This window comes from Canis lupus, chromosome 4 (genome assembly GCF_003254725.2).
Source record: "Canis lupus dingo isolate Sandy chromosome 4, ASM325472v2, whole genome shotgun sequence".
Lineage (NCBI taxonomy): Eukaryota > Metazoa > Chordata > Mammalia > Carnivora > Canidae > Canis > Canis lupus.
The window spans coordinates 48,268,782-48,340,870 of record NC_064246.1 but is presented as its reverse complement, the minus strand read 5'-3'; the positions used below and the strand labels follow the sequence as shown (position 1 = coordinate 48,340,870).

General features: G+C 37.1%; 2 long non-coding RNA genes across 2 annotated transcripts; one reads left to right on the top strand and one right to left on the bottom strand.

The window, feature by feature from the left end:
- Positions 1–16,955: 16,955 nt before the first annotated feature.
- Positions 16,956–63,778, bottom strand: LOC118354517 (uncharacterized). The gene is made up of 4 exons (XR_004815167.2): positions 63,719–63,778; positions 57,891–57,921; positions 56,127–56,235; positions 16,956–17,279 (listed from the first exon to the last, which is right to left on the bottom strand). It is a non-coding gene; the product is annotated as an uncharacterized LOC118354517 (long non-coding RNA).
- Positions 63,758–66,502, top strand: LOC112651240 (uncharacterized). The gene is made up of 2 exons (XR_003130687.3): positions 63,758–63,899; positions 66,381–66,502. It is a non-coding gene; the product is annotated as an uncharacterized LOC112651240 (long non-coding RNA).
- Positions 66,503–72,089: the final 5,587 nt, after the last annotated feature.

The window sequence follows — 72,089 nt, the reverse complement described above, 5'->3', positions numbered from 1 at the left end:
CAAATACTTGTTGAGCAATTTCTATTCGATAAACATTATGCCTGATGGAAATGAAGCACAGAAATGATAAAGGACTTGCCTCAGCTCCCAGAGCCACTTCACAAGTGCTGAAAATAGAACTCATGCACTGAAACTAGAGCTCGTGTTCTGGAATCAGACATGTGCACATTCAAATCCTGACATGACTGCATACTAGCTGTGTAACCTAGCTCAAATTATCCATCATTTCTATCCCTCATTTTTCTCTATCAATGAATCGGGAATAATAATAACTTACCAAACTGTTATGATTACTAGAACTACTATATAAAAAGAATCTAGTACAATGTATACATACAAGTAGTATTAGTTTTCATTCTAGGGAAACTAGGATCTCTTAGGCTTTTTTTTCCCACAGTAAAAAGTTGTCCCAGATGATCTCGACATTTAGCAACTTTGGTTTCTCCCCTTGCCTCAAACATGAGAAATTTACCATTCGAGAAGAATAAGCCTGGAGCATGGTTTTTCCCAAGTATTTAATGGAAACATTGTTGTGGGTAGAAAGACAACAATAAATCCCTTGCTTTAGCCACTCTCCTCCCCATCCTTCTCCTCCTGTTTTCTCTGTCTCCCTCTCTCAGTCACACACATATACACACACATATAGAGTGTTCCAACTGCAAATAGAACCATTAATAAGATTAAAGTGTTTCACTCAATGAAAATAAAACAGTAAATACAAACTCTATAGAGAGATGCTTAAAGTGTTTCTATATTTCTGATGATAGAATCATATCTCACAATGACAATTATCCTTCAGTTAATTATTTCAATTGAAAAAAATGAAAGTTATAATGCGTTTTTAATTTTTTTTAGATTTTTATTTCTTTATTTGAGAGTGCACGTACATGCAAGAGAGAAAAAGAGAGAAAGAGAGAGAACTAGCAGCAGGGAGGGCAGAGGAAGAGGGAGAAGCAGACTCTCCGCTGAGCAGGAAGCCCCTCAATCCCAGGACCCTGGAATCATGATCTGAGTCAAAGGCAGATGCTTAACTGATCGAGCTACCCAGGTGCCCTATAATGCCTTTTTTTAAGTCCTTTCCTTTCTGGCTTTATGTCAGGTTTGGAAGACAGCCATATTTACATAGGCCTTTTTATAAAATAAGAAAAAAGTCCATAAGTTATCAGTAAGATTGTCATTACTGAGACAATATTAAAGGCTATTCACTTCCTGAAATCCCTAACCAAGACCATTCTTTAGCAGAAAAGTTCTGGATTACATTAAAAATGCAATGGCTCATCCATCTTTAGAGCCATAGAGACTGTCTAGCTACCATAGAACCTAGACACTACAGAACCTGCCCAGCTTTTGTTCCCTTTTCTCTGAGAATTAACTCCCACCAAACACTGGAGTGGATATTTCAGCCATGTTTGTATTTAATGACTCTTCTCTAATAAAGTATGTATTCCTGAACCAAGGTGGGAAGTCAGACTGGACTCAGGCCTCAAACATGCTAATTAGCCTCTGGTGTTAAAACTGGAAGCTGGAGAATCCATCTTTGGTCATGTGTATACCAACAAAGAAAAAGTAGTCTATGGTACTGGAGAAAAAGAAAATAGAAAATTTAAGAAGAGAACACATGTAGAATGAAAGAAGGATGAGAAAAGAGGGGGAAAAATACCTTCTTCAGATCCTATTTTCTGGTTCCAGGTTATTAGAAATTCATGAAACCATTAATTCCACATTCCGCCCTTAGTTTCCAGGCCTCCTCATGATTCTTTCTGATCATTTCTTTCACCTTTAAGTTACAGTTTGTTTCTAGCAACGAATAATGCTTCACTAAAATATTATATCCATGCTCTCTTCCAATGCCATTCTACAGAACAGAGAGGGACCAAAAAGGCAAAGTTCCAGGCTTTACAGAACAGAGAGGGACCAAAAAGGCAAAGTTCCAGGCAAAGTCACATGCATAATTAGCAGAACTAAATTCAGGTCTTTTATTTGTAAATCTTTCTAAAACACTAATTTCTGTTAATCTCTAATATACTAGTATGGAAGTATGAGAAACCTAAATACCATATTTCACAAAATCTAAGATCCATCATTTGTATGACATATCAAACATTACAAATTAACTGTAACACATTGCTAAGATGCCAATGATAGTGAGAGACATTCATATTTCAGATATATTAAAATACAAAATAAAATCCTCACTTGAGAAACAATGGAAAATAGTAATATAAGGGATGGACTGAATTTGTAACAGAGTAAGTTGAAATATATTAATTTTGATCCCTGTATGAGAAGAACTGGCTGTAAGGTTTCAAGTAGGAAGACGAATATCATGATATTCCTGTTTTAAAACCCACTATAGACCTGTTGCTAACAGTAAAGAATCTTGGCCAAGCCCAGATGTTTAAAGGTGGCTGGAAAGAGCACCTTTAAATACTCTCTTGATTTTCACATCCTCCATGTGATTGATGTCAAAGAGTCAGCACTGTGCTAAGAACTGAAATAGAGGAAAGTGAGGTGAGAAGAAAGAGAAAAAGTAGAATCCTCATGTCTCATCTTCATGCATTATTCTTTAATCAATAATATTTAGTAAGTCCCCACCCTGGGTCAGGCACCATTTCAATACTAAGTCTATAGCACAGAACAAGAGAAACAAAGGCTGTCATACAGCAAATATTGTAAAGGAAGATACAGATGATAAACAGCAATATAAAATTAAAGGGTCATAGAAAAATATCAAGTTGTAGAAGTACTCAAGAAAAATAAAGCAGAGTAAGAAGTCACTCTTAAAAAAATATACAGTTTAGATATGAGTCTCACATGCATGAAATAATTTTGCAAATCCTTTAAGATAGTAGGTGACAAAGTGCCAATGTGAGTTTGAATACTTCGTATACTAGAATTCAGAGATACTCTACGCTCCCTTTAGCTTTGAACTTTGATCTATGAACCCCATCATTTCGTGACTCTGCAGAAGTCTTGATTCAAGGAAGTGGTACTTGATAAGAAACAGCTACATATCAACCCAGCAAGTGGGAATCAATTGCACACAAACCTTGCTCCTAATTTCCATAGGGTAGCCAGGACCAGTCACCCTAGACTTTCTTGCTCTGTAACTGAATCTTCAAATATGCCATAAGGCAAGCTTTTGCGTATGAATCTACATGTTCACTGTCTCCGAGTCAGTGTCCCTCTAATCTCCCTCATATCACATGGTGTTTTCCTTACTGAGAAATGCTATCTCTTTCTAACCGGTTGTCCAGAGGTATTCTTCATGATTGCTCAGAGCAGCACTATGTAATTCCCAGGACAGCAACCTGAAGCTAAGTTATATCCATGACATCATACTATGTGCCTAGGGTTACCAAATTATTTAATTCTCAGTTGTGGACAAAACAAAAATCTAAACTTTTCAAAAGGCCTGAAATCCCTTTTCAGGAATACTTATAATTTTTTTTATTTTAAAAAGATTATACTAATATTTTTTAATTACCAAAAACCTAAGCAGTAGAGACAATGAATAGCATACTTGTTCCTCTACTAGCCCAATCTCCAGAGAAAATTACTCTTACAAGTTTCAATGTGTATTATTATATAGTGATTTTGTTTTTTGTTTCTTAAAACATATATAAACATAAATTGAATTTTCCATATGTGTAATCTTTTGCAATCCACTGTTCACTCAAACATTAAGTATAGATATATTTTTCTATAAATAAATATAAATCTCATGTTCTTTTTAGGAGCTACATAGGAATTTCCTGTATAGAGGTACTATAATATATCAATCTCCATATTGATAAGAGTTTAAGTTATTTACAGTCTTGAGTTATACACTGATGCCACAAAGAATATACATGTACTTGCCTGATGTATTTGTGTGCTTCCACAGAATAAACTCCTAAAATTTGAACTTCTAGGTCAAAGGAAATGTACATTTTACATTTATCAAGACAGTCATGTTGACTAGGAAAAAGAACATATTAATGTGCACACTACTGTTATATTAGGAGACTGCCTAATGTCCCATACCTGCACCCAAACTGGTTATTATCATTTTCACATTTAATTATTTGATCATTGAAAAACAATTATATTATTACAACATCTACCAAACACTCAAAGTGTTTTCCACAATAATTATTCCTTTAATTTTTTTAAGATAACATATTCGAATATATTTTGAAAATTGCAAATAGTATATATTTTGGTAGAAGACTTAAAAATAAATAAACAAGGGAAAATAAAATATCAGGAAACTTCTGGTGCCAGCTAACGTGGAGAAGCAAATATAGGTTCTGTAACCCAGTGATTACAACTAAAAATTTTAAAAAGAATGCAAAATGCATGACTTGAAGAATCTGAAAAGTAAAAAATAAAAAACATATTTTTAAAAACTATATCTGTATCTATGTATCTATAGATAGATACAGATATAGACAGAGACATAGACAGCAGGTGGATTGAGGACTAAAATCAGGATTTAAATAATGGCCTACAAAGTGGGAAGCTCCAGTCATGAAAAACTTCATAACAGCGAGAAAGCTAAAAGTCTGAGGGGAAATAAATCTTTGTGACCAGAGGTACTGGGAAAAAAAAACTCCAGGGAGTCAGAGAATATGGGGAAAAAAATCCCAGAGAGGAAAAAGCTGGAGAAGGAGATTCCTCCAATTCTGTGTATGGAGTGGTAAGTCCTGAGCCTGCCTCCCTCCAAGTTTTGCATACACAGAAGAGACCCAAAGAAAATAATAAAGCCTTCAAGAAATGAACTACCATATAAATCACAGCCCAGGTTCAATATGAACCCCCAAGAGGCACATGTGCCAGACTGAACCAAAAAGCATAGAAAAGTTTTGAAAACTGAACTGACACTGCAAAACACCTCCCTTAGAGAATCAGAACTTATGGTCTAATCATAACAAGATTGATTGCCTGCTTAAACAGACAAACAAAAAATAACATTCTGCAGAGGATTTGATAGGACCCAGAGTCTAACAACATGATATTCAAAACATCTAGGATACAATCCAAAATTATTCAACATACAAAGAACCAAAATTATCCAACCAACACCCAAGAGAATAAACATCAGATAATAAGCCTGAGATATCCAGATGTTGGAATTATCAAAGACTTTAAAGTAGCTATTATAACAATCCTTCATAAGGTAAAGGTGAACATTATTGAAATTAATGGAAAAATAAAAATTCTCAGAAGCAAAATTAAAACTAAAAAAAGAACTCAATGGAAATTTTAGAACTGAGAAATACAATAACTTAAATTAGAAAAAGTCACTGGGGGGCGCCTGAGTAGATCAGCTGGTTAAGTGTCCAACTCCTGATTATAGCTCAGGGCATGACCTCAGGGTCTTGAGATTGAGCCATGAGTCAGGGTCCATGTTTAGTGTGGAGTCAGCTTGGGATTCTGCCCCTCTCTCTCTGTCCCTCCCTCTGCTCACACTCCGTACTCTCTCTCTAAAATAAATTTTAAAATAAATTTTAAAACATTTTTTAAAAAAGTAATTGGATGAGCTCAATAACAGAATGGAGATGAAAGAGGAAAGAGCCAGAGAAATTAAAGATAGAGCAATAAAAAGTATGCAACCTACACAGAAAGAAAAAAGATTAAAAAAAAATAAATAGAGCCTCCAACCTGTAGGACAATATCAAAAGATCCAACATGTTATTAGAGTCCCAGAAAGACAGGAAAAAGAAATTGGTGCAGAAAAATATCACCAAGAATCCTGTTATCCAGAGATAATCAATTTTAATATTTGATGCAGACTCTTCTAGGCTTTTTTCCATACATATAAGTACACACACACGTACACATACACACAAATATACACACAAGGGGTACTAGAGTACTTGGTGCTAGTCAACTGTTTTTTCCTTAAATAATGGTTTATGAATGTTTGTATATTTCAATAAATGCACATCTGCATAATAACTTTAATGGCTTATTAATAGTTAATTGAGTAATGTAGCCACAATTTTGTTATTCAGTAATCTACCACTTCTTAGTTTCTTCCCTCTTTTTTTTTTTAATTTTTATTTATTTATGATAGTCACACACACAGAGAGAGAGAGAGAGAGAGAGAGGCAGAGACATAGGCAGAGGGAGAAGCAGGCTCCATGCACCGGGAGCCCGACGTGGGATTTGATCCCGGGTCCCCAGGATCGCGCCCTGGGCCAAAGGCAGGCGCCAAACCACTGCGCCACCCAGGGATCCCTCTTCCCTCTTTTTTTTAACTATTATAAGGATTCTCTACTTATGTTTATTGCCAAATTATTGTCAGATCATTGTTATTTTCTTCACTTATATTCCTAAAAATAAAATTGCTATGGAAGGGGCTATTCATTCAAGCAATAACCAGTCAACAAATATTTATTAAGCATTTAATATAAACTAGGTACTAACAATATGTGGAGGTACTTTCTCTGAGACTTTGCCAATTCTAATATAATCAACAGTAGTAAGTCAATCTGGAATGACAAAGTTTGAAAATATACATAGTTTGGCTTCTATGGAACAAGAAAAGTTGCTCTCAAGGGGGCAGTAATGAATGGTGCAATGTAAAGTCTCCAAAAAATTCTTTAAGACTCAAGAGTCAAATAATAAAATATCAAGAATGCAGAAAACATGTTGATTCCCTTTCTTGCACATTATTTTTCTTAAATAATATGAAACATCTTTTAGCAGCTTCAAGACTGGTTTGTGTCAGAGCTACCCATTTTGTCTCAATGGCAATCCATACACATTAAGCAGCCTCAGTGTTGGATCAGTGCTATAATTATCTCATTGGCCATAATTACTTAGTCATTTAAGCCAACCAAATAAATTTTATAAATTTTAAGATTGTTCTATAAAAGATCATTGAAAATAGATTGTTACTGTTATTATTACCTAAAAGTTTATTCCCAATAAGTTAATCCATTCTCCTATTCTTTTTTTAATTAAAGATGTTTATTTATTTATTAATGAGAGACACAGAGAGAGAGGCAGAGACATAGGCAGAGGGAGAAGCAGGGTCCCTGCAAGGAGCCCGATGCAGGACTCCATCCCAGAACCCCGGGATCACGCCCTGCACCAAGGGCAGATGCCCAACTACCTCGAGCCACCCAGCATCCCCCTCCTATACTCTTTTAAGAACTAATCTTTGGGAAGATAAACTAGTGGTGGGATAATAAAAAACTACCATTAATATGAGATGTTCTTATTCCTTAGCTGGGGCAGTAATACTCAACTGTTTTGGTCACTCCTTTCTTTGTTACCTCACTTTATCTTAAATATACTACCAGCATAGCACATAAACAATTATAGTATTATATTCTTTGAAATTTGTCTCTTGTAGTATATACTGAACCTTTTAAGGGCAGGAGATGAATATAATTTATTTTTATATTCCCAACCATTTAACCCAAAAGATGCTAGGTACAGGTATGCTGGTTTTTTCTTAACATATTTTGGTCTCCTTCCTCGCTGTGAAAGCAGAAGATATTCCACTTAAAAATAAAGTGAATTAAAACAATGTATGGTTGCCAGGTAAAATACAGAACACCCAGCTAAATTTGAATTTCAGAAAAAAACATTTCTTAGGAATAAGTTTGTCCCAAATACTGCATGTTTATCTAAAATTCAAATTCAATTGAACATCTCCTCCTTTTATTTGCTAAATCTGGCAATCCCAAAATGAATGCAATTGAAATAACTCAAGATTTCCTAGAATATCACTCAAACCAGAGCAAGTTTCTCTCTGGTCAAGGAAGTAAGAGTCTCCAAAATCTCCACAGATGAAATGTGGAACATCTCAGCTAAGAGCTCACTAGAGAAGTTTAAACTGAGGCTAGATAAGACACCCTATCAAGAATGGAATAGAACAGATTCCTTGATTGCTTAACATATTGGACAAGGTCACTTCTAAATCTTCACCTTTTTGCACATCATAGCTGTGTCCCTGTGCTTTGATTTCTGGAGTCCTATAATTCCTACTGGAATTATACAATCTTGAAGTTAAGTATTTTACTGATTCGGCTTTGAATCATACATCTGTCTCTCCATGGGCAGTTTCCCCACCGTTCTGGAATGCCACCCTAGTGTGTCCTCCCAGGAGGTCCTTTGGGAGAAAGGCCCATGTAGAGATCACAGCAGCTGCATCATTGCACAGCCAGATTCCATTTCAGAAGCTATTTTATAAGCACAGATTTATTCCCCCTCAAATAATTCTTGCTCAGTTACCTTCCCCAAATCCCCAACTGCTGCCAAGGTTAATGCAAGCCCTGACTCTGCCTGTTGATTCTTATTAATTAAGCCAATCAATGATCTTGTATCATACAGTGTCTGTTTTTAATATAACCTATTTGACAAGGCTGTATTAATTTAGGAGAAATATGCACTGGCATTCTGGCACATACTTTTCCTAATTATTTTACAACCCTCGTTCAGCAGTGAAATTAGTCTGTGGTTATCACAGTTAATGGAAGCCCATAGCTCTTAGCTAAGTGATCTCCACCAGTCACCTGATCTTTTCTTGCTCTCAGCTGCATAAACATGATTGCACTATCTATGCAATCCCCAGTGAATGCATAATTTGAGTGTGGGTGTGAATGTTTTAGCAAAGTCTCCTGCTTCTGTATGTTTCTTTAAGTGGATGGATAAAAAGATTGGGAAGACAAGGCTGTGAAGGGGAAAGCTACACTAATAACAGGAACTAGGTAAGAAGATGCAGCTTCTGAGGATACAGAGGAAACTTAAAACTGACCTTTGCAATTATGTGTTAAAGTTCAGAAGATGGAGTCTCCATAAAAAGCAGATAGGGATGTAAAAATTCTCCATGTCTTTGCTTATGATGCTCTTGAGCCCTGCAGTGTCTCTCCTACATTTTTCATCTTTCTCTTAAAATCTTTGTGGAGGGGTTGCCTGGGTGGCTCAGTGGTTGAGTGTCTGCCTTTGGCTCAGGTCATGATCCTGGGGTCCTAGGATCAAGTCCTGCATCGGGGTCCCTGCAGGGAGCCTGCTTCTCCCTCTGCCTATGTCTCTGCCTCTCTCTGTGTGTCTCTCATGAACAAATAAATAAAATCTCAAAAAAAAAAAAAAACCTTTGTGGAGTTCCTAACCAAAACTATTAATCTCTCCTCTATATTCCCATTCACTATATTCATTCAATAAGTGCCTACTAGACACCAAACACTATGAAAGGCACTGGGGATAAACCTCAGCAAAACAGAAATAGTCCCTTACTTCATGAAACTTCAAACTAGTTAATGAGACAGTAAATTAAACACATTAATTAAAATCAATAACCAGGGATCCCTGGGTGGCTCGGCAGTTTAGCACCTGCCTTCGGCCCAGGGTGTGATACTGGAGTCCCGAGATCAAGTCCCACATCGGGCTCCCTGCATGGAGCCTGCTTCTCTCTCTGCCTGTGTCTCTGCCTCTCTCTCTCTGTCTGTCTGTCATGAATGAATAAATAAAATCTTTAAAAAATAAAATAAAATAAAATAAAATAAATAACCATAATTGTTAAAATACTAGGAATGAGGAGAAAGCAGGGTGCTGTCATAGAAAATGACTAAGAGGAATCAACTTTTTAAAAGATTTTCAGGAAAGACCTCTCTGTGGAGGCAACATGAGCTGAGATCTGAATGACCAGAAGGAATCAGCCCTTTTAAGAACTAAGAATGATCCAGCAAAAGAATGCTGTTCCTGGGGCAGGAATAAGCTTGGTATATTCCAAAAACCAAAAGTAGGCTAGATTATCTGGAAATGAGGAGAGAGATTGAGAATATAACCCTCTATTAAGTCCTCTGCCATTGGAATCTAGGTTATAAATTGTTGAATGTGTGTCTCCTTCTTCTTTGCTCAGTGGATAATAAACAACTTACAGGCAGAGATGCTATAGTATTCGTTTTTCATTACTCACAGTGTCAAGTATGATGCTTTGTGTAAAGTAGGTGGCCAAAAAATGTTAATTGAATTTACTTGTATTTATCTATACGTACTATGAATTCCAATTGTATCTATGAAAAGAGAAAGCAGCGTGGTCTCTGGAAAACTAGCTAATTATAATAGTTAATATTTATTGAACTATTATTTATCAGGCACTGTTCTAAGCTGCTTATACATATTCATTTATTTAAGGCTTACAAAAACCCTGTAGGTAGATATTATGTTTATTTCCATTTTAAAGTTAAGAAACAGTGGAACAAGTCAATAAACTAGAATTGAGAGCATAATAAGTGTCCAAGTCAGGATATGAATCTAGGCAGAAAGACTCCACATACATGTCCTTAATCATGATGTTAATGATCCTAGCAGTCTAAATATGTCTTGGGAAAATAATTAAGCCATTGAGATACATTAGTGCTTAATATTCTACAATTTAAGTTGGATGTATAATGTGACACGAAAGGAATATACTTACCCTGAATATGTATTATTCAGAGTATATGAAATATACCTTTAATAAATTTTCATCTCTGCTTCCTTGGCTATAAGAAAGGATTATCTAGTCATCCTTCCATTGGTTTGAGTGTTGCCATAGAAACTGCTTTTCCTTAAGTTTGTGAAGTGGCTCTCCCAGCTTATAAAATACTCAGCTATAGAAATAGTAGAATACGGGATCCCTGGGTGGCTTAGAGGTTTAGCACCTGCCTTCGGCCCAGGGCGTGATCCTGGAGTTCCGGGATCAAGTCCCACATCGAGGTCCCTGCATGGAGCCTGCTTCTCCCTCTGCCTGTGTCTCTGCCCCTCTCTCTCTCTCTCTCTCTCATAAAGAAGTACAATCTTAAAAAAAAAAAAATGAAAGAAATAGTAGAATACCATGGTCCTAACAACAATGCCAACACCAAGGAGTGGCCTGGAGGTATCTTCAGTTTTTCCCAGTATTCTCTATCTTCTCTCTCTTCCCCCAAACCAGTTCAAGTACAGAATTTATGTAAAATTAGTATGCTGGCCAGGCAAATCTAGTTTCAGGACACATCCTTAACTCCACCCTCTCCTGCAACCTGCTTGCTTTCTCGAAGATGCTTTTAAATAAAGCTCTGGTACATTCACTGCCTAGCAATGATATGAAAGAGCTATTTCTTAGAAAACTCCTGTTCCTTGGCTATTGCCTTCTCTTAGGACTTTTTCCTAGGGCATAGGCTAAAGCTAATATGAAATACATTAATGATGTTCAGAAAGGCAGGAATGTAAAATTTTCTGTAAAGAAATAAAAAGAAAGTGCTAAAGTTTTGGTAAAGCAATTTATTTGTCCTAGAAATCCATATCTTACTCATCCTTTTATTCATGCCATCTATTATAGCTCTTGGTACCCATTAAGTGCTCAATAAACATTTAATAAACATATGGTATTTCTGGTCCTCTGGGATATAAATGCATGAAAGAAAGATGACAGGAAAAATATGGAAAAGTTGTAAGTCTTCCCTAATTACTTCAGCCACAGCAATCCCTAACTCCTTTTGCATATATTACCAGACCAACCAATCAACATCCAAGATGGTCTTTTACAATTGCTTTAAAATTGTTTTATTTTCTGCAGGAGCATGTTAACCATCCATTATGTATTCATTTACTTTTATTTACAGATATACTGTCTCTCCAAGTAAAGGTTAAGACCCTTGTGGAGCTGCTTCCCTTCTCATTACTCTTTTAACATATTCTTCTTGCTAACACAGTTCTGGGAATATTACAGAGGCTCAATAATATTTGTTTAGTAGCTGATGAATGCACAGAGGTGGAGAGCTTCTTCAATGGTCTTGTTATCAAAGTAAATACCATTTTGTCACTCAAGCTGTCACTCTCACTCAAGAAAACTAGGGAGGGAGGGAGGAGTGAGACAAGGTAGGAGGGAAGGAGGGAGAAGGATTTTTTTACAAGGTAACCAAAAAATAGTGTGAGAGCTTGGATCATATTCCTTGTCTCTGAATTATTAGTCTTCTGTATGTTTTGCTACATTACATGGCCAATTTTTCAGAGCCAATCTCTGTGAAGGTATAAATTTATCTTGGGAGCTTCCTGCATATTCATTAAGTTAAAGACTGGAACTTTACTTTTTATGCAAATAAAAATTAAATATAAAATTTAGGGATGATAATCTTTGACAAACTAAGGCTGCCTTTGGTTAAAAGTACAAAATGAGTAATAATGATGATAATGATAATGAAGATCATGACAATATTAAGGCCATAATGCCTAACTATAAGCATCCTCTACAGAGAAAAAAGCTGTTGAAGAAGAGCTGACCTGAAAGATTCACACAGACCTTCCAAACTATTTCTCAAATTTATGAAAAAATAATATTCTGATTTTTTTCATCCCCCTCAGAAGTGCTGATGGCCTATAGGAAAATTAAAACATTATTTAATTTCCATTTTTAATTGAAAAAAATTTTAACCAAGACATAAAACTGTCCTTGAACAGAAAGAACATTGCAAACACAAAATTTTCTAAATTGTTTTATGATTCCTAATTTGGTATGGTGTTTGTTGTAATTGCTGTTTTGTCTTACTTTGTGGTTGTTTCTCACTATAAAGCATCATCCTCAAGTCTCTGCCTTGGGAGCAAATAAAATAAGACTCCATTTTAGACTATCAGTTTGACATCTCAGAAAAAAAGGAGAAGTATAACTAGTGATTTAGGCAGTCTTCACCACACCCAGATCAGTGTGAGCCTTGGGAACAGGGTAGGAAAGCCTTCGAAAGCCAGCAGCAATGTTCTAAATACTTCATGGCAGAAAACAAACCTAAAGGCTATACCCCAAGAGCAAATAGGCCTATGAGAAAAAAACAAACAAGTCAGATAGCAATGATTTTTATTTTCAGATAAATGTATATCTCATTGGAAAGTTATTTTTAAAAACACATAAAACTACAGAAAAGTATATTGAAATAAATCAAACTTATGTATCTGGAAGAACTCCATCATGATCAATTTAACATCTGGGAAGCCTAGGTGGCTCAGTTGGTTAAGAGTCCAACTCTTGGTTTTGGCTCAGGTCCTAATCTTATGGGTCATGGGATCAAGTCCCATGTCAGGCTTTGTGCTCAGTGGGTAATCTGCTTGAAGATTCTCCCTTTGCCTCTCCCCCAACTCCTATTCACTCTCTAAATAAATAAATAAATAAATAAATAAATAAATAAATAAATATTTTTTTAAAAAGATAACTAGGGGTGCCTGGATGGCTCAGTCAGGTAAGCATCTGCCTTTGGCTCAGGTAGTGATCCCAGGACTGGGCCTGAGTTGGGCTCTCTGCTTATCAGGGTACCTGCTTCTCCCTCTCCCATCCTTCTTGCTTGTAAGTTCATTCTCTCTCTCTCAAATAAATAAAATCTTTTAAAAAAGGTAACATCTAATGTAAAAAATAATTTATATGTACATAATATGTATTTATATTTAATATATAAATTGTTTATATAATATAAATTTATACAATAAAATTGTTTATTTAATAATATATAACTTATAATATAAATATATGTAATATACATGAATTGTTTTTATATAAGATGTTGGCCTGTTATGTGTGTGTGTGTGTGTGTATGTAAGTATTCTAAGAAGATCTTCTGTAAAATAAAAGTGAGATTAAGTACAGTACTCATGTTAAAACAATGTGAGACATTTAAAACTGGGCTTGCCATTTCTCTGGCAGGAAAAGAAATTTAGCCAATTTAAGATTGAAAAGAAAAATGGGCACTACACAAATATATCAAATGGAAAGTAAAAAATAAAGTAACTGAGTCCAGGAATTCCAAAAGCAGCTCAGTGAAAAAAGAGAGACATGAGAGGCCAGATGAAAAACAGATCCTAGCTTTCCTCAGAGGTTAGGTCTCTGAGTTGGGCAAGAGGAGAGTGGTTTGCAGGGCACAATATATGTCAGACAGTCCTGAGGTACACATTCGTTTTTTTTAAGATTTTATTTTTTTGAGAGAGAGAGAGAGCGCACAAGCACACAAATAGGGGGAGGGGCAAAGGGAAAGGAATAAGCAAACTCCAGCTGAGCAGGGAGCCCGACACACAGGGATTGATCCCAGGACCCTGAAATCATGACCTGAGCCAAAGGCAGATAGATGCTTAACCAACTGAGCCAACCAGGCTCCTCTTGAGGCCCACATTCTATGGATGACTCTGCTTTGGGCCCCTTGACTAGATCATGACCCAGAGATTCCCATACCTTCTGGATCTCTTTGAACAGAACTTCTATTCAGATCTTTAATCCATTGGTTCTCATTCACCCCATCCTACACTCCCCATTTCATGTCTGTAGATTTGGAACAAAATATGTTTCTGTTTGCCTCTGCAGACTTTTCCCGTCTTTGGACATTATCCTTAGTTATTCAGTCACTGTGCCAGCCTGATCTCCCCAGCTAGAAGTTATCTCTCTACAACTCACTTCCAGTCTCCCTGGCTCATAATACCTATTGATGAAATGTGACATGATACAGTGAAAGGAAGTTATAGAATCACACAGATCTGGGTCCACTTCTACTTCTTTCATCCTTGTAAACTCACTGTCTAGATTTACAATAATTTTTAAAACCTGACTTACTGTCACATCACACTTGCTCAAAGTTGTAGTTATTATTATTATCTGAATCGCATCCAGGCTTGACATTTCATTCCAAACTATTATTTTGTCATTTTTGATCTTCTGTGAAACTAAGTTAAAAAAATCTGTCTTATTTTTTATTAATTGATTCAAAAAGTATTTTACTGTATGACTACTAGGATGTCAGCCTCTGTGAGAGGCACTGGAGATGCAGCAAGGAGCAACACAAATATTCAGACATGGGTGCCTACCCTCATCAAATCATAGCTGTTAATGCTATGGTAGTTAGCACATGAAGTAAGGGGGCCTAACTTATTCTAGGCGAGGAGTAGGTCAGAGAAAATTCTAAGAAAAGTTTCTTCAAGCTGAGACCTAAAGTAGGAGTAGAATGAGTTATTCAAGCGTAGAGAGCAGAAAGCAACTCAAGAGGAAAGAACTATGTGTGAGAAGGCCAGAGAGAGAAAGATTTGGCACATCTGAGGAGCAGAAGACAGTGTGGCAGGCCAAAGTATGATGTTCATAGGGGAAAACAGTCACTGTTAAACAGATAAAGGGCAAAGCAGTCAAATTTGAACCATAGAAGGAGTGTAACAAGAAACCATTCCCAAGTGTCTGGATTTCTCAATGAGCCAATGAAAAAGGTAGCATAATATCTTCAAGACAGAGTAAGAATAACAGGTTTCTTGCACAAAATTGAGCTGTACATGGTGAATGTCACAGCAATATTGGGAAAACAATTATGTTCTAGAGAGTTCCTATTTTGTAAATATATCTCAACCCATTTTAGGGACACTCTAAGGCAGCACCGGACAACTAAGTAATTCTCAGCCACCATGTGTCAGTCGACCTCATAATTTTCTAGCCACAAAATCCTTCCCTCTCTTGTGCTCCCATAAAAACACGCTCCTAAACCTCTTTTAACTTTTTACAAGCTTGACTGTAAATACCCACTTATTTGTGCATGTTCTGATATAAACTGGGACTGTGTTATTTTCAGTGTCTAGAACAGTGGGACACAAATTAAACGTTCAGTAAAAAACTATATTCATAAATTTTCTCCCATGCCTGGGATTTCATTCACCTCCTACTTCCTTTTCTGTGAATAACTTACCTCTAAGATAAATAGATGGCCTTTCTGTGTATTTCCTCAAAACCTTACTCATCACCATCTCTTTTTTTTTTCTCATCACCATCTCTATCCACCTATATTGTAGTTGTCTCTTTTCTTCTCTCTACCCATCAGATAGACACAAAGAATCACATCTATTGTATTTACTCTGCCCCTAGGACCAATAGAGGATGCTTAATAAATATGGGTTAATTAACCAATGTGTAGAATTTATTTTTTTATTTTTTTTAAGATTTATTTATTTATTCATAGAGACACACAGAGAGAGAGAGAGAGGCAGAGGCGCAGAGGGAGAAGCGGGCTCCATGCAGGGAGACCGACATGGGACTTGATCCCGGGTCTCCAGGATCCCTCCCCGGGCTGACAGCGGTGCTAAACCGCTGCGCCACTGGAGCTGCCCCAATGTGTAGAATTTATGAAAAACGAACTTGCTCATAGGCCTATTAGCCTCATGATCATTTTATAGACAATGAGCTCTGTCCAGTCAGCAAATTCAGACCAGTACTACATTTAGAACTCACAAAGCCTGAGTTATAACTATGGAACTTATCCCAAATTTGTCCTATTCTCTATGGCAGACATTAAGGAAAGACTATTGGCATTTAGATTTTTGTTTCTTTGTTTTATTTTGGTTGATTCTGTAATGGAAAATGCTTTGGCATTAGTATCAGCCATTAAAAAAAAAAAAGAAGAAGACACAAAGGTAGAGTAAGTACCTAGAAAAGGTAATAAAGCAAGAAGCTGAACAAAACCTCTTCATCACAAAAGAGCAGGAAACAGCATATTAATCCTAAGGCTCTCTGGGGGATGAAAACAAGTGAATAAATGCTAACAATGCTACAAAATATTCAACAACCATGAGCCTGAATTTGTTCTTTTAACAGAAAGAATCAGTCCATTGTATCCTAGCAGGGTTTGCCTGTATGTACAACATGGAACGTTCTCTGGGAGGATCACATGATCACATAGATTTGGTCTGAATGCTTCATCTTCTGCTGTTAACATGTGTGGTAATGAAGACGCTGATTCCACCTTCTTAATCCCATACTTTTCAAATTTGTTCAGCCTCAGAAACTTTTTTTTCTCTTCCCCTTAATACCAGTTAATACTTAGAGAAAGTAATATTCCCCCAAACGCCCTTTGGAAAACACTCATGTATGCAGTGGGAGACAGGGAGTGGATAAAAGAGAAAATTTATCCCAAAAGGATATGTACCAGTAGGTCTCTAACCACATGCAAATGTAAAGCCTGTCTGATAGAGCACTCTACTGTCTTCAATTCTGCTATTTGAGATATTTCTGTGTCTCCTAAAATCAAGACAAGTTAGTCATAAGGAGGACTGTAGGAGCTACCATCCTCCCTAAAAATGAAATGAAGCTAGTTTGATATGAAGTTAGAAATTCCAACAGCTTTAATAATACAGTTTCCATTGTCAATCACATCTTTAATAGATGCATAGCCCCCAGCAACCTCCTAGTCCGTTTTTTGGATGCTTTGTACAAAATGTGCTGAGAATTTCTTCTTCTCCCTTGCTGCTTTAACTTGGTGTGACATTGTCTATTTCAAACATGTGGCTAATGACATTTCTGGCAGGAGATACAGAAAGGCCTATAGAAAAAAATGACAGTAATCAGGTCCTCTAGATAGGAGCTGTGCAGGTTGCAGACATGGTTTTCCATGACTGAGCTGCAACTTTTAAATCTTAGTGTGGCAGACTGAATGTTAGCAAACCTTCAAAACTCCCATGTTGAATCCTTACTATGATATTAGAAAGTAGGACCTTTGTAAGGTGATTAGGATCAGATGAGATCATGAAAGCAGTCCCAATAAATGGCAGTAGTGTCCTTATTAAGATTCACAAAAGACCCGGCCTCCTCTCTCTGCTCTCTGTTATGTGAGGATACAATGGGAAGATGACAGTCTTCCATAAGTGGGTCCTCACCACAATTCAACATGCCAGTACCCTCTTCTTGGACTTCCAGCCTCCAGAACTGGGAGGGATAAGTTTCTGTTGTTTACAAGCCATCTAGTCTATGGTATTTCTGTTATAGCATCCCAAACAGACTAAGACTTTTAGTAACATAATCCAAAAATGTATTAGTAATGAAGAAAAAATATTTATAAGACGTACCATTTGTAGGTTGATTTTAGCATTTTCCAAGAAGTTTCAGATGTACAGAGCATCAGTAGCAGAGTTTCTTTAAGTGACAAATTGGGAAATTTTCCAAGGTATGCTCAATATTTAAGCATTTTCAATGTCACAAAGGATAACTGATACGCCAAAATACAAGGGGTTGCCCTATGGAAGGTCACAAACGATGGACGCACATATGTAGCCAAATAGTGTTTAATACATGTTCTAATAAGATAAGATCTCATAGATTAGCATCACAAGACAAAGTAATTAACCAAGCTTGGAAAGTCAGAGAAGGCTGTATCGCAGAAAAGACACTAGAGTCAGGTCTTAGAGAATCAATAGATGTTTGTTGGGTGGGTGTATTTGAGAAGAGAATCTCAAGCAAGGGAAATCCCATGGGACACTTGAAACAGTCTGGTTAGTACAAGAAACTGTGAGACAATGAGTAGTGTTGGTTGTTAAGAGGCAAGCAAGGGAGAGAAGGGAGGAAGGGGGTGATACAAGCTTACCTGCTCAATAACATAATAATTTTTACCATTTTAAAACTAAGTCATGTCTATTTTGTCATCATTTAAAATATAAACTAAATGTGCTAAGAATTTAATATAACAGAGGGTTTTTTTAAGTGTGAGTCAATACCAGAACTAAATTGTCTTTTGCCTAAAATCCTTTCTACTAGACAAGAACTTCTGAGTGAAACTAGAATTCATTTCTACCAAAAATTTATTTCTACCAAAACAATTTTAATTTCTTTGACACAAAATGGCAAGTGTTGGGCAGCCTGTGTAGCTCAGTGGTTTAGCACCACCTTCAGCCCAGGGCCTGATCCTGGAGACCCGGGATCAAGTCCCACATCAGGCTCCCTTCATGAAGCCTGCTTCTCCCTCTGTCTGTGTCTCTGTGTCTCTGTCTCTCTCTGTGTCTCTGTCTCTCTCTGTGTCTCTGTCTCTCTGTCTCTCTCTCTCTTTCTCTGTGTCTCTCTCATGAAAAAATAAATAAAAATCTAAAAAAAAAAAAAATGGCAAGTGGCCATTTGCAAGGAAGAACAAAGTTCCCATTCATTCAGGCAGAAAGAAAGCAAAAAATCTAAAGCTCCCTTATATCTTATCTTTAAGCCACACACCCTAGTCATGGTGTTCCAATGTGAACTGATGGGGGCTCCCAAAAGGCCACTATGTCAGCGTGATGAGAAAGGAATAGTTGTCAGTGAATCCATCAGGGTTCTTTCATTGCAAATAAAATAAATAGAATCTGGTTGTCTTTAAGGCAGGAAGAAATGTATGGGAAAGAGATGGGAAAGCTCAAAGAATTGAAGGAAAAACTAATGCTCCAGATTTCTGAGAACAGCTTCAGGAATCATGATTCTCTGCAAGAACTCAGATCAGTCTCCTCCCGAAGCCCTCATAGGGAAGGAAGAACTGTAACTATTTTAGGCCTTTCTCTTTCCTTTTAAGATTCAAAATCCAGAGCCAGAAGATCTGATCCAGCCAGCTTTTACTCCTTATCTGCCCCTTAGTCAATGGAAGGCAGGGCACCAAAACAAATATGAGGGAAAAATAGTTTCTGTAAGCAAAATAAGGACGCTGATGCCTACACGAGGGAGAGGAGACACTAAGCAGAAAAAAATCAATAAAAGCCACCCCCTACCCACAGTCCATTACTATTTGTCAGCAAATGGTATCACACACCTAGAAGTTTATAAATAATCATTCCACTTATTCACTGAAATTCACATCCTGTACACATCTAAATGGGTTGAGATGGAGGAGGTATTTATTACAAGGTAGGGAGGCAGGAGAGTAGAAAAGTTAGGAGCAGAATCTAGGGAGGCAAACTGCAGGACCAAACTTGCTAGGGGAGAGAATTCAGCCAAGTTTCTTAATTCTCTGTGCCTCAGTTTTCATATGTAAAATTAGGATGATGATATTACATGAGGGTCATACTAGGATGGCAATATTAGAGCAGTCAGGAGGAAATAGGAGCCTGAAGCATGTGATGCATTTAGGGCTGTGCTGGCATGCTGTAAGCCTCAATAAACAGGAGTTAGTGTCATCTAGTTGTCTGGCCCTGTGACTCTTACATATAATGCTCTCCCCCTTTAAAAATTTCCTATTCTGATTATTTTCTCTAGATCCTCTTATATGCCATCACAATATCATAACAGAAATTCAGAGTGAGAAGCGTCTTTGTTCTTCTTCACTGTCTTGTTTCTCTCCTACCTAAAAACATAGCCCAGACTCCACTTAGATTTCAAACTAATGTTCTGTAACAATTGTTCAGCATGGGTAGCATTCAAAATACAGCTCCGGTGATTTTTTTTTTTTTTCTGAGAGGTATACAGCTAAGGCTAATAGAGGTGCCATTTTCAAAATACATCTGCCCTGGGCAACATAAAAGAATTATTTAAGAGGACACAGGGGATAGGACACACCCTAATATTAAAAGGCCTAGCAACTAAAATTAATTTTTTAATTAATTAATTAATTTATTTTTTATTTATCTGTGATAGTCACACAGAGAGAAAGAGAGAGGCAGAGACACAGGCAGAGGGAGAAGCAGGCTCCATGCACCGGGAGCCCGATGTGGGATTCGATCCCAGGTCCCCAGGATCGTGCCCTGGGCCAAAGGCAGGCGCCAAACTGCTGCGCCACCCAGGGATCCCAACTAAAATTAATTTTACAAGCTCCCACACACACCTATTTTCACTGACTCTGAATTTTCTATCCAAATTACTTTTTTCCCCTTGTACAGGAAGGTCTTAAAAAAATGAGTAGGAATAAGAAAAATCCTTTCATTTGCAAACCAGTGCACAGATGCCACCTGTACCTTTTAAGCATTTAAAGTTACATGACTTTGTCCTTTTGCTGTTTCTTTCTTCTCTGTTTTCTCTGCAGAGCTGGTTGACAATAGTTACGGTGTAAAAATAAAATACCTATTTCCCTTCATCAAATCTCACTGCCTTTTAAATTGTCTTGGATAGTATTCATTTGTAAATGCCATATCTATGAGAACAGATGCCTTGAAATTTGCTAAAGATAACATAGGCTTTCTCTCTTTTTAATAAAAAAAAAACATATCTTCAACATAAGTAAAATAGAGAATGATTTCTAATCTTTGAAAATTTTGTTTAAGTCTCTAAAACACTTATTTTTGTTAACTTATTCAAAGCTTAAAATAGAGGATAAAGTTCTACATTAGACTATACAGTTTTTCTTCAATTACATTCTTGGAATAGACATTTAAAATAAACTTCAAGCTAAAAAATTGTTGGTCAAAATGCTCTAAAAAGTCCAAAATAGTCCATGATTATGTCTTTATTCTCTTACACTTGGTTTCAGAGTTAATCTCCATGAAATCCTCTGAATTATTATAAAAGCAACTGCACTCTTGGCTCATAACTGGTTCTGTTGGCTTATTATTTTAATGCATAATTTTAATTTTAAAGTTCTTTAAATTAGCTTAGCATTATTTACATATTGCATAATTCAAAGACTAAGAAACCAAGATATTCTAGAAGGGGAAATTTTCAGTTCTGTAATTTGTTAATTAGGACCACAGTATCCATATAAGATATCTCTAGGTAATCCAGAAGTCTCTAGAAATAGGCAAATTGTCCCATGTTATCAGAGAAAAAAAAGCTGACAAAATTTTAGATATAACATGACATGATGTCTTGCTTCATACCAGTTTTGCCCTATTCCCTAAATTTTTGACTTAAGCTTATAATTTAAAAGATTTTTAAAAAGTAATAAAAGGATTTTAAAAGGTGTCTTATCGCAGATCCTTCTCGCTTGTCACAAAAAAAAAATATTCTCATGTATAGTCACACATAATCACAACACAAAAGGAACTTAGAATAAAGATGAATAGATCCATTATTGCCAAAATCTAGGAGGAACTTCTCATAAAGCTATGGCTTATAAAACTGGATAAAGAAAAAAAATCCTTTACCCAGGCTTTGGTTCATCAGACAGAGCAACCCAGAGGGAATGTAGGAAGATATTTCATTTCTCTTCCACTCTAGTGGAATCTGTCCCAGGATCTGTCCCAATAAGAAAACTGGGTAGGCATTCATCTACTAAGAGAATGCTTCTTGGAAATGAACAGAATACTGTTTCCTCACACACTCTCCTTACTGAATTTGGATTTCTACAGGTGTCCAGCACCCCTTTTATAATTTCAGAATTCCCCTATTGTGTGTTATATTAGTTTCCTAAGACTGCAATAGCAAATTAAAACAAACCAAATGGATTAGAACGACAGAAATTTATTCTCTCATGGTGCTGGAATCTAGAAGTCTGAAATCAAAGTGTTGGCAAATCCATGTTCTCTCTGAAGGCTCCAGGAGAGGATCCTTCTTTACCTCCTCCTAACTTCTGGTGGTCTCCAGCGATTCTTTTTTTTTTTAAGATTTTATTTATTTATTCATGATAGACTAAAGAGAGAGGCAGAGACACAGGCAGAAGAAGAAGTAGGCTCCACACCAGGAGCCCGACACAGGACTCGATCCCAGGACTCCAGGATCACGCCCTGGGCCAAAGGCAGGTGCTGAACCGCTGAGCCCCAGGGATCCCCTCCAGCAATTATTTTTATACTTGACTTGCTGCTACATCACTCCAGTCTCTGCATCCCTCATCACATGGCATTTCCCTGTGTATCTGTGTCCAAATTTCCCTCTTATAAAGATACTAGTCATTGGAATATAATCCACCCTAATCCAGTATGACCTCTTTTTAACTAGATTACATCAGACTCTATTTCCAAATAAGGTTACCTTCATACATACTAGGGGTTTGGACTTTAACATAGCTTTTAAGGGGACAAAGTTCAACCCACACCATATATGTTCTGGTAAGATACAATGTCTTATCACCCCGAACTGCAGAGGAAGGAGTCGAATTGTCCCCCCACTCCCCATGCATATGATCTGATCACAGCCAAATGGATACTCCCATTCTATAAAGTCTCATCAGGTGACACAAAGGTGAAAGACATTTAAATTTCATTCCCAAATACAGCAGTCTTGCTCTTCTAGCATCCCAATACTTGCACAATTTTTTCAAAATATTAAATCTCTTTTGGCTTAAAATAGTCAGAATCATGTTTATTATTTGGGAAGGACAACTCTCAAAAATACAAATAAGAGAAAAAATAAGGAAGGATGGCAGAGATAAATAACTCCCCTAGAAGGTTAGTCTCTGCAAGAAAAGAATGTGTGGTCTCAGAAAAGCTAAGAAAGCAATAGTCTGAAAGTACGTACTGATGTATATGGAATCAGTTCAAAATGTTAAGGTTCCAGGCAATATGGTTTAAGAATCCTTATATTTAAATCTGCAAAGCCCTGGGGAATGAGCTACTTTCTTACAGTTGATTTGATACAAGAATAACAAGTAGAGAAGAACCATATGAAATGCATACAACCCTCTCTACTGGTAAACACTGAATCTGGATAAATCTCTCCTACTTTGGGGAAGAATGGATAAATAGATAAGATGCCCTCAAAGAATTAGTGACAAATGCAGAACATTAAAAAGGGACTATCACACTTAAGAATCAGAATATCCTAACTCTGGAGGTGATTTAAACAGTAAAGACAAAAGAAAGAACAAATTTTATAGCACTCCTCAAGAGGATGCCAGGATACCTAACCTTTATGAAAGAAGAGTAGAAAATCAAATGGGAAATAGACTGAGAAGGAAAAAAAGAGCATAATGATGTGAAAATATAACTGATGTAAACAAATCAATGAAATTAAAATTAGATTTAAAATTAAAGATTGGGGACGCCTGGGTGGCTCAGCAGTTGCGCGTCTGCCTTTGACACCAGGCGTGATCCCAGGTCCGGGATCAAGTCCCACATCCGGCTCCTACGGAAAGCCTACTTTTCTGCCTCTTTCTCTCTGTCTCTCATGAATAAATAAATAAAATCTTGTAAAAAAAATTAAAGATTGTATTATAGAATTGACAATGTTATGAAAAAAAAATGTTTAGTTTTTTTGTTTATTTATTAGAGAGAAAAAAAGAGATTAAGTACAAGTGGGGAGGGGAAGGGCAGAGAGAGATGGAGAAACAGACTCACCACTGAGCAGGAAGCCTGATTCCAATTTTAAGCTCAATGTGGGGCTCAATCCCAGGACTCTGGGATCATGACCTGCTGAAGGCAGACACTTAACTGACTGAGCCACCCAGGCACCCCAATAGTATTGTGAAAAATCTGACATGAAGCTATGTTAGGTTTAGTTTGGCTTGGTTTAGTTTGGTTTGGTTGTCCAACAAAGCAAAGGTAAATACCTACACCAAGCTAAAATACAAATCAAGCTAAATAAGGATGAAATACTGAGTAGAGCTGGTTACTACTCCTAAATTTCACATTTACCATACACTTCTTAATAGATAGAGGTGCCTTCTATAATTAAAATAAGAATTAAGTGAGAAAAAAATTTGTTTCCTCAAACACTACAAATTGTCATATAAACTGACAGTTTGCTATATTTATCTAATACTTTAAATGAATAGCATACAGTTTTATATCTAAATCTTTAGCAAGTCAGTTTGGAAAGATGAGCCTAACTGAACATATATTTGGATGGAAATGAATGAACTAGGGGCACCTGGGTAGCCAGTGGTTGAGTGTCTGCCTTTGGCTCAGGCTGTGATCCTGGGGTCCTGGGATTGAGTCCTACATCTGGTTCCCTGCAGGGAGCCTGCTTCTCCCTCTGCCTGTGTCTCTGCCTCTCTCTGTGTGTCTCTCATGAATGAATAAATAAAATCCTTTAAAAAAATTACCAGCTCAAAATGTCAATGGTGCCAGGATTGCTACACAGGATGAAGACCTCTGCTTTTTCATGGTTCTGTCTCATGTTCTTCCTTCCTCTCGCCTGTTCTACTCCCTATTTCAATGAAATAAGAAAATCAAGCAGAATCTCCTTAAATTTTCCACCTTCACTTGAGACAGTAAATTTTATTCTCCTGAGATCCAGGAGGCCCTGTTTGTACATGTGTTACCAAAATGGCCTTGTAAGGAATAGTTTGAGTGTCACAGAGGCGCAGGCAGATTGGCCACTATATTTACTGTGATAGGATCACTCTAACAGACTATTTGATCTGTCAGAACCTTTTCCTCTAACCATCAGAAAGACTCAGGGAGAAACAGGCTTAGTGGGTAGGATCAGGATTTCTTTTAAGAATAAAATACTTGTTAGATATCTAAGTGGAAATGTCAAGAAGCCTGTTGGACATGAGTCTGGGACTCCAGGAGAGATAAAGTTGGAGCTGTAAATTTTGAAATTATCAGTGAATTATCATTTGAAACCATGTGACTGCACAAATTTTCTTCAGGAAATAAGGATAGTTTAAAAACAGGAGGGCTGAGAACTGAGCATTTGAGTATCTCAATATTTAGAGGTCAGGAAAAGGCAGAGGAATCAGCAAGCATTGAGAACCAGAGGCTGCACTGTCTTCCAAGAGAAGAATGAAATAGACATTCAGAGAAAGGTAAAAATTGAAGGAACCCTTGAGAGAGAAAGAAAAGGATCTCAGTTCTTGTCTAGAATGGACATTAATTATTTCGCTTGTCTAGCATCCACTCCTAATGTCTTAGTTTAGATACCTTAGAAGCAGAGCTTCAGAAGGAGTTATTTATTATGCTAATTACTCTCAGAAAAAAGAGTGAGAAAAAAAAAGAAAAGAAAAAAGAGTGAGAGATGCAGGGTGGAACAGGAGGGAAAGAAAATCAAGGTTATGCTCTCTTCTGGAGCTTTGGAGCATTATGTGCATTACTAACTCATTTCCTCCTGAAGAAAAGGGACAGCTCTTTGTCCTCTTGAATCAAATAGCCACTAGATGCATGTTGCTGGAGGAGGGGGTGGTTTACTTCCTGGTTGAGCTGATTCCTTTGGTGGAAAGTATATCTGGAGAAGAGGGAAGCTCTAAGCTGTTAGCCTCCAACTCTCACAGCAGCTCAGGGATGGATGCCCTGGCTTGGTAGAGGGATCCAGAAGGGTCACCAACAGCATCCACTGCACCTTCTTCTGCTGTTAATAGACCTCAGTGTTCCTTCAGGGAACCACTCAACTCCTATTCCAACTTGTTCTGGTGGGGTCACCTCTACTCTTCTACCCTTACTCCAGTGTTCAATCCACATGAAACAGACTTCCTCAAATAGGGTTGTAATTACAGGCTTAGGCATAAGTTCACGACCCAATTTGGAAGAGTGAACACCAGACCCAGAATATTTGCAATTATTCCTATTAGGAATAGGAAGGGTTGCTAAGATCTGAGGATCTACAATGAAGTTGCAACTTTTCCACCAGGAGGAAAAAGCCTACCCAAGAATAAGGCCAACACAGGAGAAAACTCAGCTTAAGGACAAACTCCTGACATTGACTATGCACCTGGATATAAGCATACTGATTCACACAAGGTTTTTAAGTGTGTTACTATAATCCCTCCAGCTTTAACCAGCCTGAATTGAGTTTCTGCTTCTTCTGCTCCCCTTAAAGTCTAGATGTCTGCCTAAAACTGACTTCTCTGTAATTTGCAGAATTCTCTAAAACAAATTTTAATAGCTCTTTTTTTCCTTGCACCAAAAATGCTCTGAGACATATATAATACATACAGATTAACAATCCAAAAATTATAATTATATGAACAACCTCAAAATATCACCAAACATATTTTGGTCTTTCCTGGATGAGCAGGAGGCCCTTCAGATAATCCAATGCCTTTGGGTTATGTTTTCTAACACCAAATATCATTGTAAGATATTTTTCCATTTGGAATAAATATTAAAGACAGAAAAACAGATTTTTTTACTGGTATTTTTCAAAAAACAAAACAAAACAAGAAAACTATCCCTTAATTCCTTGCTGCATGAGAAGCCAATTATTAGGACTATAGATTGTGTTCCACTTTGATTATCTAGCCTTTTGTCTGATTTAACGTCTATAAAATGCTATAGGAAATCACTATTTCTAATGTAACTATTATAAAATGCTACTTAGAAATCACTTATTTTGTCTACTTAACCTCTTGTTCACAAAACACATCAGAATTATGCTAACATACACTGATCCAGCACAAATCTAGGGAGTAAATACATCACAACTGATTTTGTTGAAAATCTGACAGTTTCATTTAAACCCTTATTCATATCTGAGTCTTCCTGTATTACAGTTCCACATAGTGCAGTTGTTCTTTGACTCCTAATAGGTCAGATTCATTCACCGTGATTTCAACCCAGTTCAGTTATAGGAGAGACTGAATACCCAGTCCTATGCTCAAGCCTCCTCCCTCAAACACACTCATAGGTGTATAGGGCATTAAACTATTGCTAGAACTACAAAAGTTTAACTATTTGAAGAGAGATCAATCAGAGCAAACAGATGATAAAGAGTCTTAACAGATATTTAGTGAAAACAAGTAATAATATCGGGCACCCAGACAAATGCTGATGCATGTCAACTAGAAAGATAATGTATGATGAAATAAAAAGGCTACTGGAAAAACTGTGATGATGGATAGATTTTTGTACCTGTTTTTTTTTTTTTATGAATATGACATCACCTAATAACAAGAGTCCTTTCCTTTCTACATTTTGTTGCCAGAGGAGAGCCTTCAGAGTGGATGAATTTTCTTTGATTCCACCTCCCCACAATCCTCTGAGCTCCTCGGGGAGCAATGTCACTTATACCATCGTCAATGCAAATGGCATTTTAAAGAGTTAGTACAGCAGACAGAGAATGTTAATGCTGCTCACAAGTGCCAATGTGCACTGCAGACTTTCCCCTAAAGTCTGCAGCCCATCACATGTCTTTATTCATTTAGATCTAATCCTATCAACCGAGAGGACAGGGCACTGGCTTGCTCTCTGCCTTTGTCACTCAAACTTACCTATTAAAAACAATCCATTTTCTAAAGTCGGACAGTGTGGAATTCAGGTTTGGCAGCCAAAAGATAAACTCCTATATACAGAGCATGATAATGAGGAGCCTGCCGGCTTTCTTGCTTGATGGGTTATTCTTATTAAGATAAAATATGTTGCAAAAGCAACTCAGGAATATAGAAAGAAATCAGCTAGTTCATAAAAAGTTACAGGAGCTTAGTCTTTCAAATTAAGGAAATAAATTCAATGAACATGAACTCAAACTCAGTAGAAAAGCATCACCACTAGAAAGTCCTCCTTCTGTTGCATTTTTTCCTGTTGTATTTTTTAATGTTGCAGTATTATAAAGAATAATCTCATAATTGTGTTATGATGAGAATTTAGATGGCTTGATAATTGAATCATCTCTATTAAGCTTTTATGTAATGAATGCTTAATTTGTTGTAACAAAGTCTCTAAGTCAATAATTACCTTAAATCAGTGGAGCACCTACCATGTATAGGCACTATACTAGGTATGGTAGAGGGCATAGGAAAACATAAAATGAAAGACAGAGGTCTTGCTGTAAAGAAGTAATGATATACTAGAGAAGACACAAAAACCAGAATGCAAGCATAGCTGGAGTGTCACAACAAAGCAAATGTGTAGATAGTAATCCTAAAGACACTCAAGGTAATAAAAACATGGGAACAGCCCAGATTGAGGCTGGTTGACATGAGGTGATGGGCCTTAAGTTTCAGGATATTTACTTCATTCTCTAGGCAATAAAGATTTAAATATTTGAGCAGAGCAGTGACATAGCGAAGCACTGAAGGAAGGTAATACTGTGAGTGGTATACCTATTGGACTAGAAAGAAAGATTATCCACTGATGGTGTATGAAATTATTTTAGGTGATGCATGAATATGGAATTGAATAATATTGAATTACACAGTGAAAATATGTTCCATTTTAATTTTTTAGAAGATGTGAGGGAGAAAGTTTTGGGTTTGGTGTGAATATGACTTAATACTCACTAACACTTTGTTAATTCCCTTTTAACAAAAGCAATCATATTCACTTAAATCCAATAAAACTATTTTTGGTAAATTTGCATTTATTTTTCTGTTACCATTTATTTATGGCAAGTGACATTCATTTCCTATTTATGTAATAAGTAGAATTAAATAATAAAAAGCTTCTATTTAAAATAAAAATAAAAATGATTTAAAGGGGAAATATAAGTATATAATGGTACATGTGTTATATGCATATACGGCAAAATTTAAGAAATGGAATGCAGTTAAGTTTGGAAAACAGAGACCTAGGCTCTAGGAGCCACTAAATGTTCTTTTAAAGAAATACATGTACATGTGCAAAAAAAGTTTGATCAAACATGTTCACACAGCATTATTATAATACAGAAAAACTGACAAAAATTAAATGTTCCTAAATAGAGAAGAAGTTAAATAAACTATGGCATACCATTCTGGAATACTATGCAGCTGCTCAAAGAATGGGAAAGAAGTGCATATATTTATATGGAAAGATCACAAGTGAAAAAAAAAAACAAACAAAACAACTATAAAACTATATATTTGATATGATCCAAATTCTTTTCTCAACTGTATACATGTATAAGTAAGTGTATATAAATTGCACAGAAAGATTGGAAAAATCATCATCATAGTTAATATGATTCATCTTGGAAGATGTGAATATGGAATCCAAGGGAGTAGAGGAGAGAGTCACATTTTCTTTGATATAGTGATGGATTGTTTAAATCTTAAATTCATGTGTTTTTTAATTGTTGTCATAATTCTCTTAAATACTTAAGAGAATAAAAGAGAACTTCAGGTAAATTTCCATCTTTTTTACTCCCTCCCAAAACTATATTAAGACATCAGAAAATAATTTTCAAAGGGAACAAAACCACAAGGACAAAAAGAAGAGACAACTGCAACACAATTTTGAAAGCTAGGTGAGTGGTACAGAGTCTAAAGAAAAAGAATCTCTAAGGAAAGCTCAGTCCTAAACCAGTAGTGGAAGAAGCAAAGAAGAAACCCAGTATGTTTTGCAGAATCTTCTAATTGGCAACACTGGGTCCTCTGGGAATGGATATAGAAGTGAAATTTAAAACAAGAGGATTAAATGAAAGACTATTCAAAAAGTAGAGAGTTTTGAGAATTACATCCTTATCCCTTCCCTATTCCATACAGACAATCTGTACATCATCTCTGCCCCAACAGTATAAAGGGGAAATTTCCCCTTATTCTCTAGAGAAAGTAAGAGAGCTTTACTGTCTAGATAGCAGAGCAAAAGTTATGGCTAAGAGTGGAGATAATATATGGAAAGAAAAGAATTCTCTATCAGGAATTCCTTAGATGCAGGGGCCCACTAAGATTGAGCTATAATATGGAGCTCATAGTCTAGAAGCCCCAACTATGCTCCCAGAAGCTTCCTGTCAGCTGTTTATTGCTCCACTCTTAAAGGATCAGCAACATAAGGAAAAAGTTGAAAGAAAGAAAGATAGATAGATGGATGAAAGGTGGGGTTTGAAAGAAATAAAAGCAACTTGAGGAAAAAAGTATTTTCAAGGAGAATAAAACTTCAAATAAACTGGGGCACCTGGGTGGCTCAGTCAGTTAAGCATCCAATTCTTGATTTGACTCATGCCATGATCTCAGGGTCCTAGGATCCAGCATCACCTAGAGCTCCCCGCTCAGTGGGGAATCTGCTTGTCTGCCTCTCCCTCTGCCCCTCCCTCTGTTCACTCTCTCTCTCTCTCAAATAAATAAATCTTTTTAAAAAAATCTCAAATAAGCCATCCTGCTTTGCTCAAAAGCATAAACAAGCTATAATATATGTGAAATAAGAACAGGGTATTATTAAAAGAAAGAAGAAGAAAAGAAGGGAAAAGAGAGAGGGAGAAATAAAAGAAAGAATTGGGGGAAAAAGGCCTTTGGGAAAATAAATACATAAACAGACATTCAGATGTGTATAGATATATATGTGTGTATAGGGGATGTGTATATGTGTGTGCGTGTGTGTGTGTGTAACTCAATGAAATAGATAAAGAATGAAGATAAGGAAATCTTCCAGAAACTGAACAAAAAGACTTTGGAGATGAGTTGTGCCCCTATTTATTATAGTTATGTGCTTTTTTCCAGAATGGTTCATTCATGGCTTAGCACAGTATTCCACATTGGCCCGTTTGCTTACCTTGATCTTCTAGTTTCCCAGTTTCCTGTGATACTTAACTTACCACTATCACTAATTCTTCTGTAGAAAAGTTCCAGTTCCTATTTCCCAATTTGGTTTTCAGTGCAATTTCTCAATCTAAAAAATGTTAAAATGTAAATCTCTCACTTCTATGCTTTGGGCCCTGGAAGAAGGGGGTGGTGGGGAATGTCAACTTTTAACAGAAGAAAAGGAAGAAAGAGTCTAGCATTTTCTTGTTTATATCAATCTCTCCCTACTGAATATAATATAAGCTACATGTGATGAGGGACTTTGCTTTATGTTCTATTTAGAATAGTACCCAATGCAATATAAGAGCACAGAAAATGCTTCTTGAATCAATAAATGAGTGAATGAATGAATGAATGAACAAATAAATGCATGCCAGGCATATATGGCTTTTAGAAGTGCCATTGCACCTTGGGGAAATAATGAACAAAGTAACAAAGAACCAATGAGAAAGATTTTAACAAGCCCAGATTTTATCTCTTACAACACTTGTTTGGAAAAAATCTCAAGTTAAGATATCTCTGCGGTTAACTCCATTTCCCTCCGTCTAACTTGCATCAGACCACACCCAGAGGCACCACAGTCAATCTCTGTAATGGCTTTCCTTACATGCGTATTTGTGACCCAAGGATTACCATCTGTTATGGAATACTCTTAGGGGAATTCCCTATATGGGTCTTGAGCCCTTAACCCTGTCTCATGACAAGCAATACTTTTTTCTTCTTGTGAGAGGCAGATGGTTTAACAGGCTGTGAGTTATTCTTTTCTACTTAATGTTTTCTTAATTTTAGCAAAGTAATACAGTTGGCTTCATAGTCATAATCAGATGGTGGGGTAAGGACTGAGCCATTTGGTTGGGGAGCACCCAACTTTCAACATTTGTGTGCCCCTTCTGTCTGAGGGTATATGCCTGGCTCTCAGTATTCTGAAAGCATGAAATGCTAAGGAGACTAAGGAGACTAATGACAGGGCATCTCACCATTCAAGCTGCACAGTCAACAACATCTCACTGTGATCCCCAGCTGTGCAAACCTCTCCATTGTGAATCTATTTTCTACAAGACTGGACAAGGGCTAGCAAGGGTAAGAGAGGTGATTTCGAGGTCTTAAGCGTTCAGTGCCCAAAAGTTTAACAAATCTCCATTTGTAAGTCTTTGCCATTCTCCCTTTTTTTTTAAGATTTTTTTTTAAGATTTTATTTATCTACTCATGAGACACAGAGAGAGAGAGAGGCACAGACACAGGCAGAGCGAGAAGAAGACTCCATGCAAGGAGCCTAATACAGGACTCGATCCCCGAACCCCAGAATCACACCCTGGGCCGAAGGCAGGCGCTAAACCGCTGAGCCACCCAGGTGCCCCCATTCTCCCTTTCAAAGCTGCCTGGTATCTCCAATTCTTCAGCCTTTCTAGATTTTTTTTAAAGATTTATTTACTTATTTATGATAGAGAAAGAGAGAGAGAGAGAGAGAGAAAGAGAGAAAAAGGCAGAGACACACACAGGAGGAGGGAGAAGCAGGCTCCATGCCGGGAGCCCGACGCGGGACTCGATCCCGAGACTCCAGGATCACGCCCTAGGCCAAAGGCAGGCACCAAACCGCTGAGCCACCCAAGGATCCCCCCCTTTCTAGATTTTAAGACATAATTTTCCCTTTCTCTCACTGGCTTCATCACTTCAGGCTTTCATACTGCAGGTTAGCTAGTTCAGTTTCTACTATTCCATTCTCATTCAATTTCCAAAATGTTGTTGACTTCTTTCCTGTGTTGCCACCTTCTCTTCTGTTTCATTTTTTTTATTCTTATTTTTTTAAGATTTTTTATGTATTTATTCAGGAGAGACACAGAGAAAAAGGCAGAGACATAGGCAGAGGGAGAAGCAGACTCCCTGCGGGGAGCCTGATGCAGGACTCAATCCCAGGACCCCAGGATCACGACCTGAGCCAAAGGCAGATGCTCAACCACTAAGCCACCCAGGTGCCCCTGTTTCATTTTTTAAATAAGTATATACATATATTTTTTAATTCATTTTGGGGGTTTAGGAGAGTGCAAAAATAAATGCAAATGTTTGATCCTTCATGCTTAACTGGAGGTCCTTATTCAATGTCCTTAAGCCAATGCCTCTGTACCTTCTAAAAGGTATATCTGCATTGAAAAAAGAGAACTTATAATGTCCTTCGATCTATTAAAAAAATCTTTCTTTAGAAATCATATATCTTTGATTTTCAGGATTTTGTGAAACAACAGTGATCAAATAAGGAAAAGAATATTTTAAGTGGTTATCACCAAAAGTCCATAACCATAAGGGAAATAATAAAAGAATTCTCCCACTTCTCTCTCTCTCTCTCTCTCTCTTTCCTTCCCTCCCTCCCTCTCTCTGAGATGGTGCCTTTGCCAAGATTGCAGAACATTGGTAGCATTGCTAGAAATGCATTTCCATGTACTTGTCCATGTCTATTCTCTTCAAATTGTGTCACTTCGGGGCAAAGACTTTTCAGAAAGTTGAAGAATCCCATGTTCAGACAGGAAGTAAATGGAAAACAAAACCCCCTGACAGGTCTCTGTCTCTTCATGTCCTATCATTTGTATTTCACTTGGGATCAAAAGTCATCCAAGTAAGACTTCCTCCATGAGGCCGCAGCCTTGGCCCAAACTAAGGGACAGATCAGAAAGTGTTCTTAAAGATTAGTTCTGGTACATTGATCTTGATCCTACCAGATGCCTTCGAGTCAGCCCATTAATATTGTATACTACTGATGAGGTGTACTATTGATAACACAGACCATCCAGTTTGCGTCCTTTCTTTCAACTTAGTCTAGCATTTGGATTTCTGGGACTTAATCATGATCACTAATATTCCAGGGTTCCCCATTTCTCTCTCAATTTCCTGATTCACAGCCCTCAGGCTGCCTCTGAACACCAGTAAATCTGAGGGCTCATGCTGCTGCTACTACCAATACCATTAGGTCTATGGTACTGGTCTTATTCCCTCTCTCCTTTTTCAGATTCACAGTTAAGAAGTGTTAACCTGTTGCCAGCCATTTCTGTAACACCATCATCCCTAATCAAAAAATCCTTGAAGTCTCCTTAGCAGTCAAAAATAAAACCCACTTAGACTCAGCCTACAAAACAGTGCCATGCACAAAATATCTACCTAAAAATTATCCAAACGGGTGATACCACTTCTTAGCCAGATACCACTTCTTAGCCTTTTCTCTGTCAGATATTTGCCTAAATATCACTCTGAGCCTCTTCAAGTCTGCTCAATCCTACATGTTCTTAAAGGGCTAGATCATGTTATCCTTTCTAACCTAATGTTTTGAGTTTACTTTCACCCCTCCTTTTCTGTTCTTCTCAGTTTTACACTTATAAGCTATGCAGAGTAGCTTAATCCTGAATTTCTTTTACCCTTTTTACAACATCTCCACTATTCACCCACACATAGTCTTCTTGCCCCTAAAGACCTAGATTTCCTTCTAGCATTAAAGTTACACCATTTGGGTGTTCTGAAACAAATGATCTACCATAGATTCCAAAATTAAGATTAAAACACACTTAGGTATTATTTGCCATGTATGTCAAAAAAAATAACTGAAAAGTATGGACCAAAAAATACAGCCTCCTCCTCTCTATTTGAGAAAGTTGTTTCTGTAATCCATATACATTTTAAAAGTACTCTTTTTAAGCATCTCATTGTCTCATGAGATGGATAATAAAATTTCTTTGGGTCGCTGAGAACAAGTTTACAATATTTTTTAGATAAACTCAGTAACTGTAAAAGACCACAGGGAAAGATTTCTGATGTTAAAACACTGATAGTTAAAGACAGAATCAAAGAAAATTTTCCTTTGTTGAAAAGAAAACTTAGGCCTGAGAATGCAGTATGAACATATCCACCATGTTCCAGGAGGAATGAATAGTGACAGACGCAGATCCAAGCACACCAGGACAAATATTTTGGTTTACAGTGATAAAGAAAACATCCAAAAAGCTTTCAGGCAAGAGGAAAAAAACATTACCTACAATGAGCAAAAACTAGGATGCCTTAAGATTTAACACTAAATCGTATTTTGAAGGAAAAAGTTACTCAGTTATTTTGGTATCCAGATCACTGGTCTTATTTTTATTTTAAGATTTTATTTTTTAAGTAATCTCTCCATCCAACATGGGGGTCTCACAACCCCAAGAGTTGTATGCCCTACTGATTGAGCCAGTGCCCCTCAGATCACTTGTCTTAAATGTATAAAGATGTGGTCAGGTGTACAAAATCTCCAAAAACAAAAAGTCCTCCTTGAGGATACAATTAAACCAACTAAAAGATAAATCAAAATTAGGAACTAAATTGAGAAATATATTAAATAAATAGTCCCACTACATAATTTGCACCAAACATTGGGAATCTGGTTGATCACTGAAAGACGAAACTTGACTCTATAGTGCCTTGCTCATATGTTTCTCTTCTGTATATCTCCCTTTTTTCATTCTAGAAAATATATTTCTTTAGCCCTCTGAGAAGTACACCAAAAAAGGCTAAAGATTATGAATCATCTTTCCCCAAATTTTATAGCAGTTAATGGCAATCCACAGCAAAGAGAACATTAAGCACTTAAATAATTTTGCCCAACCTATTGAACTTGTTATTCTCCAAAGGGAAACAGAAACCACAATTCTAGTACCAAGGCTTCTTTTAATATAAATAATAGGAAAGTTAGAAATATAATAGAAAATCACTGATCATTGTCCAAAGCAGAAATTATAGGGTCTAGGAGAAAATGTGTAATTTCTATCCTCCAAAACCTCTAATATGATGTTTACATACCCATTTAAGCAGGGAAAAGATTTATTACCAAAATTATTGAACTTCAGCTTCTGGCCCCAACACTCAATTTGGGAGCCTCTGTTGTTATTGAACATGAAGCTACTCAACATAATTGGGAAAAGCACTGTAGTATATGAAATACTTCTCATTGTGGGGGAGAGGGGAAGTGAATTTACTTGCAGTAGCATTATTCCTTTCATGAATTTAAGAAATAAAAAAGTGCCACTTGGATTCTCTAGACAGATGTGTTCATATCATTTCCCAAGCGATTTATCAAAGTTTCATAGCAGGGGGAAAAAGGGGTATTTAAAAAGCAAACTATATGTATATGGATGTTTGGTTTGGTTCTTTCTGCAGATGCCACAGGCACATATATGACTACCCATAGTGTTCCCTTGAACTAAGAAAGGTGCTGAATGTCCAGTGGTGCTCATGACAAGAAGGGCAAGGTATGGACAGGAGATGGAACGTCACTTGAAACCTTTGAATAGAAGAATATAAGAACCTTCTTCCACTGCTCATAGGGACCCAGAATTACATCAGAAAGGCTACCAAGGAGACCTAGAACTGTTCCTAGGAATGCCCTTTTTTAGTAAATGAACAGTGCCTCACAAAGAAAATGTGTTCAGTTCACATGACTGAAAACCCTAAACAAATTCTCATTAGAAACTTAACGGAGGGGCGCCAGGGGTATTTAGTCGGTTGAGTGCCCAATTCTTTATTGACTCAAGTCATGATCTCAGGGTCATGAGACTGAGCACCACATTGGGCTCTGTGCTTAGCACTCAATCTGCTTGGGATTCTCTCCCTCTCCCTGTTCTTCTGCCTCTCCCTTATCCTGCTCACATGTGTGCATGCTCTATTAAAAAAAAAAGAAAGAAAGAAGAAAGAAAGAAAAAAGAGAAAGAAGAAAGAAAGAAAGAAAGAAAGAAAGAAAGAAAGAAAGAAAGAAAGAAAGAAAGAAAGAAAGAAACTTAATGGAAATATCACATAACACAGCAAAAAGAGTTTAAATTCTAGAATCAGAATGACCTGAATTTAAATCCTAATTTAAATCTTATCCATCCCAGCACATAATTCGGATATAATTCTGTATGTTCATTAGCAAAATGAGGATAATAATACCTGCCTCATGGAGTGCTTCTGAAGTTCTGACCCAATATATGTAAACCATATAGTTACCCTATGAATATTATTAATGATGCCCCCAGATCAACTTGAAGAAAAGAAATTCAAAGGATTACTATCTGAAATAAATAATAAGATCAATGGGTAAAAATTTATTATAAACTTACTATGTGTCCTTCAAAGTTTTGGGTGCTATGGAATATTAAAATTAATGTTTTACCATATAAATCAAATAATAAGCTCCTAAGGGTTGTGGACTAAACTATGAGTACTAAAAAAAAGCAGAAATCTTTGTAAAAAGAGCGGCCAGAATAAGGAGATGGGAGCTGAGCCCTAATGAATGAGCAAATGAGGGTGTCTGGGTGGCTCAGTTGGTTAAGCGTCTGCCTTTGCCTCAGCTCATGATCACAGGGTTCTGGGATTGAGCCCCTGTCCGACTCACTGCTCAGCAGGGAGTCTGCTTCTCCCTCTCCCTCTGTTGCTCCCCCCCCCACTCATTCTCTCACTCTCTCTCTCTTTATCTCTCTCTCAAATAAATAAAACAAAATAAAAATATTAAAAAAAAAGAATGAGCAAATGAGAGACAGAGAAAGCAAGGGAGGATAGGAAAGGAAATTAGGGGTGGGTGTGGGTGGGTGTGAAAGAGAGAGCGCACACCATATAATGAATACCCAAATGAGTGTCATTATTGCATTAATTGCCTCACATAGTAAACACATATAATCATCAGATAAAGTCTGAAAGATATCTCCATTTTACAGATAAGGAAATTGAGGTTCACAGAGGTTCACAGAGATAAGAGTCACAGAGCTATCACTAGCAGAGTCAGAATATAAACTCAGTTCTGTCCAATCCAATACTTAGGCTTTTCCCAACATAATGACTGTCAAAAGAATGATAAACCTGATCAGACTGGAGTGTGCAGTTCCTGTTGAAGAAAATGTCCTTCCATGTTCAGAGGCCTCTGGATGTCCATTTTGTAACAATATCCTAAATTTTCTTGAATTCCAAGATTGAGGTAAATGTCCCATTAGATACTCTCTTTAAAATGTAGGAAACTGGTTCTTTTCCCCATGGGCAAAATTTGCTCAGCAGATCCAAAAACCCCTGAAAACACTTCATATTCCCTTTTCACCTACCTCCTAAGCCCAATAAATTCTGTTTCTAACTGAGAGAGGAATTGATTTTCATTGGTATTCACTTGAAGTAGGGAAGGTCATGGCTAGAACATTGGAAATGTATTGTCTAAAGAGCACAGTTTGTATCTTGTTTCCGAGAGAAGATCTTTAAAGATGCCTTGGCTTAGCTGACTTTTTTTCCCCTCCTGCATCCAAGAAACATCCTCAAGGGAGAAAGTCAATTTCAAATCTTCACACTGCAGAGGCTCTGGAGCAGTCAGTTGCAGAATGCAGATCAGCCTGTTTCTTCTTTTCTGAGATAAACGAAATCTGGGAAGAGTTTTGAAAGAAAAGTTTTTGAGCAATCCTTGGGGCCTGGACTATGCTCTGATCAGACAAAGAAACATGGTTCCAATCTAAAAGCCAGCATGTGCCAATCTGAAAGCCAACTTGATTCTAGCCTTGATCCCCACTAAGAGGATTTTTTTTTTATTTCCAGGATCCTTCTCAAGCTTTACATTTGATATGTAAACATTCTTAATTAGTCTAGTCATTAAGTAGTTCTTCTTTGCAAAAGCTTGTCCATGACAGGTTTGTTCTTAAAATGGTGTATATAAGAAATGAATGATTCTGCAATTTCCTGACAAAGAATTCTTCAGAATCTGGAAGCACTGAGGTATTCATAATCACTCAGACGCAGAATTATCAAAGCACACAGTGGCTTAGTATATCCCTTCCTAGCATCTCAAATCAACTTTAATTTCCTTTTTTATAAAGTAGATGTTTTACATAAAATCATCTGGAGGAAAAAAAAAACTATATAGAGCAAATGTTAGGCCAGCCTCTCTGCTGTGACTGGTACTGGCGAGGGTCTTGAATATTCATGCAGAATACTTTGTAAAAATCATACGGAGTGAATATCACTTCTTTTTACTTTCCTCAACATTTTCCCACTCTGACTAGAATAATCCAAAACTTTGGGCTGGGCACCAACCAGATTACATAATTTGTAAATTTTGATTGCAATGACTGGCCGAATTTAAAGCTTACAGGAAATCTTTCTTGAATGAAGATACTCGGGAAGAAGGAAGCTCTCCTGACCTGCAGCTCCACTCAGGTAATAAGCAAACAAAGATGATTCAAGAGGTCAACTGCCAAGAGTCCTATGCCACAGACTCTAAGAGATGACTAAGCCTTTAGTCTTGAGATAAATAATACTGTGTATTAGCACAAGCGTAGATATTCTGCATGCTTTCATTTAATCCTTATCATGTACTTTTCATGAATGAGGAGACGGAGGCATAGAGTGATCACACAATAAGTAAGTAGTGGAGCCATGGTTCCAGGCAGTCTGATCCCAGAGACTGCAATGTTTAGCCACTATGAAAGATCATCTCTTTCAATTACTTTCTAGATTGTGAATCCCATAAAGTCAAGGACTTGGTCCATCTTGTTTGTTTGCGTACATCCAAAATCCTAGAACAGTGTCTGGCACATAGTACATACCTAATGAATGTTTAATTATTCAATTATATAATTAAATGATGAAAACATAAATAAATGAAATTCCCAATCTAGCTTCTTCCTTTGGTCTTCAAATTTATTGGTGACAGAAAACAGGACATTGCCAGGTGCATGAAAGATATCACCAAGGTATTTCTCTGATGTGGAGCCAGCTAATGGACAGCTAGGATGGCAATCCCTCCCCTTCTCCCCATCTTTGTGAATATTTTCTTCTTCTTTTTCTGTAATCCTGATTAGCCTTTAATGTGCAAAACCCTAACACCGTTCTTTTCCAACATTTAACTACGTGGGATGTGAAGGCAACAGAAAGGAAACAATTTTCCTCTCCACACTTACCCACAGTCTCTCAACATGAGGTCCAAAGCCCTGATGTTGGGCTTCAGCATTTCAGAAAATCCATCTCTTAGAATAGGCTCTTTGCTGCCATGCCAAGTTTATTTGCTCTTACCCAAAGTCTCCAGTTTCCACCCTGCTGCCTTCCACTTGTTTTCTGTCCAGCTCCCCTAGGTAAATCCTCTGGCTGAACTGTGTGCCTGACTTGCCTTCCTGCCTGGACACTTCCTTTATTATCTTTCTTGGTTTGTCTGAGTCAGTCCTTGAGCAGTACTGTCCCATCCAGACTCAGCTCAAGCTGCTAGAACTCCAGACCCATCCAACTCCTGGCCCCCCCTTATGAGGGCAAGAATATGGACATCTGTAAACTGGTCCACATCACCTGCCTTCCTCTTCTCCCCAACATTGCTATTCAGAGAAAGTATAGCATTAGGCTTAAGAAATCAGATTCTGGAGCCAGACCAAATCCACATCTCAGCTTAGCCACTTGCTGTGACCTTGGGCAAGTAATTTTTCTTCTCTGTCCTGAGTTTCTCCTTTCATAATAGTAGTAGTTCTAGCATGGTTGTAAGGATTAAACAAATATGTGTAAAGCACTGGAACAGTGCCTGACCAACATTAGGTTGTTCTGAAGTGTGAGTTATTGCTGCTATTGCTATTGTTCAGGTGAAATAAGGTATCAAGAGCATCTAAGAAGAGCCTCTGGGTCAGAAAAAGGTGTCATGAATATGAACACTAGGGGCAACTCAGTTAAAAGGAGTTCTAGCTCTCCTATTTTGCTGGGTGTGCTATGTATATAAGGACATAAGAGCCTCCCTTTCTCCCTGTGATGTCAGCAGTACATTCATTCTCCTCTTCAACTCCTTAAATACTAAGGCCACTTGTTTAGATTTTTTTTTCAGTCTTTTTGTGACTCTCCCCTCGGAGTAAGAAAAAAATATTCAGGGTCCTAGGGAACTAGGCTATTAATTTTCCAAGTCATCAGTTTACCATGAAATGAGAGAGTTGAGTTTAAATTACTCAGCTCTACTGTCCTATAATGGGCTGGACTCCCTGACTTCAGCTAACTTCAGCTGAGCCACAGAAAGTTAAGCTGTCTAATCTTCACTGTTCTCACTGCCCTAAGAGCAAGGTGTGGCCCTTAATTTTTAATTGCACCGAGAACATGTTGAGGAGGCTGTGGGTGGGAAAAGACAGGAAGTTAGGACATAGAGACTGAAATGAAAAATAGGTAGAAAAAAAATAGGTAGAGAGAGAAAATCAAAATGTACCTAAAACATTGATTCCAAGACACTCAATTTAAAATATGTGCTAGAGGGACCTCTGGGTGGCACAGTTGGTTAAGCGACTGACTCGGTTTTGGCTCAGGTCGTGATCTCAGGGTTGTGAGATTGAGCCCCACGTTGGGGTCTGTACTCAGTACTGAGTCTGCTTGAGTTTCTGTCTACCTGTGCCCCTTCCCACCATGCACTCTCTCAAATAAATAAATTTTTAAAGTAAACAAATAAAATAAATAAAAATTTTTAAATGTGGAGATTTGGCATTTACAAAATAGATCCTATTACAGCAAAAGATTGAAAACAACTTACATGTGCATCCACCAAAGTAGGTTAAACAAATTATAGTAGTATTGCAAAATGAAATGCTATGTAGTCTTTAAAAATAATTAGGTAAGCTCTATGCTTAATAAGTCTTCTTAAGGAAAGATGTCCAAGGCATATTGTTATGTGAAAAAAGCAAGATCAGACCACAAATATGATTCTCTCTGTCTTATACACACACATACACACATACTCATACATGCATAAAATATTTATGAACAAATACATGAGAACCAGCTACAGTGGCTGCCTCCTAAGAGAAAATAAGACAGAAAGAAAAGAAGACTTACTTTTTATGATATCCTTCCAAGTATTTTGCATTTTGAACCATGTTACTATCTGTTAAAGTAAATAAGCCAACCCAATACTGTACATCAATTTTTCCTCAATAAAAAAATTAAGTAAATAAATATGAAAGAAAAATTTGAATGTATCATAATTCCCACAGTGGAGACAATGGAAAATTATAATATTTGAGAACACAAAGCATATTATATAGTATATGCATTTAACTTATATAGAATAAGCAAATGCTATTCCGCTGATTTAAATTAAAGCAAAAAAGCTCCATTACTATAATACCTGGGAAATTCTTCAAAATGATACAGGTGGAGGGGAAATAAATGAATGAGCAATTGTTGAAGCTGACGGCAGGTACACAAGGTCCCTTATACTTTCACAGAGTACTCAGGGCTTCTGTCTCCTCCCTTAAGTGACTGAAATTTTCCATAATAAAAAGCATTTTTAAATTACTTCATTAAGACTCTATAAATAAGTAGGCAGGCTTTTTATAGGACCCTCAGGTAGACCAAATTGATTTCAGGATGTGAAGTCTGTAAGCACAGACCTCGTAAAGGGGGAAGAAAGCATTTCGTCAGTATTTAGTGCAAGGAACACTGGCTTGGGGGGCAGCATGAGGCTCAAATCAGGCTGAGAGGAAAGGCCTTGCTGAGGCAGAAGCTGAAGGCATGTGTTACCCCAGAAATAATGTGTACATTGACATTTATTTTATTAAGACCTTATTTTTTAGAGCAGCTCTAGAATAACAGCAAAATTGAGAGGAAGGTACAGACTTTTCCCACATGCCCCCTGCCCCTATAGATGCACAGCCTCCTTCATTATCAACATCCCCCAACCAGAGTGGTACATGCATTATAATCAATGAATCTACATTCACACGTCATAATCTCCTTCAGTCCATAGTTCACATTAGTAAGGTTCATTCCTGGTATCACATATTCTATGGGTTTGGACAAATGCATAATGACATATATCCATCATTGCAGTATCACATAGAGTAATTTCACTGCCCTAAAAATCCTCTGTGCTCTGCTTCTTCATCTCCCCTCCAACCCCTAGGAACCACTGATCTCTTTGCTGTCTCCGTAACTTTGCCTTTTCCAGAATGTCATACAGTTGGAACTATATGGTATGTAACTGACATCATTTTAAGTGTGGCATAAGTGACTTCTTTTCGATCTTTCTAAACCAGGATCACCATTCCGGTAAGGTTTTCAGGTCAAAAATATCAAATAATCCTTCCTTTTAATAGGTTACTTCTCAGAGTATCCATGTTTATATCTGTAGTCTGCCTGCATTCAAGAATAAGCTAAAATAGTAGAATGATTTTGAGGCACCTGTATAGCTCAGTCAATGAAGCATTCAACTTCTAATTTTGGCTCAAGTCATGATCTCAGGGTTGTAAGATGAAGCCCCTCATCAGGCTCCAGGCTGGGTGTGAAGCCTGCTTAAGATTCTCTCTCTCTCCTTTTCCCTCTTCCCCACCTCCCTAAAAAAAATAAAAAAATTAATTTTTTAAAGATTTTTATTTATCCATTCATGACAGACACACAGAGAGGCAGAGACGCACACAGAGGAAGAAGCAGGCTTCCTGTGGGGAGCCCGACGTGGGACTCGATCTGGGGAATCTGGGATCATGCCTTGAGCCAAAGGCAGACACTCAACTGCTGAGCTACTCGGGCATCCCAAGAAAATTTTTTTAAAAAAATTCAAAACAGTAGAATGACTTTCTATTTATCTCAATATTTTTATACTTCAAATAAATTCAAATATTCTAATTTTAAAGGAATTTGACAATTCAAGGACTATGACATAAAACTGCTCTTCCTCTTTTAAACTCCAGTTGCTCAAGACTTCCACAGATGCATTTCTCACATCAACCTCCCTCAATTTCTCATTATGTTGCTAAGGAATTCCTGAGAGACCAAGATGTACCACGTGAGCCCCTAGAGGGTTTATGCGCCACTAGATATTTCCAGGAGCCAGCACCCCTTGCCAGCAAATTTGAAGCAGCAAAGGTGAGTGTCTCAGAGGCTGCTGTTAAGCTTTTAAAATTCTCCTCCGTTTATTGCTATCTAAATGGTGGTTCTTTGAATTTTCCTTTAGAAAAGCACCATTTTTGAGAAAGAACCTAAGGACTGTTTTCCTCAGGGAAAAACTAGGTGTGCTACACCATTCCATTCACTTAAAAAAGTCAGAATTGGGCACAGGTCCAAGTAGAATGAAGAAGTTTGTTAAAATGTGTTTGAGATGCTTTGTTCCCAGGATGCTTCCTTCTTTCCCTGAAATTGCCTCCCCTTTTATATGTGTTTCAAGAAAGGGCTTCTGTTACTACATACTTAATTACTTTGAAACTTTGAGTAACTGAATATCAATCACTTCATCAATAAAAATGTGGATAAAAGACCTACCTCACTGACTTAATGTAAGTCTTGAAAATGAAATTGAAAAATCTTATGCAATTATCATGTTACATGCTGATACAAGCTGGTTTCATGCTGCTTAGACGAGAGGCTGTCTTTGCCTTTCCCACCTCCCAAACAGCCCAGCCCAGACTGGTTTCCAGCTCCACCATTCTTCTGAAACGAGTCAGGCCAAGATCGCTAATGACCTTCCTGCTACAAAGATCTATTGGACATTTTCAGTCCTCTTCTCTTTAGATACCTGGAAATTGAAGCAATAATTGATTGCTTTCTTGAAACACTCTTTCCTAAACATAGGCTTTGCTCTTCCACTCTCTTAGTATGTTACAACTTTCTGGTAACTCCTCAGCCTTCTTTGTAATTCCTCAGCCTTCTTCGTTAGCTCATTCTTTTTTCTTTAAGATTTTAAGATTTTATTTATTTATTTATTCATGAGAGACACAGAGAAAGAGGCAGAGACATAGGCAGAGACTCAATCCCAGGACCCCAGGATCACGACCTGAGCCACAGGCATTTGCTCAGCCATTGAGACACCCAGGTGCCCCTCATTCTGTCTGTTAATTTAAATGTTTTCTAAATTTCTCAAAGGTTTTAGTTAAGTAAGAAATTAGCAGAGATATAGGGTTCATTTTTGTTGTTATTATTACCTCATACATGTAGAGGAAGAACACACTCCCCTCTACCTTCATAGAGAAAATTCAGAAGTATTTACACTTGTTGAAAAACAAAGATATCAATTTAAATATTATTTCCAGGGCAATGCATTATTTTTTAAAAAACAATGAGATATACAGACATTTTAGAGGTTAAAGGTTATCTTCACAGAATCTGTCAATATATGATGTCCCAGTGCCTTATAGATGCCATTGTTAAAAATATTCACTGCAAAGACAATTTTATGATGCAAAGCAGAACCTGCTTTTCTGCCAGCTACAAAAGAAGGTAGAATTTTTTTTTTCCTTGTGGCCTAAGATTTCTTGCACCAGCAATTAGAGGAGGCTACAGTTTGAAGGCTAATACTAGAATTCGACTAGTTAACTCAGTAAAAGAACCCACGACTGAAGGTTCTTAGGCTGGGTAGGACGGGGTATAATAGGATTTTAACAAGTGTGAACACATAATGTTTTGCATTTCTAAATATTTAAGGGCCTCTGTATTCATTTCTAGGCCCCTACTACTGTTCTTTTTCTCTATATGCCTTACTGCATGATTATATCTATTCATGTGGCCTTAATTAACTTCTCTTTGCAAGGGACCCCCAGAATATATCTCTCACTTGGCTACTCTTCTGAGCTCCTGAGAGGTATTTTATGATCACTTGCTTGGAATCTCCAATTAGAAGTTTCACAAGCACCTCAAAATGAATATATCCAAAACAGAACTCTTGATTTTTGGTCCCTATAGACTTTCTGTCCCTCTAGTCATTGACATCTAACTAAATGGCACCATCCTACAACTACCAGTTTTCCAAACCAGAAATCTAAGAATCATTCTTGATTCTCCTCTTTTCTTCACACTTCACATTTATCCACTCATCATCAAGTTCTATCCTATATCTAACCTGTGTCTTGGTTCCACCAGCTTTTCTACAGCTCCATGGCCATCACCAAGTCCAGGTCATGATGGTCTCCTGCCTGTGCCACTGTAACCGATCTCATACTTTCATTCTTGCCTCAAGCCAATCCATTCTCCCTACAACCATCAGCATGATCCTTTTAAAACCATAAATAAGAGCATTTAAGCCCCTTGCTGAAATATTTTTATGGTTTTCCCTTCCATTTGCAAAATCATCTAACCTCTTTAATGTGTCCCCAAGAACCTACATGCTCTGGTGGCTGCCTCTTTATTCTTTCTAACCTCATTCCATCCTTTTCTCCTTCTCACTGACAACACTATAATCACACTAGCTTTCTTCAATTCCTCTAACACACCAAGTTCTTTCCCACATCAGAACCTGTAAACACACTAGCCCCTGGAGCATCCTTCTTCTCACCTTTAAACAACTGCCACCATTTCAACCCTCCGCTTGACTATCATCTCTTCAGAGAGGCTTCCTGAAGCATCACCTTTAAGAAGAATCTCCCTGTTAACCTCCCTTCATGTCTCTCTGTTGTCTTTCCTCGTGACATTTATCTTAAATTTTGCTATGCATTTCCTTATTTACTTATTTGTCATTGTCTGACTTATCCATAAGACTTAACTGTGTGATCATAACTAGTTCATTCTTCATAACACATCAGCCAAAAACCCCAGTACTAGGCCTAGATTCCATAATGTGGTCATAAAAATCCTGTTCACAAATGAATTTACAAATTTTAGGATTGTGCAAAACAGAAAATACTTGTAAATATTTTCTCTAGTTCCTCAATGGTAAAAAGAGAAAAATCTTCAACTATTTTTGTGATCATAGTAATTCTTTGATATGATGGGAAAAGCGAAGAGTGAGGGCTGTCCTGTGCATTGTAGCCTGTTAAGCATTATTTCTGACAGTAGCATTGCCCTCCCTCTCCTCCAACATCCAAAAATGTCTCCAGATATTGCCAAATGTTCACTAGAGGGCAAAGTCATACCTGAATGCAAAATTGCTGACCTACATAATAAATACTTAATATACCAATTTATCCGCCCTTCCAAAAAAAATAAATTAGGAAGTTAATTCACCAAGAGCATTATTTTAAGGTTCGAAGTGGCATATAATTAGGAGTAGAAAGGAGAGCAAATATAGCAAACAGACCTCCAATTAATACTAAAGTAGACTTTTGGGTTGTAAACACCTTGTTGATCTGCTTTCCTGGGTATGAATATATTCACTTTAAAAGATAACAGTAATTATATTCCCATCAAAGCTAACATTAATTAATGTCAATAAACTGGAAAGACAGTTACACTAAGTTTACAAAAATTCTTTGAGGCATGGAATTATTTTTCCCAGTTTTCAGAAAGCTTTATATAAAATGCTTGGTTTCTAACTATATTGGTATATCAGTAAGGCTTTTAGACAAATTAATTTTAAGTAATGGATTTATATGTCATAGTTAGCTCTTCCAGTAAAATTTCAGAATTACATAAACATTCTAGATTTTAGTTGGTCTTTAATAATTCATACAATGTGCATCCCTCTCTGACTGCAATGGGTGTTTCATTCTGAATATGAATAATTTTCTCATATTTCATGCATCAGCTTGTCTTATTTCTTAATCAAATTCATTTGTCTTCTGGACCAGGTGTAGCTTTGGGCTGTCCTAGAGGTAAACCCAAAGTTATGTTTAGAAAATACCAAAGCATTATCATTAAACTCACATAAGCAGAAGATGGAAAACCTACCCAAGACAAAATAATACCTATCTATTATAAATTAGTCTTTGCTATGAGGCTGGTTCTGTACTAAATCCTTCAAAGACTTACATCACTTATGTTTTATAACAGTCCTTTGCGATGCAGGGGACTATTACATCCATACCACTACAATGGAGTAAACAAATAAAGTAACTCACCTAAGCCATTATATAAAGTCAAGAGTGGAAACCTAGATTTTGCTGACTCCAAAAACCAAATTATTAACAACCACATTATATCTACTGCTTGGTGGGGCTGAGATCAAGCCATATTACACATCTCCGATGGCCATTCCAGTCATGATACCTGGTCACTGATTTTTCTTAAAAAACATGTGAGATTTAAGAGAAGCCTCATCTTTCATCCTAAAGGAGCCATAAACTAGAGGTGATCTGAGTCATGTATATTGGGTTCCATATCTGTCCATATATCTTGGACTGAGTAAGACAAGACATCTAGGAAGTTGAGAAAGAATGCCATCAACTCTTACTGGTCCTCCCAGAATTCAACCTTTAGTTTTTAGCCATGTGGGCTAGGGTAATCACTCATCTTGACATGCCCAGGACCATCTTCTTTTAGCAGTGAAAGTCCTGTATCTGGGAAATGCTATCTATGGATGTGTTCCTTCTCTCTACCTTCTACCAAATCTCTCTGATGCCAGCTGCCCTTCTGCATCTCCAGATGTGGCTTTTTGTTCATTTATTTTTAAGATTTTATTTATTTATTTGACAGAGAGAGAGTGATAGAGCCCAGCAGGTGGAGAGAGAGAAGCAGACTCCCCACTGAGCAGGGAGCTCAATGCAGGGCTTGATCCCAGGACCCTGGGATCATGGCCTGAGCTGAAGACATTTAACCCACTGAGCCACCCAGGTGCCCCTTTTTGTTCATTTGTTGAGGAAACATTCTGACTTTACTATGTGACCAGCATTATACTAGCTGCAAAGGATAGCAAGGCAAAAAAAAAAAAAAAAAAAAAATCAAATATCCCTACAGGCATCATCTCTCTGCTGTATTATCCTTTCAAACTGATATCCACCATTTTAAACACAAGACAGGACTAAGACCCACCACCTGCCATCATACTCTATAAATACTAGGTCCCATCTGCCCACCTCTTCTTCCTCAGCTAGTTGCTCTAGCAACTGCCTTGTGTCCGACTGCCATGTATACAAAGGCTACTCTATTCACCCACTGATTAAACTCCTCATCCCATACCGACAAAGGTTTCAGTACTCTCTTCTGGATATAAATCTATCACTTCTTACTTTTTGTGACACGTTTCAGAGGACTTTAGGGAACATGATCATTTTCTTTACAGTGTTGATGATCTTCAACCTTCAATTATTCTGAGAAAAACTGGATTAAGTTATTTATCAAAAACTGGTATAGACATTTCTTATGAAAGAAAGCAGGAATGATTGAAAAGAAAAAACAAAAGGAAATAGATTACAAAAAGAAGACTACCTTGCTAAGAAGGGAGCAAGAAGTGACTAAAAGCAAATGAAATGCCTCAGGAGAACTGATGAGTTAATGGTGTGTTTTCTCAAAATCTAGACCATAGATCCTCAAGTGAAACACCAGGAGAAAAAAAATGGGTATCAGAGGATCTCCCTTTTAAAAGATAATTGCAATTTCTAGAAATCACAATACTGGTACCCAAAAGCAGAGCCAGCAACATTCACATTATTCTGCTTATAAGCAAAATAAAAAGCAGGAAGTTTAAGGATGTCAAATGACAGCATCTTCTTGTGTTAATGCAATTAGTGGTGGTGGTGATAGTATCTTCAAAACAGACATTTAAATCCAAGCAGGAAGAATTCTAGTAAGAAAAAAATCACAGCCCCAAAATAAGCCACCCAAAGAGAAGAGTAAGTCCATCACATTCCATGGTACATTATAAAATCATGCTCCTTCAATCTTTCCTTCTCTTTTAGAATAAAGAAAAAGTTGAGGAGAGATGGGTTTGGTTACACATTTATCTGTACTGCTGAATTATTACTGCCCTGTCTCTAGACAGCATTTAGAGCTGGCCTTTATTTATGCATAACTTTCATGCGGATTCATCTCTTCCAATTCAAAGAGGAGAGTAAGGGTTTAGTATGAGCAATTAGACCCATCTTGTCTCTCAGCCTCTGGAAATGATCATATCTACAGAACTCTATATTAATGTATAAAGTCTCCTATTATTCCCATAACAAAGTACTATGAATTGAATAGCCTAAAATAACACAAATTTATCTCTTAAAATTTGAAGATCAGAAGTCAAAATGAGTTTTGAGGGATGAACATTAAGGTGTTGGAAAGGCTAGTTCCTCCCTAGAGTTTTCAGGGGAGAATGTGTTCTCAGCCTCTTCAGATTCTAGAGGCTGCAACATTCTTGGCTCCTGTCAGCATTACTCCAGTACCTGCTCCATCATCACACAGCCTTTCTCCACCTTTGACCTTGCCGCCCTCTTCCAAGGATGATTGTGATTACCTTTAGTGTCCACAGGGTAATATAGGGTAATCTTACCACCTCAAGACCCTTAACTCAATCACACCTCCAAAGTTTCCTGGCAACATTTTAATCTTCATGTGCTCTAGGGACGAGAATGTAGACATCTTTGAAAGATCCCAATTCAGCCTACCACAATAAGGAAAATGGAATTCCCACTGGACACTTAGAAAGAGGAGCAAAATTTTAAATAAGAATTTAAGAATAATCATATGAACAGTTACAGAACCCTAGATAGCTTTCCAGATGGAGTGGAGCATGTATGGATGAAAAACAGACATGCACTGTCATTTGTAGGAAGGCTAATTTACAACATGGTACAATTAGGCCAGATCCAGGAAAACTGGACCTGGAATTTAAAAAAATAAGGTGTAGCCCTAGTTTCACCACTTGCCAGCTCTGTGAGACCTCATATTAATTACTCCACATCTCTAAACCTGCTATATTCTCTGTACAGCAAGGACACTTAGCCTCTTCATAGTGCTATTGTAAGTATAAAATATAATCCATGCAAAACATAAGCTCAATACATGGAATTTAGTAAGTAATCTATAAATTTTAACTATTCATATGATATTAATGATAGTAATAATTTCAATCATTAAACTTGTGAAATAATTGACTATATTAGTCAGGAAGATTTGGGATTTCCTGGGGTTGTTCTGTTTTTTTTTAAGTCAGACTAGAAAATTGTTTTTCTCAGAGACTGCCATAATTTTTAGAATCAGAAGGGTTCATTTTTGCCTGAGGCCTACCTCTAGCAAACAAGAAGAAATTATTGATCTCCAACTGGTTATGCAACCCTATACCCTTCATAGCAGAGATTAAAAAGACTAAGATGTCTTCTCTGTCCACAAGAGCCTTACACTATAGTTAATGTTGACAAGACTAACTTATTTAAAACACAGCAAAATAAGAGACAATATCAAGTTGAGTCTAAATTATACAGAATGAATTATAAATACAATAGTCCAGGAGAAAAACAGATTAGTATGGAATATAGTAGTTATGCCAGACAACAGGCATAAACTAGAACTTGAAGGATAAGTAATATTTGGATAGCGATGAAGAGGGCATTGTGAGACATGGAAAATTGAATGAGCAGAGAGGCAAAGGCCAGAGGTCAAAGAGAGAGCAATCACTGTGGCCTGCTGCCAAACCTATGAAGGTTAAAGACTAATGTAAGGAAGCAGGTTCTGGAAGAAAAAAAATGTGGCAGGGGTTAAGAGTAGGGAGTTAGGAGTCACAAAGTTTGAGTTTGGATGATGTCTTCATGCTAGCTTTGTGACATTAGACAAGTCCTTTGATTTCTTTGATCCTCAGTTTTCTTGCCTATAAAATATGGTTGATAATATCTATTTCATTGTACTGCCGCAAGATTAGAGAAGACAATAAATGTAAAACATTTAGCACAATGCCTGGTATATATTGATAATATAACAAATGCCATTTCTAGTAATAGTTGTACCAGTAATAATAGTAGTAGACTAATCATGCTTAATTGGAGAATCACAGACACTCAAACAGAATAGGCTGTAGAGATTATTTTTATCCAGGCCCCTCATTTAACAGGGAAGATAACTCAAGTCTGGAGACATAAAAGGATTTGCTTAATCTTCCATTGGATGACTCAGAATCCACTGTTCTGTCCACTTCACTTGTCAGATTCATAATTTCTACTTCCAAAATAACTAGTTGTTGGTGCTCTTAAATATGCTATATTACTGCTACCTTGATATGATATGAGAAAGCCAAATTCTACAAACAGAAGTTTTCAACCCTACAATAACCACTCCACCAAGACTAGAAGCTGAACAAGGCCACTATGGACTCAAACTCATTGGCCTGGTCTTCCTCCAGGTCAGCCTCTTACCCATCTTTCAGCTAGAAAAATTCTACTTTGGTCTCTTGAAGTTTAAACTAAATCCATTAAAAATCTCTTGTACATATTTGAGGGTTTTTTTAATGCTCTGGAATTTCTCATCCCTGGAAATAAATGTAAAAATAATTTCACAAAACACTTGGTGTGATTCCTAATAAAAACATTCTGAAACACAAATTCTTTAAGGAGTTGGTGCAGTAAAGGATCAACAAATCATGTTCTTATACTGTCCCCTTCTGGTAGATGGCTGGAAGAGACAGCCTTGCATGGTTTAAGAAACTAGTTCAATTTCATTTCAAATAAAATCTCTCTTTTGTAGTCTCCTTGCCCCAGCCCTGTTAACAGGCAGCTGTAGGTAATTTCCTTGCTAGAAATAGTTATCCTGGATGAGTAACTCATTAATGTTGAAATGAAGACAGATTTGGTGCAGTAAGTAGGAAAAAAATTTACTCAGCTGTCTGCATCAGGCAGGAGCACTAATGCTGGGAAGAAACAGAACCTGTTTCTTGATTTCTGAGAATGGATGGTGGGAAATTTCCTCAGATGCTGAGGTTAGCTAAATCATAGAAGGATTCCATTAAACATAAGGTAAGCAGCAGGAATAGGGACTTTGTCTATCCAGTTCCCTGTCATATCCCCATTACCTAGCCCAACATCTAGTACACAGTGCTTGAGGAGTAGTTGTTGAATAAATGAAAGAATGAATAGATGAATAAATGAAGTAAACTAAATACTTCTGGATACCATGCACTCTGACTTCTCTTTCTCCCTCTCTATACTTTAGGTGCAAACTACCTAGCAAAGGCCCATTTTAACATTGGGGTATTACCTTGGTTCCCTAGGTTTCTGCCATGGTACCATGACCATGTAATTGCACAATCTCTTTTAAAAATCTTATTGGTGAGCCCTTGACAAACTGAGGGTGTGAGTCAACAAGGGTGGGAAGTAAATATTCTTAGCAACCAGGCTTTGTAATGCTTGGATTAGTAACAAGGTAATGGATAAAGGATACAGCCCACTGGAATCCTTAGAGGTAAGCTGTGTGAGGAACCACTTAACAAGTTGCCAACACAAAGCAAGAAAAGTCAAAAAGGCAATGCAAGACACAATGAGTGTCTTTTTCACAGTGAAAAAGCGAAAAGGAAACATATTCTGGATAGGAGGAAAAGATAACAAAATGGCACCTGAAGATGTGATTACTCATCAAAACAAAACACATCCATGAGTCTTATCAATAGAGTGGAACTCTGGGAGATACTTTTCCCTTCTCTCTTCTCTTTTTTTTTCTGTATCTCACCATCTTTTACCTACCAAACACTGCCTGAACTTATATTGTAACCAACTATCTTGAATCCGCTTCCCTAAAGATCTTTTCATTTCTGTTTTTTTTAAGCAAAGGCCCTTTTAACCTTTCTACATTGGTGGATACCAAGCTGGTATTCATGGCTCTATATATTCCTAAACGAAGACAAGCAATTCTCCGTGTATTTGTTTTTTGATTATGATTTTGCACGTAAGACAATAGAGGGAGCATATGTGGAATCGCAAAAGGTGCTGGGACATAAAAATATCTGAACCAGAAGTTTGCAGTTTAATAAGAATTGTACCAAGAGGTACTGAGTATGTGGTTTTAGAAAAGGAGCAATTCTATGGATCATAGCCTCATTCTTAGTACTTAGAGATTGAGGACTGGCTTACAATTTATTCTGAAACACAGAGCTATTAGCCCCAATTCCTCCCTCCTTCCTAGCCCCAATATACCTGATCATGCATCTCCAAGAGAAAGTGACATTCCCCACCCCCACCCCCACCCCACGGTTAGAGGGAGAACTGCACTGTCATTGGGGCTTATATTTGCCTGACCTTTTGCATACTCACATTAGGCAATGATGACTATTTCTGGACTGCAAAATACTAACTGAAGAACAGATAGATTATATAGTGTGCCTTCTAAGTGGCATGTTGCTATGGTTTCTCACTGAAAAACAGAATTCTCACCATTAGGTCATCCAAAATCTGCAGGATTGAACCAAAATGTTTCTGCAAAGTAATGGACTGTCCTTTGAACACAATTCCATCTATACGATCAAATCCAGTCTCAAATTATCAGGAAACATGGTATGTTTGTGAAAGAACATATTTATTGAATGCAGTAAGATTTGCAGGACATTTAGACTAACACTAAGACACTGACCTCTGTTAATAAGGGACCTTTCCAGTATTTATTATCTATGTCCTTTATGCCAAAAAGTTTTTGAAGCTGAACCACCTGGGCATGCCAATGGTAGCACAGCACTCCTGTGCTTATAACCTTCCAAAAGCTTCCCACTGCTCTTAAGATCAAATCCAAATCCTTTCTCATGGCCTGCTATTCCCTGTATGGTCAAACCCCCTCACCTCACTTCACCCCACCCTTCCCCCCCAATTCACAATCTGCTACATGACCTTCTTTTACTTCATTCAAAGCTTCCTGTAAAACATCAGTTTTTCCTTGCAGTAGGGTCTTTGTACATACTATTTTTTTTTTTTTTTTTGCTTTGAATGCCCTTCAATTCCTGATCTACCTGAACTCTTACAAATCTTCCAGGTCTCATATTAAATACCACATTCTAGGGCACCTGGATGGCTCAGTCAGTTAAGCATCCAACCCTTGATTTCAGCTCAGATCATGATCTTAGGGTCATGAGATAAAGGCCCATGCTTAAGATTCTCTCTTTTGCCCCCTCCCACCTCAAAAAAACAAATAAACAAACAAACTATATTCTGGGATACCTATCACCCCAATCTACATTAAGTTGTCATTTATACCCTCATCTGACAGAACTCTGAACTTTCATTTCAGAGCGTGCATCAATATCTGAAATTAGCTGTATATTCCTGATATATATATATATATATATCCTCTATTAAAATAAAGCCTTGAAGTCATGGGTAATGACTTTTGGTCTGCTATATTCCCAGAACCTACTATAAAACTTAGTAGTAGGTATTCAATTGTGAATGAATGAATCAGCCCACTGACTTCAATCCCATTACTTAGTAACTAAGAGGGACTGGATATCTATTTACCCACTTATCCACTGAGCAAGTATTAAAACTGAGGAAAATTCAATTAGATCTTGTCCTCAGCTACCTTATAAATATAATATGGGGAAATATGCCAGTAAAAACAAAGAGCTGTGTACAAATGAAACAGTAACTTGCATGGAAAATTTTTTTCTTATCTCTGGGAACCTACCTATGATCATGGGTAATTAACGCCTACACATTGCAGAGTTGTGCTAGACACATCTCTGAAGAGCTTGCTAAAAGGTAACCAGTCTACTAGTAACCCTTATCATCACAAAATTCCAACTAGTATAAAAGAAACACAGAGATTCAGTAAGGAAGAGAGAGTACATGTGGGGTATTTGTGTGACTAGAGTGCTATGACATTTATCCCCTCTTTTTTCAAACCACATGAAGGGTCAGCAAGAGAATCCTTTAGGGAAATTGGAGAACACACATCCAGGTTTGTGGGAGGGGAGGCAAGAGCTTACACAGAAAGATAGCTGAGCCAGAAACATCCCAAAATGACTCCTGCCTCAAGACAAAGAGAACATCAGGAATGCATTGCCAATGGGCAGGAGCTAAGGGGATGTCAACAGCCTAAGAGGGCTGCTCTTGTTCTTCACAGAGTATCAGAAAGGCCCTTATCTGTGCCCCACAATAGGAAGAGCCAGAAGGTTACCCTTGTCGTGAAAGAAAGCACCAGTAATTAAATTGACCAGCATCAGGGATGCCTGGGCAGCTCAGAGATTGAGCATCTGCCTTCAGCTCAGGGCGTAATCCTGGAGTTCTGGGATCAAGTCTTGCATCGGGCTCCCTGCAGGGAGCCTGCTTCTCCGTCTATGTCTCTGTCTTCTGTCTGTGTCTCTCATGAATAAATAAATAAAATCTTTTAAAAAATTGACCAGCATCAGACAAGTAATATTTTGCCCTTTCTCTGTAAATTTGGTGTGCATGTGCATACACACACACACTCTATGCTCAACCCTGGAAGAGCCAGAAGCAGCAGAGTGAATGGAAGGATCAGATGGAGAAGCAGAAGCAATGAACCACATTGCCTTTCCCACTGGCAGACTGGGGAATCAAGGGTCGGGCCTGGCAGAGAGGAGGACGGATAGAGAGAAACCTTGAATTGGATGAGAGATTAAAGTTCTGATTTAGGTTGTACTAAAATTCACAATTCCTGATCATGAGACTGTTCAAATACCTGAAAGTATGTGACATCTGCTGAAGATATCTTCTGAGTTGGAGAAGGCGATCCAGAGTCTAGCTGAAGGCAGTGTTTGGAAAATAATAATGCTGATTGCTGATTCTACCTTCTCAAGTCCAATTAACCAACCATATAAAACAGAAAATTATAAGTTCAATTTGAAGAGTAAAAATAAAGTACAATAGGCTATCTAAGTTGATGTAATCAACTAAAACCCTTCTCTGCTTAGGAAATTACTTAACCTAACAACCAATGTTGTAGAAATATTAGAAATAATAGTATCATACTTGTACCTATTACATATGTAAAATGTATTCATATTTTTCTCTTCCTTTGGCAGAAATTATTCACGAAAAAGATAAATTTCTCATCAAGTCCCAGGAAAATTGTGCATCCTGCAATTGTGAATAATTCAATAATTTTTGTGAATGTAAAATGACAGTATATTACATCTGAATATGTTGTCCTATGCAAAGAACTTCAATGACAAATGTCTCAACTCAATCATAACCACCCTGGATAATTGGTAGAGAAAATGTTACAGGCCTCCTGTTTTACAAGCAAGGAATGTGAGACCAAAACAGGGGTCTGCAATTTATGATTCACTACCTATTTTTGTATGGTCCATGAACTAAAAATGGTTTTCACATTTTTAATTTATTGAAAAAAATCCAAAGACAAATAATATCTCATGACACATGAAAATTATATGTAATTCAAACTTCATGATTTACAAAGTTTTATTGAAACGTAACCTATGTTGTTCATTTACATATTGTTTATAGCTGCTTCCATACTGCAATAACAGAAATGAGTAATAGTGACAAAGATTATAGCTGGCAAAGCCTAAAATATTTACTATTTTTCCATTAGGAAAATATTTCCTGGGGCACCTGGGAGGCTCAGTAGTTGGGTGCCTGCCTTTGGCTCAGGTCACAATCCCGGGATCTGGGATCAAGTCCCACTCACATTTGGCTTTCTGCAAGAAGCCTGCTTTTGCTTCTCCCTCAGCCTATGTCTCTATTTACCTCTGTGGCTCTCTCAGTCTGTGTCTCTCATGAATAAATAAATAAATCTAAAAAAAAAAAAAAAAGAAAAGAATATTTCCTGATCCCTGCTCTAAAAGGTCAAATGATAGCTAATTTTACATGCTTAGTTAGCTGCAAAATCATCATAAAACCACTGACTCAGGACATAAATCATTTCACCAAATTTCCTATCTATATATATTGGTAGTATTTATGTGTTTTTATTTCCCCCTTCTACTGGGCCACCAAATTTTCTTCTGGAAAACAAAAGTTCATAAAACTCAAAAAACCTTTGTTTAGAATGCCCTTCCCCCCATATTTGGCCTGATTTACCTCTTACAAATCCTCTAGGTCTCAAATTAAGTACCACATCCTGAGATACTGATCACCTTAATCCAAAGGGAGTTTCCTTTTATACCCTCTGACAGGACTTCGCCCTTTCTCTTCATCGTATTAATCAAGAGTGCTATGAACTGGGCAGAACTTTAACAATCATACAATCCAGAAGTCAGCAAACTTTCTGCAAAGGGCCAAATATTAAATACTTTAGGCTTTTCAAGGCCATACAATCTCTGCAGCAACTATTCAAGACTGCCACTGTAGCACAAAAGTAGCTATAGACAATGCCTAAGTGAAGGAGCATTACTGTGCTCCAATAAAACTTTATTAACAACAGGCAGCTAGCTAGATTGCAGGTGAGTCGCAGTTTGCCAACCCCTGATATAGCTCTTACCTTCATCTAGTTTCACTGGGTTCTCCATGCCCTGGAATTTATTGCAGAACCTGATTATTGCACTTGATAAATTTTTGAGGAATAAATGAACAAAGCAAGAAAGAAAGAAGAAAGAGAAGAATATGGGGACAAGGAATACAATACAAGGAAATGTACTCAATCATTTTTTGGAAATTGTTCAAAATACACTTAGGGAAACAAGCTACACACAAGTGAAAATATCTCATGGTACAAAGCCATGTACCCAGAATGGCCCAGATACTGTGGGCTTCTGAACTCATTAGGAGACATCATAGGTAAGATAGGATTTGACTGAATATTGAAATTTATTGCTTGTTTGGGTTTTTTTTGGGGGGGAGGGGCATTAATTACATTTGTACAAAGAGGATCACATATGCATAAAAACTCACTGTTTTTATTTAATTCCAGTTTAACATACAGTGTTCTTCTATTAGATTCAGGTGTACAATATAGTGATTCAACAATTCAAAAATTACTCAGTGCTTATCATGATTAAGTATAGTCTTTAATCCCCTTCACCTATTTCACCCATCTATCACCCACCTCCTTGTAACCCTCAGTTTGTTTCTATAGTTAAAAGAGTCTATTTTTTGGTTTGCCTCTTTTTTTCTTTGTTCAAAAACTATTTTTAAAATACAACATAAATCTTCTTGTAGAATAAGAAACCCTTGAGAGGCACCTAGGTAGCTCAGTCAGTTAAGTATCCAATTCCTGATTTTGACTCAGGTCATGATCTCAGGGTTGTGAGATAGAGCCTGGTATGGGCTCCACACTCAGTGGGACATCTACTTGAGATTCTCTCTCTCCCTCTCCTTCAGCTCCTTCCCCCTGTGCTCACTCTCACTCTAAGATAAATTAATTAAGAAAGAAAGAAAAGAAAGAAAAAAAGAAAGAAAGAAAGAGAGAGAGAGAAAGAAAGAGAAAGAAGAAAGAAAGAAAGAAAGAAAGAAAAGAAAGAAAGAAAGAAAGAAAGAAAGAAAGAAAGAAAGAAGAAAGAAAGAAAGAAAGAAAGAAAGAAAGAAAGAAAGAAAGAAAGAAAGAAAGAAGAAAGAAAGAAAGAAAGAAAGAAGAAAGAAACTCTTGCGTGGTTCATATCATCATTTTTATTCTAGGATTTGGGTATATTCGCTTTCTTAATACATGGCATATTTTTTGTTTGAAGCAATAGCATCCCAAACAAAGGATTTCCTTAGGCCAGTGGTTTTCAAAATTTAGGATGCTCAAGAATCACCTAGAGAGATTTTAAGCTTGCAGATTCCTGGGTTCCATCCTGGACCTTCTGAACCAGAATCTCTAGGCCAAACTAGGGAATATGCATCTTAAAAATTTCTCCCTCATGGAATTCTTCTACAGTCTGTGGAGAAACTGCATTAGGCTTTTGTTGTCATGGAAATTGAACTTTTATATTAATGGTAAAGATGTTATGACTTCATGGGAAAAACACTTTTTAGAAGAAAGTAAATGTCAGTCTGTCAAAGTCCATTGTTTTCTTGTTAATTTTTTCTGAGTGTGTATTTTTTCCAGTATCTTCCAGATACTGAAAACCTTCCAAGATTTCAAATTTTCTGTCTCCAATTGACAATACATTAATTTAAAGGAGAACTATGTGTTACTTAGCATCTTTGCCTTCCTTTTTAGATTTATCAATGCATTAACTACACCTCTAAAAATTAGAAAGCTTATACATTCACCAGCTATCCTATGAAGTTATAGAAATATTGTGTGTTGTTTTATTTTGAAGCCATTTTTATAATCTTGAAAAATAAAGCTGTTCTTTAAATAGGTACAGTGTCTTGAATTCAGAGTATTTTTATTAATATTTGGCACCCCAAATTGGTGACAGGGTCCACTGATCATTACTGATGAATGTATGCCAGACATTAATGAGGTGCAATATTTAAGAACTTCAATTTTTCATTCTCCCTACTGTCAAGCAAAATATTTCCTACAGAAAGACATTTTCAACCATCAGGCTGGCAAGGCTTGGTCACTGAACTATATTATTAGCATGTACGAAGTCAAAATATGCTTGTGGAGATGCTCATGAACAAAATACTACCTCCTTTGATCAGCCCTCCTATAAAGAATCAATTCTTCATGCTTTAATGTGAAAAGATCTGGAACCATAAGGAGAAAAGCTAATTAACTGAGCACTTACTATGTACCAGACACTTTAAATATCAGTATCAATTTGTCATCATGACAGCCTATGATGAAGGTTCCATTATCATCCTCATTTTACAAATGAGAAAACTGGAGATTAACTGCCCAAGGCCACATAGCTATTAAATAACAGAGATGAGATTTGGACTTATGATCATCTGACTCCACACTGTGTATGACATTATTTCCCAAAAAACTATGAGGTCCTGGTGAAGTGGAATAAGCATCAGGCTATGATCCAAGAGATAAACGTTCTTGTCTCAGCTGTGACACTAACTGGCTAGTTTTGACCACGATATTTCCCCTCTTTGGGTTTCCATTTCCTCTTTTACAAAACATGGTGATTGGACTACTAGATGAATAATAAAATTGCTTCCAACACTAATATACCATGATTTAAGAGCAGCCACTTTGCACAAAAAAAGGAGGACTAGAAAGACAATGGGAGCCATCTGGCTGTGAAAATGATGAATGGCAAAAGCTGTTGGAGGAGATAGTCTCAAATTAGCATTCAGTACCACGAGGTCCACACACCATATTGCCAGTCTCCTGCAAATTGCCTGCAGCTGCACTGATCCAGAGGCCATTTAGAGTGCAGGACCCTTCACAAATTGTTCAAGGTAGTTGGTCTTGGGCTTCCCAGGAACCCATCTAGCCCCATAAAATTATATATCTTGTGATTTTGCCAACTTTGCTGTTAGAGGTGGAACAAAGTTTGTTTTGAACTGAATCACCACCTCATTTTAGATAGAAAGCATGCCTTTGCAGATACTTTCTTGAGTAGCAGATTGGGAAGGATTTTCACATCAGACAAAAAACGAAAACCACCTAAAGAAACAATGATGAGAGAAAAGCCACATTATTCTCATAATCCATAGATCTACCTCCACTTTTATAGGGGCATGCTTCCAGCACTCATGCCCCAATCCATAATGCTTTCCTCAAGAGTTTTACAGGTATTTAGGACTTATTCTCATTATTACTATTCATTCATAGATGGAGATCCTACAGAAATCTCATTCTCATTCATTCTAATCTCCTAATGGTTCCTTTTCTCTCAGTCCTATGTTAACTTTAAGTTTCCCAACATATGATTCTTGCAAAGCAGTGTTGGAGATGACAAAGGAGAATTCCATCATGGCATACAGAGCAGAGCAAACAGTTCTAAATCTAATATGACACATTACCATACTTAAAACTTTCAAAGCCATCTTCACTACTGGGAATTTTTTAATCACTGTATTTTGTCTCAAGATCCTAGCCTCAATTATCATGTTGTTTGATCCTTCCCCCAAGTCCCTGGCTCCTGAAATCCTTGAGATACTCTCAAAAATCAAATGCCTTTCATATTTTGTTAAGATTTTATTTATTTGAAAGAGAGGAAGAGTGGGAGCAGGGGAGGGGCAGGGGCAGAGGGAGAGGGAGAAACAGACTGCCCACTAAGCAGGGGACCCCCCAACTCCAGGCTCAATCCCAGGATACCAGGATCATGACCTGAGCCAATGGCAGATGATTAACTGACTAAGCCACACAGGTACCCCTGCCTATCATACTCTTATGCAGAAAAATTGGCTATTTATATTGCCCTCTCCTTCCAAACCATGTCCATAGCCCATTTCTTCATACTCCCAAAGAACTCTGACACTGACATGCTAATTTATAGGAAACCACCTGGGACATCATTTCCTATTAACCAATCTTAAATATATTATATTAACAAATATATTACTCGAACATAAATGAGGCTCCATATAGTCCAATCTTACACAGTGTATTACTCAAAGAAAAAAATAGTAATTCTTATTCTCACTCTTTAAGTATTCAAAAAGAAAGATTCCTTAAAAAAATCACCACATCATATCTTAAAATTCTTGTCCCAGTTCTCTGCAACCCAAATTTTATGTTAACTGCCCAAAATTGTTCTCCCAAACTGAGATTACCAGAGGGTTGGTCAGTGGGGAAGATCAGTGAAATGGGTGATGGGGATTAAGGAGTGCACTTGTCATAATGAGTACCAGGCAATGTATGGAATTGCTAAATCACTATATAGTACACCTGAAACTAATATAACACTGTATGTTAACTATACTGGAATTAAAATAAAACAAATAACAAAAAAATTGTTCTCCCCATTTATTCACTCTTCATTTTCTGAAAGAATTTTCTTTAATTACCTAATATTCCCATCTTCACAGACACTCCTATTTTCTCATTCCCCTCCCAGACCCCCTTTTGAACCAGCATTTTTTCTTTACATATTTTGATTTTACTGTACCTCTCATCTTTTTAAAACAATTCCCTCCCCACTCCTGTTTCATTGATTGATCTAATCCCCAGAACAGGTAAAAGGAGAACAGGTGGGGATCCCTGGGTGGCGCAGCGGTTTGGCGCCTGCCTTTGGCCCAGGGAGCAATCCTGGAGACCCGGGATCGAATCCCACGTCGGGCTCCCGGTGCTTGGAGCCTGCTTCTCCCTCTGCCTGTGTCTCTGCCTCTCTCTCTCTCTCTGTGTGACTATCATAAATAAATAAAAATTTAAAAATATATATTCATTTAAAAAAAAAGGGAGAACAGGTAGTGTGGGCAGGAGCAAAATTATCAGGTTCAGGTACTGGGAAAGAAAACAAAATGATACTCATACATCATGAATTTTTGCCCATTACAAATAAGTTAAAATTTTTGAATGAATGGAAACAAGACAACAAATGATTTGCAGCTAAATCTTGCAGTGATAGCTATCATACCTGAATTCTTAAGACTTAAAAAAGACAACATGTCAAAAACAAATTAAAGTTCTTTTTGACATAGTAAAAGACATGACTGAAAAGAGGTTTCACTTGAGAATGGTACCTGAAAAATGACAGCTGTGAATTGATTTGATGGAACAACAAACTATTAAAGGAAATTGAAAACTACTATTCGCTACATATGCAAAAGAATGGTATGAACAGTGTATTTATAGCTCTAGGCAATATTCAGGCAACAGAAGAAAACAGACCCTGTATTTAAAAATCCAGTCCATCTGAGTGCTGACAGCAAAATGCAAATGTACCAGAGCTCTTAAATCATTTAAGGTTCATTGACCATAAACAATAGAAAGGTCTCAGACTAACTTAATCAAAATAGGATATTACAGTAGCACCCCTTATCTTCAGGGGCTACATTCAAAGACCATCAGTGGGGGCTCTTATGTGGCCCAGTCAGTTAAACATCCAGCTCTTGGTTTCAGGTCAGGTCCTGATGTCAGGATTGTGATCTCTGGGTCCTGAGCTCAAGCCCCATGTGGAGCCCTGCATTGAGACTGCCTGGGGCTCCACGCTCAGTGTAGAGTCTACTTAAGTCTCTCACTCTCTTTCTGCCCCCCACCCCCACGTGCTCTCTTGCTCTCTAAGATAAATAAATAAATCTTTAAAAAAAAAAAGACCCCTGTGGTTGCCTAAAACTACAGATAGTACTAAACCCTACATATACTCTGTTTTTCCCTATACACACAATCTGTGATAAAGTTTAATTTATGAATTAGGTACAGTAACAGATTAACAATAATTAACAGTAAAATAAAGCAATTATAACAATATAATGTAATAAAAGTTATGTGAATGTTGTCTCCCCCTACATCAAAATGTCTTATTGTGCCACACTCACACTTTTCCTTCTTGTGATGATATCAGATAAGAAAATGCCTACGTGAAGAGATGAGAGGAGGTGAGTGACAGCAGCATTGTGACATAGCATTAGGCTACCGCTCACCTCCCAACAATACATCACAAGGAGGAACATCTGGCTCTGGGCCACAGTTCACCATGGGTAACTGAAACTGCAGAAGGTGAAACTGAATATGGGGGGAGGGAGGACTACTATATTATAAAAATATGAAGGAATGCACAGAATAGAGAAGCAAGCTTAAATCTGGCCATCTATCCCCTCTATTGGAAATGCTTAAATTTCTTTTAAGTATAATTAAGATCAAGACCAAATCATTAATATTACCTATACACTGTGTATGGCCTGGCCCCTTCCTGACTCTCTAGCAGTTTATTTCATCTCTCTCTCCCTTCATCTCTAGGTTCCAGTCAGGCCTCTTGGTTTTCTTCTACCATTGTCCTCCAGCCACAGGGACTTTGCACATATTCTTCCTGCTTTCTAGATTCTTTCCCACACACACTCCTCCTTCTACTAGTTCTCATCTATTCATCCTGCAGACAAAAGCTCAAGCTACACTTCTCAATTAAGTGAGCTTTGTGTTGGACATACACATAAAAATTTATATATATATTTTTTAACTCCCTCGGGAAATAAAAATTTTTGTGAAAAGAAAAAATAAGTATTGTATACCAGATGACTGAGGCATGAACATATTCACAGACAGCAGTCCCATTGCTGAACAGTGAGTTAATATTTGGCACAAATTATGACAGAACTCTAATGAATGACTGAAGGGTCATGAGAATAATTATATATGTGAAGAGGAAGTTGTGAAAGAGAGTCAAATCTTTATCTTCCGTAGCAGAAAGGTTACCAAAAAGTGCCTACAAGTGAAAAATCAAGACATAACACTAAAAGCCTGTTATTTAGAACTTTGAAGATAAATACCAAAAGAAACAGCTGGAAAGGTTCAAAGAATTTGCTTCGGGAGGACTGAGAACAAGGGAAGCAGGAAATAGGGTTAGGAAGTGACTACTGACTGAAAAATAAATCTTGAGAAATTACTTGACTCTTAAAGCCAGGAACACATATAACTTTAATTTTTAAATTACAATATTTTTTAAAGCAGTAAATGTGCAAAAGGGAAACTAAAATATGAAAAATACAGTAAGAGTGAAGCTAATGCATGTTGTCAGAATTTGTGCATCTCCTAGAGCTGGGCCAACAATTTGGTCTTCTCTAGTAATGCAATTTTTGAAAGGACTTTTAGCTGAAAATCTTGTTCTCAGAAAAATAGAAATCTGAATGATTGCAATTAGCACCTTATGTCTAAAAAGGCATCCACATGTAAATCTGTTCATTGGAAAGCTACCAGTAGAGTTTCCAGAAGTGTTAGGTCTCCGGGAAAGACCTGTCAATGAATTCCTTCTCCAAAATGCATCAGTGACTTTTTTTTTTTAATGAAAAAAATGATGTTTGATTGCCCACGTATAAGGCAATTATTTCTGATATGGAAAATAAAAAGAAGGTTACATTCTGTACAGAAAATGCATAAGCTTGAGAATTAGGAGAAATGAGTTTTGGACCTGTCCTGTCTAATACAGTAGTCATTGGCTACATGTGGTACTTAGTACTGGCAATGTTGCTATGCAAATTGAGATGTTCTATAAATGTAAATATGTAAGTGGCTACTGAAACATTTAAAACCACGTGTAATTTGCATATTTCTGTTGGACAATTCTGCTGTAATCTCAGCTCTTTAGTGGTTGCATGTGGCAATATTATTGCAAGTCACTTACCTTCACTGGGCTTCAATTTCAAGTGTGAAATGGGAGTTAGAGAGATGTCTTCTAAAGTCCCTTCTAATTCTAAAGTGTCATAGAGACTAAGGCATTCTAGGCTTGAAAAGCCAGTGGATGGTTCTTTCAGATGGCTCCCCACCACTATACTAAGCTTCCCTCCCTGCCACCATCAACCCCATCCAGACATCTTTACCAAATGATGCCTTCACTAGTCACTGATATACATTCTGTGTGAAAAGCTTTACAATTATTTTTATCACAATCTAATCCCTGCATGAGGAAATCAGTGTTATTAGCCTGTTTGTCAGATGAGGAAATAGGCTTCAAAAGGTTCGTGACTTGGGAAGACCTCAGAGCCCGCAATGTCGAGGATTCATGATCCACATTCCTCTGAATCCAACCAACTCTACTTCCATGTGCTCTGTTTCCCTTTATAGAAAGCAAACTGGTCTTCCTTTACACCTAAAGAATAGCCTCAACTCTGAGTCAGTATACTTCTCCCATGTTATTTTCTATCCCTACATCCTCAGCTCCTGAAAAAGGATGATTAATGAACAGTATGCACCATGATATTCTGAAGTTCTGTGTCACTTGGTTTAAAATGAATATTATACTTTAAGGCATACCTATAAAATGATGTGAAGTGGTTGAGTTCTTAAGAATAAACATCTCAAAAGACATACACATGACTATTGTCCACTTCAGATGAATAATTTGAATAGTTATTCCAATATTGTTCTTAATTTAAAAAAAGAAATTTAGCCTCTTTATAAATTGTCTTGGGAGCCTACAATATATTTATTTGAATGTCTGTGGCACAAATTTTCTCATTTTCTTTATGCATTATTTTTCTCATACAGAGAAAAGACTCAAGAGTCAAGCTGAAGAAATTCCTAATGGCCTAAGAAGGGACAATTTCAACATGAAATAATAATACAAATAATAATAATATATGACTCAAATATACAAAGTATTTGAAAAACCATACTGAAAAAAACTCATTTATCATCACTGGAATTTGCTATGTCACCAACTCATACTCAAAAAATTGACAAATTAAAGGAATAAATCAAGCATTTAGCCCAACTTTCCTGCATGAACTATATTTCAAAAAAACTAACAGCTGCTAAAGAAAAAGTATTTTACAGAACATTTCTAGCTAATAAATGCAAAAAGAATTATAAGATTAGAAAAATCATTCTTCCTCTGCCTGTGTCTCTTGCTTCTCTCTCTGTGTGTCTCTCATGAATAAATAAAATCTTTTTAAAAACTCAGCATTTTGCAACCTCTAATAAAATAATGGATCATGTTAGGGCAATTATCAGCACAGATGCTAATATCATTAGGTGAAACTTGGTGAAAAACTTTATAAGGAAGATATGAGGCTGATACCATCTGAAACCAGAACATTCAGAAATATATATATCTTCATGTGATAGAATAAAGAGTACAAAGCATTTACTTAAAAAAAAAAAAAAGGAAGAACCTAAATCCTTTTTTTTTTTTTTCATTTAAATTCAATTTTCCAACTATATAGTATAAGCTCCAGTGCTCAGGATGCCTGGGTGGCTCAGCGGTTGAGCATCTGCCTTTGGCTCAGGGCATGATCCCGGGTCCAGGGATCAGTTCCCACATCAGGTTCCCTGCAAGGAGTCTGCTTCTTCCTCTGCCTGTGTCTCTGCCTCTTTCTGTGTGTGTCTCTCATGAGTAAATAAAGTCTTAAAAAAAAAAAAAAAGACCCAGTGCTCACCCCATCAAGGGCCCTCCTCAGTGCCCGTCACCCAGTCACCCTATTTCCCTGCCCACCTCTCCTTCCACAACCCCTTGTTTCCCAGAGTTAGGAGCCTCTCATGGTTTGTCTTCCTTTATAATTTTTCCCACTCAGTTCTTCGCCTTTCCCTTATAATCCCTTTCACTATTTCTTATATTCCACATACGAGTGAAATCATATCATGTTTGTCCTTCTCTGATTGACTTACTTCACTCAGCATAATACCCTCCAGTTCCATCCACACCAAAGCAAATGGTGGGTATTCGTCCTTTCTGATGGCTGAGTGATATTCCATTGTACATATACCGCATCTTCTTTATCCATTCGTCTGTCAAAGGATATTGTGGCTCCTTCCATAGTTTGGCTACTGTGGACATTGCTGCTATGAACATTGGGGTGCAGGTGTCCTGGCATTTCACTACATCTGTATCTTTGGGGTAAATACCCAGTAGTGCAATTTCTGGGTGTAGGGTAGCTCTATTTTTAACTTCTTGAGGAACATCCACACTGTTTTCCAGAGTGGCTGCACCAGTTCACATTCCCACCAACAGAGCAAGAGGGTTCCCCTTTCTCCACATCTCCTCCAACATTTGCTGTTTCCTGTCTTGTTAATTTTTGCCATTCTCACTGGTGTGAGGAGGTATTTTATTGTGGTTTTGATTTGTATTTCCCTAATGGCAAGTGATGCAGAACATTTTTTCATGTGCTTGTTGACCATGTGTAAGCCTTCTTTGGAGAAATGTCTGTTCATGTCTTCTACCCATTTCATCACTGGATTGTTTGTTTCTTGGGTGTTGAGTTTGATAAAAGAAGAAACTAAATCTAATCAAGCATCAGTTCTAACTTCCTATTTTTTTAAATATTTATTCATTTGAGAGAGAGAAAGAGAGAAACAGGAGCAGGAGGGGGGAGGGATGGGAGAGGGGCAAAGGGAGAGGGAAAGGGAGAAGCAGACTCTTTGCTGAACAGAGAGCCTGACATGGGACTCAATCCTAGGATCCAGAGATCACAACCTGAGCCAAAGTCAGACACCCAACTGACTGAGCCAGCCAGGCACCCCCTAACTTCCTATTCACAGGAAATATGGTGGCTAGAGAAAAAGTTGAACAGCAGAAAAAAACAATTAGCCACATCCAGAATCCAGCACATTCTGCAGGACAATTAACTTCAGTTACTCAATAGACAGTACTCTTTAACAAAGGGGGGGAAAAGAGAGAGACCATTGTAAATTAAAAGGGTTAAGAAATAAAAAAGGGTGTTAAGAATATAAAACCAAATACAGGGCTGCCTGGGTAGCTCAGTCAGATAAGCCTCTGATTCTTGATTTTGGCTCGAGTGATTTCAGGGTCATAGGATAGAACCCCACATTGGGCTCCACACTCAGCATGGATTCTGCTTGAGATTCTCTCCATTGTTCTCTGCCCTTCCCTCCACTTGTACATGTACACACACACTCTCTCTCTCCCTAAAATAAATAAATAACAAACCTTTTTAAAAAGAATATAAAAAACAAATATAGTGTGCACACCTTTGCTTGGACACTGATTAAAACTAACTCAAAAAAAAAAAAAAACTTTTGAAATAACCAAGGAAACTTGCATATGGACTGGATATTAGATATGTTAAGAAATTGTTAATATTGTTAGGTATGATAATGGCATTGTGATTGTGTTAAGAAAATATGCCCTTATATTTCAAGGATGCATAATAAACTAGTAACTCAAGTTAGAGGACATGATATTTAGGATTTGCTTTAAAGGTTGAAATGTACCTGCAAAAACAATTCCACTGCCACAAACAGTAGTAGCAGTAGTAATAGAGATGAGAAATAAAATATGACTAACAAAATGTTGTAATATGGAAACTGGATGATAGGTACATTAGGGTTCATTATGTTTTTCTTTCTCTATATGTTTGAAATTTTCCATAATAATAATAATTTAAGTCCCAAATAATTTGGAAACAAGTCTTATGAGTGAGGTGCTGATTAAAATCTATTATTCCATTTTGGTTGAAAATTATGTTTCTAACATAATGAGTGGTTTTCTTGTGCATTTCTGAAGACAATTTCAAAACAGGAGAACCGGGTTTTGATTACCATTCTGGGTAACCTTGGGCAACCAGGCCTCCACATATTTTGCTTTCCTTAACAGTCAAAAATGTTGACTGAACTACCAAGGTCTTTTCCAATGCCATTCTAGAGTTGTTTTGCTTGATAATAAAATAATTGGATAAGGGATGGCTTTTTAATGCAATAATAGTAACTTTATAATTCAAATATTCTTTTTTTAAATAATTTTTAAAAGTTTCATTACCTATAATGACTATATTTAATATTTGACCACAGTCAAATAGTACACAAGGTCAGAAATGTTTAAAGGCAATCAATTCTATGAAGAATATCTTATGAGGAAATTATAATATTAATTTGTACTTTTCCAGTAAGAGTGAAGGCCATACCCTGGAAAATTTTTACCTGCTTATAATAATCCAATTCTGAGGGTCTATGTGGCTCAGATCATCAGATAACAGCTTAATCTACTATAACTAGTAGACAAGTTGCCCATGGCAAAGATTCCCCCAAACAGTACTCTAATACTGTATAGATAAAAGAAAAGACTTGGATGTTTCCTGCACTTCAAATAGCTGTGCTGATGACTTGTAGCTAACCTTGTGAATCAAATATTACCAACTTAACTAGCCTATACACCCCCACTTTCCATACACAGAGATGAAGCGCTTTGGGCTTTGGATTTTTGTTTTTGTTTCTGTTTTTTATTTTTTGTTCTCAGTCCATTATTTTTTTCCACAACTCTGTTCTATATTCTTCCAGTTCCTTGAAAAATTTCCAATTAAGATCAAACAAATCACTCATTAAAAATATTTCTATACTTTTCTTTTGATAATTTTAATTCGATTGCTAAATTGCCACTGTATGATTTGATTCTTAAACTATTTTTTGTAAGACAGATTTTTCATACCCATTGTTCTCCCTCTTTATTTAAGCTGATTTTTATTTTTTTTAAGATTTTTATTTATTTGAGAGAGAGAGCATGAGAGGTGTGGAGGAGCAGAGGGAAACAGAGAAGCAGACTCTCCACTAAGCAGTGAGCCCAACGTGGGGCTCAATGTGGGGCTTGTTCCCAAGACCCTGGAATCATGATCCAAGCCAAAGGCAGATGCGCAACTGACTGAACCACCCAGGTGCCCCACGTAAGTGATTTTAAAACTCCAACTCACTCCACTGTTTCTCAACAAGGGAGGAAATATAACTTAAAATCAGCAAAATAATTAACTATTTGTATAGGAACATGATAGATATAATTAACTGCAACCCTAATTAGGTTTGAATCTGAAATATTTAAGTGATGACTAATTACCTTAAAAAATAAAAGTGCAGTTATTTGCCTTTATTACTCAATATGAGAACTTTTTTTCTTAATTGCAAATAATGAACCAACCTGTCAATAATTTACATGTTAAAAGATATCAGATCTAGAAGAGACTAAAATTTGATGCTGCAGTTTTAAAGTTCCTGGAAATATGTCTGGTTTCTTGCCTACCTGAGGAAGAAAGTAATCACACCCTACTTAGATATAGAATTTTGAAAGAATGTATGCAATCATCTTTTGTTTCATTTTTCTAAGCCCTTTAAAGGTAAAATTCTCTACTGCTTGAAAAATGAGAGGTCTGATGAATGTGAAACAGAGCATTTGCTTTTGAATTCCTTCTTGAATTTCATATCAGGTTATAAAATTCCAACTAGATAATTCTGGGTTGAAACATTTGAATTTCCCTTGATAAACTTCCAAATACAAATTATGATTGTTTGCTAAAGCCCTGTGACAACACTTGAAATTTGGGCTGGACTGGATGACTGTGGGCAGTTGCCCTCATCTCTGGCAAGTGCATGCTCAATGTCATAAAAATGTTCTACCAAGAGTAAATATTCAATAAATATTTGTTAATTAATTAGTAATTTCTATAGCAGCAGAATCAGTTGAATATTGATGGGATATTAGAAGACTCAGACTAAAAAATTTCTTACTGGTTAAGTAGTACCTATGAAACAGTTTATCATGTTAAACTTTCCTAACTTGGGCTATAACCAAGGGTGCAAAGTGAGTAAATATTTGGCTATCTTTGCATTTATTTGTTAAGGAGAGATATACAAACTAAGTCTGTATTTCAAACCAACAGTGTGATGACAGGCATTGACCAAACAAATACATAAAATATCAAAAACCCATTTTATTCTTGGAGAAAGACCTAATTTATCACTTTAATGTCCAACACAACATAAACTTTTCTATCTCTGAGTGCTTTGCTCTTTAAAAAAGGCTGCCACAGACACCTTATCTTTTCCTTCCTCTTTTCAGCAACAGTATGAAGTGATATTATCATCAGTATTATTATACAATGGAAGAAACTGAGACTTGGAGAATTTAAATAGCTTAACCATGGCCATAGCAAAACTGAAATTCATGTCTCCTAAACTCCAAGACTTGAGCACATTTTACCACACAAGATCACTTCTATTTTAGTTATTCTTTAATTCTTCCAACCTGCTTTCTTGTTTTTTGAATGTAAGAACATAATGAAAAAAGAATTAGGTTATATGAAATAACTGTGATGAGGAAAACTGCCAAAAATAAAGATAGGCAATCTTTTGATTTGTGAACTTTTGCTTTGAAAGTTTATCAAATGAATAGCATGGAACATGAAGTCTACAAGGTGACCTTTCTCATTGAGACTCTTTTTTCCCCAAACTGAGACCTTTTCCCCTAAGGTCAGGAAC